The sequence below is a fragment of the Dipodomys merriami genome, unplaced genomic scaffold, assembly GCF_024711535.1.
Source record: "Dipodomys merriami isolate MVZ:Mamm:240054 unplaced genomic scaffold, mDipMer1.0.p SCAF_7, whole genome shotgun sequence".
In the NCBI taxonomy this organism is placed as follows: domain Eukaryota; kingdom Metazoa; phylum Chordata; class Mammalia; order Rodentia; family Heteromyidae; genus Dipodomys; species Dipodomys merriami.
In genome coordinates this window covers 28,311,960-28,384,048 of record NW_027206290.1, presented here as the reverse complement: position 1 = coordinate 28,384,048, position 72,089 = coordinate 28,311,960, and positions in this window count along the sequence as shown.

Genomic DNA, 72,089 nt, shown 5'->3' with positions numbered 1-72,089 from the left:
TACAAGTTTTGCACCGTGAATAAACTCACCTCAGCCTAACTTAGTTAAGTCACAATGCAACTACTTTTCTAAATATCTAAAGAATGTAACAACAACACATTGCATTGTCTCTCATCAAATGTTTCTATTAAATAAATCTGAGCTTTCATAAATTTTATTTTTAGTAGTATAATTATCCTTAAGTACTTGTTCAAAGGAATTTCAATTCAACATGCCAATTTATGGCCACAATATATCTTGATTGATGTTACCCCTTTACAATTTTTCAATAACATCTAATACAACATCAAAAAATAGATGTGTGAGATGGATTTTAAAATTTACAAGATTTTATTTTCCACAAAACTTAGAATAACTTTTTACACTTTCTTTATACATAATAAATGTTAATTGAATAAATGACATGATCTAGCTATGCACTGACTGGAACATTTAATTTTGTTCTCAGGTTTTTTTTGTATTGTCCAGTCATGTATTATTTTAAATTTCAATATTTAAATTAATTTAGTTTTGTTTCACCGTCTGTATGGCACTGGCTTTAGCTTAGAATTAGTTATTTTCGCTGGGCGCTGGTGGCTCACGCCTGTAATCCTAGCTACTCAGTAGGCTGAGGTCTGAGGATTGCGGATCAAAGCCAGCCTGGGCAGGAAAATCCATGAAACTTTTATCTCCAATAAACTACCAGAAAACTGGAAGTGGCACTGTAGCTCAAGTGGTAGAGCGCTAGCCTTGAGCTGAAGAGCGGAGGGACAGCACTCAGGCCCAGAGTTCAAGCCCCACAACCGACAAAAAAAAAAAAAAAGAATTAGTTATTTTCAAATTCTCTTGTGTAAAAGCATATAGATATAGCCAACTAGGGCAAAATAAATGGGAAGGAAACTAAAAGTATTGGATTTAAAATCACATGGCACATTTAAAACAATAGTACTAAAGACAGACCTCTTATGTCCATATCTTGGGGTTCATTTCACATAACATCATCATATATGATCATATGTACATGCTTTTGAGCTTTTGAGCTCATCTGATAAGATTATCTTATATGTATACTACTTACTGCAAATAAGGGAAACCATGGGACTTAAATTTCTTTGGGACTGGGTGTCTTCACTTAATATGATTTTTTTTCCAAATCTTTCCATTTCCTAAAAAATGGGGTGGTATTGTTCTTTCTGATCGAAGCATAGAATTCCATTTTCTTGATCCACATTTTCTTTATCCACTCATTTACTGAGGGGCATCGGGTAATGTACTCGCTGCATTACTCATGTAACCGTAACTCCTCTGTACAGCATCTTTACAATAAAATAAAATTTAAAAAAAGAAAAGCCAAATGATGATATTAAATATCTTTTAAAAAGTAATGGATTTAAGAATGTATTAGACCTATATTAGAAGGTTGATTTTAAAAAGTGGGATTTTGTTTTAAATCCAGTGGAATCCAGATAGACTAAAAGTCCCTTAACTTCTATCTTTTCATATGTAAATCTAAAGGAAATGCTATTATTAATTGATGAAACTAAGAAAAATAGTTTCTCATGGAACTTGTGTATTTTGGAATAGATTTGTTTACATTCTGAGAAACACTAACAAATTGCCTTCCTAAAAGACCTTACTAGTTACATCTTCTCTACTACACATACTGACTTTCTAAGGGAAAGTATTTATAGCTTAATGTTAGCTTATTTCAAATGTCTTTGGTACCTATATACATATATATATGTAATATTTCATGTTTTAGGTAGTTGATATTATTTTTGAATCAATCAGTGTCTATATTTGTCCTTTTCTAGTTTATTTTAAGTTGATATTATTTTACAATTTTGTCAGTTAATTTTTTCCTATCATCTTAATGGATTCAGGATTTCATTTTTTTAAAACATTGCTTCCATCATCAACACTAAAATAAAATATATAAATACGCTAAAGTTTTAGTTACATAATCACATACTATTAAATAGCATTAATGATCCATGACAGCAATCCTGATTTTAAAACTTGAAAGAAATTAGAAATTAGGAAGAAATTTGATAATTAAGAATTATCTGAGGAATTAATGAGACTATTGGAACAAGAGATAGTGTTTTCTATTAAAAATATTCCTCACCCAGTTTGTATTTATATTATATTAATGAAAACTTTGATTTGAGAGTATCAATATTGTATTTTCCCTAATCATTTTATTTATGTGTTAAGACTCAAGTCTATGAATGTCTTTCCTTTGTGATTTAGTAAAATAATTCATTGGAAATATATAATACAACATTTGAAATGAACTCCAATTTTTAATCCCAGAATAATCATTCTAAACTTCCATTTTCCAACTACAGATGGAAGATTGCTAGTGATATTTGTCTGAGAGGGAAAAGTATTTCACTGGGATTTTTTTAATTTTTATTTTTATTTTTTGTGAACATACTGTACAGAGGGGTTACAATTACATGGGCAAGATAATGAGTACATTTCTTATCAAGCATTGCAGCCTCCTCCTTTGTTTACCCTTCATATCCCTTCCCAGCCTCCCCCCACCCCCCTCAATCCCACCCCAGTTGTAAAGTTCGTTTTTGAAATGACAACTTGTACTTCTCATTGTTGCAATGGGTTCATCTGTATCCTTAAACGACTTGTTTTTCCCCATCTCTCCACAAATTATACCGACATCAAATATAGTGAAAACGGGGGTTATATTGTGGGGGAGGGACATAAAAAGCAACAAAGAAATAATTTTATAAATGAGTTAGAAACAAATGCATGAAAGAAAAAAACATTTAAATACATATCTAAGGATTAATTTTCCTAACATCACATTATCTGACCTTTTCTGCTTGACTCATACATTTACTAGATATTGAAAATAAGGGAAACCATGGGACCTATGTTTCTTTGGGCTTGGTTTACTTCACTTAATATAATTTTTTCCAAGCCTTTCCATTTCCTAACAAATGGGGCAATGTCATTCTTTCTGATGGAGGCATAGAATTCCATTGTGTATATATACCACATTTTCTTGATCCATTCATCTACTGTGGGGCATCTGGGTTGGTTCCATATCTTAGCTATGGTAAATAACGCTGCAATAAACATAGTTGTGCTGGTAGCTTTAGTGTGGTCTTGTTTGTAAACATTTGGGTAAATGCCCAAAAGTGGGATTGCTGGGTCATAGGGGAGCTCTATGTGAAGTCTTTTGAGGAACCTCCTTACTGCTTTCCAAAATGGTTGAACAAGTTTACACTCCCACCAACAATGAAGTAAGGTTCCCTTCTGTCCACATCCCCTCCAGCATCTGTTGTTGTTAGAGTTCTTGATTACAGCCATTCTAACTGGGGTGAGGTGGTATCTCAATGTTGTTTTGATTTGCATTTCTTTTATGGCTAGGGAGGTTGAGCATTTCTTCATGTGTCTATTGGCCTTCCTTCTTTCTTCTTCAGAGAAGTTTCTCTTCAAGTCTTTAGCCCACTTATTTATTGGGCATTCACTGGGATTTTTTAAGGAAAAATTTACGTAAGCACTTTCAAGGAATGAGAAGATAATTTTCAGTTGTGACTACTGTCAGTATTACCATTTTGAGTTTCATATTACTCTGAATGTGATTGAAATGTTTTTAAAGATAATTATTTGACATGCCCTACAGTATTAAAACTGCCACTCAATATTGATAAAATTTCACTTGAAAGAAAATTATATATTATTTTTAATCAAATTTCTATAGGATCATTATGACTTTTACAAAGACCAGTGACTATGAATTAAGTGAAATTAAAATATTTTTAAGTTAATCTGTTCATTTGATTTTTGCATATGTTCAGTAAATCAGAAATTCTATGTTGTCTGTGTTTACATTGTACGTTCTGGAGTGAATGCTGTTCTCATAAAATTTTTGCTTACATATGCTCTTTTTCAGGAGAGTAATAAAGGGTTTGGATGGTTCAATATGGTAATAAAAGGGAAATTTATTGCAGGTTAGCTAAGAGAAATCGGCATATGCTTTGAGTTCATCTAATATATGTTTTATACAGTTAAATATGAAGCAAAGATAGAAATGGAATTCCTTTCAAGCCATAGGATATTATCATTCAACAATCTGAACACTATATCTGCTTAAACTTGTCAAAGGCTCAACTCTATCCCTCAGAAAATTGTAAAGTCTTTCCAGATTGTAGGAAAAAAGGCTATTTATTTTGAAATGTAATCTTTGGTGTTGTTAGACCTACAGCATGATCAGAATAGGATTTCAGACTCTGCATTGAATTTTATTTCTTGTATCTCTCAACATTCAAGTTCCCTAAGATTAGTATAAAACATTTCAAAGAAAAGAATAATATTATTTATACAGTGACCTGTGATGAATAATAAATATCTTAATTGCTTTGTTGATCATGAGTGTTATATTATTTAATTACCCCCAATGATTTTATTTGTTCAAACAAGAATCAGTAAGCTTCAATTAAGAGCAAAGTGAATAATTTTCTCACCTTTTTCATCTGTGTTGACAATTATACTATAATGGGTTAACTAAAGAACCATCCTTCCTTTTCTTCTTTCGTGTTCAAAGATTTACTTCGAACCATTTCCTATTCAGTGTCTTCTTTTGATTTTCTGTTCTGCTTTCATTTTTAACCAAACTTACAAATGGAAAAAAAATAAAAGACCTCAATTGTATTGTTTGTTATTATTTCTCCTCAGGAGTGTTTTGACTAAATATAAACACCCTTTTCCTACTTGAAATTTCTAAGCTCATTGTAACTCATTTCCTTGGCATAATTTTGACCTCTTATTTTTTCCCTTGATGGATAATGTCATTTTCTTTCTTCAGTGATGTGACCTCCTTGTTTCCCCACCAAACATAATTTCTGAATTTCTGCTATAAAAGAATCTAAAGCACACTGACCTCATTTATTATATACTTTGAGAGGACTTTTTGCTTAGCTTATCTAAGTCAGTTTCACTCATTTTGAATAAAGACCTTTCTGTAAAGAATTCACTTCTATGTTTTGTAACAATAGTTTATTTTTTAAAAATTTATTATAAAGGTGATGGACAAGGGGGTTATAGTTGCATGAGTAAGGTAATGAGTACATTTCTTTTTAAACACTGTTACCACCTCCCTCATTTTCTCCTGCTTACCACTCCCCACTCCCCTCCCTACCCAAGTAGTAAAGGTCATCTCCAAATAGTGTCTAGTGAGTATCATTGTTGCATTAGTTCATGCTATGTCCTGTTGTTTCTGTGATTCCCATTTTCTTCCATGGATCAGATAAGCTCACATACAAGACAAAGGGTACAAAAAGCTAAAACAGAAAGAAAAAAAGAGAAATAACTGCATACAGGACATACTAAGAACCTCTTGTTTCCAATTCTTGGAGTACATTTTGATATGCTATGCATTTAGCAATTGTGATCCCCTGATAAGTATATCATAGACATATTCTAGTTGTTATATAAGAGGGAAATTATGCAGCCTGCATGTCTTTGGGCCTAGATTACTTTGCTTAGATAATTTTTCCAGGCCTTTCCATTTCCTTACAAATGGGGCAATAGCATTCTTTCTGATGGAAGCATAGAACTTCCTTGTATGTATATATACATCTTGCTGATTCATTCCTCTCCTGAGGGCATCTGTGTTGGTTCCATACCTTAGCTATGGTAAAAAACGCTGCATGAACATGTAATGCTGGCGGGGATGTGGCCAATCTAATGCTACTACATTGTTTTTGGGAGTGTAAAGGTGTTCATCTACTCTGGAAAGCAGTATAGAGGTTCCTCAAAAAGCTAAACATAATCAAGATGAGGGAGTAACAATGCTCAAGAGGAAATGTACTCATTACCTTATTCATGTAATTATAATCCCTCTGTACAGTATCTTTACAATTCCCCTATGACCCAGCAATCCCACTCCTGGGCATTTACCCAAAGGACCATAAACAAGGCTATACTGAATTTACCATCATTTCTATTTATTAGCCAAATACTTCTTTAGACAGCTGGGAAAGAAAAGCTTCTAATATTATATTTAACCATTTTTCTAAGCACATACACAAAATCTAATGGAATAGCTATATATATCTTCTTCACTAATTTGTGTTTATTTTTCTCCTTTGCAAATTACATTTTTATACACTACTTAGATTTCCTTCTCAATCTCCAGAAATATACTTTTATAGATTATAATTCCTACCCAAATAATTTTCCAAATAACTTCTATTTGCAAAATAATTTTTCATTAAACCCATTTCAATTGAATTAAATATGACTATTTTGGGATAAGACATAGTAGTTAATTTTTAATATTTATTAAATGTTTAGAAAATTTTATATTTTACTAGATGTGTGCTTTGTTTTGGTCAAATATGGCATTTTTTGAATATTAGTTGATATCTATTGTCATGAAATATGGGAACTTGTAACATACTGTCACTTTGACTTTACCTGTGAGATTCTCTTAAGTTGTCTTCGTTTTAGCACCTCTCACATGAACATTTTTATTTAAGTGTATCAAGAGAACTATATCTGCTTTTCCAATCTTATTCAATTTTCTTCCCTAAGGGTCAACTTCAAATCAATTTTGGAAGAGAATCCATTTTATGAGTACATATTATTAGTATGTGGCTGTAATACATAGTTCTACATTAGGAGAAATAATCCCTCCCCTTTTTATTTTCATGAGTGAATTGACATCTGGTGTTTTCCAAATTGAACTACTTGTTGGCTTTCTTCTTTTTATTTATTTTTAATATAACTCTTAAAATGGAAGACGAATTACAAACCATGATGTTTTTCTAATATCATTGCTTTCTTTGTATCAATTATCTTCAATGAGGTCACTACAAATTCCTAAGTCTGTAATGTGCTTTCATGTTGGTCTCATTTCTTTCTTTCTTATTTTTTTTGGGGGGGGGTCCAGTCATGGGCCTGGGCGCTGTCCTTCAGCTCTTCAGTTCAAAGCTAGCACTCTACCACTTGAGCCACAGCACCACTTCCGGCTTTTTTCTTTTTGCTTATGTAGTGTGGAGGAATTGAACCCAGGGACTCATGCATGCAAGGCAAGTGCTCTACCACTGAGCCACCTTCCCAGCCTTTATTTCTTATATTTACTAATATGCTATCCAGGATACATTTAAGAAGATGCAGTTGCTTTGTTTTGATATTTTATGGTCACGATATTTTTTTCCTTTGAAGCCTCCATTCCTTTGTCATAAATTTTGAATTATATGTTTTTGTCTGCTCCAGACAGAAGACTGAGATGTTCTTACGTTCTCTCTAGAGTTTTCTATTAGTATCATCTTTAATAATATAGTAGCTTCTCTTTCCCCTCACTGATAAAGGATAAACCACAAAATGATTAATAGTAAAAACTTACCCTTTAAAGAAACCTTCCAGAGTTATAGACTAATGTCATAAGAAGGAAGACCCTATCTTAATATTTTGAAAATAGATATAGATGAAATAAACTTCATAACAATGATAACTTAATTTTCATTTTGATTCCCATTCCTACTAATCTCCATAAACTACTCACATTTTTTTCTTTACACACATCCTTATAAATTTACATGCTTACATGAAGCCCTTATATTAACCCTTTCTTTAAATTTTAGGCCTTTTTAAAATCAGTTTCTAAAATAAGTGTTAAACATGAAACGAAAGTAGAATTTTAATAATAAATTGTTCAAATGGCCATATATATCAAATAAATCTGAATTATTGAACTAGCTAGAATAATTATTGGGAGAATAATAAGGGCATGCAGAAGGGTGGGAAAGAAAACTGACTCCTGTCTGTACACCCTGGACTATTTAATCTTAAAACCATTCAGACACTTGCTTTCAAAACTCTTCCCACTTTCATATTCATTGCTACAAAACAATATACAATTAAACAATACAAGAGGATGGGGATTGTCCTGGCACTGCCTTTGCCTCAGTAGAAGTGTAGGTTAGGTCTCTTTATTCAATTTCACTTTTCCCATCTGCCCCATTTTCTCATATGACAGATTCTCTGCATGGGATTCTGGAAACTCAGCTGATATATGTTGCTCTAACCATCATCATATTAAGAAGGAAAGAAAAATAAAAATCTCATTTCTTTAATTTCTAACCATTAAAATGTTCAAGATTTGATACATATTTTTAAGAAAGAAGGCAGTACTCTTTTTCCTACAATAGTATAACTATTTTTGAACCACTGGAGATTTCCATTATCCCAACAATGAAATGACAGCAAACTGAATACTCATTTTGGTTGTTCTTATCTGAAGAAAATACACGTTTTCTCAAATAAGTACAGTGATTTATGCCCTCCAAGGGCATTACATTTTATCTAGGTTCTTTGTTGGACTACTGGTTTATTTTTTCAGCAGCTGCCACAAACACCATCATATGATTTACTTAGTCGTTGGTCCAAACTCTGTATTTGGACATTTGGAATATATGCAAAGGCATACCTGGTTTGCACAAAAACTTGTGACTCTGTAGTGGGAATTTTATAGTGAATGATTAATACATTTGCTGCCTATTGCATATTGGTGGTTGACATCCCCTCTTATTTCCATTCACTTCATTCCTCCAGGGCAGCTGTAATGAAGTCTGGGGGAAGGGAGGGAAAGGAGGGGATTACCCTCAAATAAATGTTGATACTTCCAGTTCTGTGAGAAACACATTCACCCATCCAAGCTCAAAGGATGGACAAGAAGTACCACAAAAGTAAAACTTTCATGGTGGTCTTCAAGAGGGGGCATGTAATGGCAGATGCATTATCCGAGATTACAACAAGTTTGGATCTCACACGTAGAGATTCCTCCCCACAGTTCTTCATTGGGCCAAGAAATATGGGATTCACATTTTCTCCCAGAAGTCTCTGCTTGTGTTATATTACTTTTTATTGGGTAATTTGGAAACATTCACTTCTGGAGTTTGCTTGGGTTTTAGGTTTGGGGTGTTTCCACCCTCCTTTGACTTTTGTGGTGGGAAGGCTTGGGGGTTTTCCTGTTGTATATAGTTGTCATCCATTTCCTCATTTAATTGAGGCCCCTTCATCCTCTTGCTAACCAGCCTCTTACCTCTTCTAATTGGTACTTCTTACAGGCCACAAGCCACTAGGCAAGCAAGGCATTGGTAATTTTCCACTAAGGGCCAAAAGCCTACCCCTGAAAATAGATCATCACTGATTTTACTTTTTTTATTGTGAAAATACAGAAGGGTTACAATTACATTAGCAAGGTAATGAGTGCATTTCTTATCAAGCATTGTTGCCTCCTCCTTAGTTTCCCCTTCCCATCCCTTCCCATCCCTTCCCATCCCTTTCCATCTCCCCCCCCCTCCTCCCCCTCCCCATCCTTCCACCCTCACGCCAAAGTTGTAAAGTTCGTTTTTCGACATAATGTCTTGTACATCTCATTGCTGCAATGGGTCTACCTGTATCCCTATTTAAACAATTTGTTTTCCCCCTTCCCCTGCACACATTATACTAATATCAAATACAGTGAAAAGAGGGTTTATACCGTGGAGGAGGGACGTACGAAACAACAAAGAAATATCTTATAAATATGTTAGAAACAATAGCCAGAAAGAAAAAAAAATTTGGTCCTATCTTGGGGTTCATTTTGCCTAACATCAAGTTATCTGACTGTTTCTGCTTGTCCCAGACATATACTCATTATTGCAAATAAGGGAAACCATGGGACCTATGCTTCTTTGGGTCTGACTTTACTTCTAACAGTTAAGTTATATAATGAGTTAGTATCACTGCATACTTTGAAATTGCACATGAAATGAATACTATAGCCATTTGTTGCTCTTAGAGACAATATCTTCATCTGTTAAACGGTATTTGCAGAAAAACAAGTGACACTATATTCTTTATATAACTTCCCGATATCCATTTTAGGTGTTCACAGTCCAGTTTTCTTTGTCTTCTCTTTTTCTGTGTCTGTGTTACAGTACTCTGATCTAGGCCAGTAATGTTAACTCTAAAAGTGGGAGAAATTATGGACTATTTTTTGTGTATTTCAACAGATCTAGGTTAGACTGTTTTTCTTCAGTCCACCCAATTATTTTGTAAGCTTTCAATTCCATGCACTGTGTGCCCAGAAATTTCTTCTATCTAGAGTAATTTATGGTTCCAGGAGTGAATCCTGATAAATTCACATTTCCTGTAATTCTCATCACATCTCACAGAATGAAAAAAAATCCCATTTATTTCATGAGAATTTTGGATAGCTTTCAAATCTATCATTTCAATTTCAAATATGCTCACGTTTGACTTAGATAATTCTCTGGAAAATAAAAATCTAGTATATAGTGACAGAACGAAGCAAAACTGTTATTGCCTAGGGCACAGAGTAGAAGGATGGTTGACAGAAAAGGAACACAAGGGACTTCTTTATTGGGAAAGAAATGTGGTCACAAGTACACAGGTATGTAACCTTGTTAGATTTCAGATAAATTTGTGCTTCATTAGATGTATTTTATTCTATATAAATTTTACCTCTGTAAAGCTTAATCTTTATTTTCAAAATATATACCATTTTCAAAGCCATTTTTATACAGTTTGTTTAAAATTATCTGATCATATAAAAAATTATCTGATCATAAAACATAATGGCAGCATATAAAAATGACCAATTTTGCACAAGATTATTATAAACAGAATTTTCCAGAATAAATACCTACTGATTGGAGGGAGCTTGGTCTTTATAGAACTTTCCAAAATTATTTTCTTCTTCCCAAATATGGAACCAAAACACTAATACATAAAAGTAGACTAATTTTCATAGGTATTTCTCATGTTCATATTGAATCTCAAAAGAAATAAAAAAAATCAGGTTACTCTATTGAACTTTTCAACATAATTCTGTTTCTCTTTTTAGGGTATTGATTGTATAATGTTACTTTGTAAATTAATTTTATTGTATTTATCTTTCATATTATGGAAAGTTTTTGAGATGTATTGTTATGCTGTGGTAAGAATTAGAAAGAGTGTTTTAGCTGCTAGTCAAACAATCCTTTATAGTTTTCATGCCTACTATATCATAGGTAAATTCGAGACATTGAAAGTATTGAAATAATTTAACATAATAATGAAAGATTTTCCTAGCTGTAGAGATTTTACCTTCAGCTATGATACACTAATAATAACAATACGCAATCTGAACTTCAGATAAAGGATATAAAGAAAGGCCAACTAATTAAAACTAGCTTAGTGATGGAAATTCACCTCATCATCTTGGCTACTTAGAAGGCAAAGCTTGAGTATAATGGTTTGAAGCCAGCCCAGACAAAAGATTGTAAGACTCTATTATCAAATAACCAGCACATCCACTCAAAAATGCTAGAGAGCCAGACATGAACAAGACCTAAGCTAGAAAACAAATCCCACAGTTCAAGTGCCCCCAATACCAGCAACAATAAAGCAAAGCAAATCAAAATAAGGTAAAACAAAACAAAACAATCAACAAATTAAAAATAGCAGGCTTAAATTTTATGAATTCGCACTAAGTTTTAATCATATCGCATTGAATATCTCAGATTTGGGGTTGTAAGGTAGATTAAGACTACAATAAGAAACTCCACTTTGTAGTTAAAAAATAAATAGCAATATCAAAATTAGTGTCTATCTGATAGTCCTTGATTTGGGTGTGTGGGAGTCTCCAGAGATGAAATTAAGAAGACAAAATGCTTTGGGGGTAAGAAAGCCTGTGAAAGACAAAGAGTGAGAAGAGGCAGGCAAAGAAGCCTCATCAGATCATGTTACCTTTGGCAAATACTGTCAAATGAAGAATCCATTTTCAGTAGACATGGCTAAGTCCTGCACTGGTTCTTGATTAGCCATTGGCTGGCAGCTGCATCAAAATGATGCAGTCTTGACTACCATTACTTTGTTGTCCGCTGGCTAGGAGACAATGAGAAGAATGTCACCACGAGAAGGAGAGAATAATGTAACCTTAGCTTGAATGCAGAGATGAGTTCAGACAAAGCCAACCACTGGAGATTGTCACAAAGTTGTATTTGGCACATCTGGACACCACAATATCCCTTAAAGAGACATTGGAAGTAACAAAAGACTTGCCTGCAGAATTTGACTATTAGTAGAGAAGCTCACAAAAACCCTCTCTTTCACTGGACTTTGTGATAACCTAAATGTTAGTCACTTCTGCTTAAAGTCACTCTTAAGTTGTGTTTAAAATTATACTTAACCATGCATGTCTCTACCTCTATACTCACAAAGGCTAATCTGTACTTTCAACAGACAATCCAATAAGTAGGATTGATGCTGCATTTGCTTTCCCAGCTCCTACTTTTCTCTCAGTAGTTTTCTTCCTCCAGTGTCACTTAGTCAACTGCCTTCACATAGCACTTATTCCAGCCCTGGCAACAGAATGGCTCCCATAGAGCAGTCATAGAGAAACTCCCTTAATAGCTTCAGAAAACCAAATCCTATTTCTTGGCTTACTAAATCTTAAAGCCAGGGACTCCTAGTTATGCAATATTCTTACACTATAATATAAACATGAGAATTCTTTATGTTTTCTACCATAAAACTTTTTTCTGCTGTTTTGATTAATTTAATTCTGGCATTTAATAACTTGGAACCTAAGTGGTAGCAGAACTATTTCTTTCTAGCACCTCTGTCTCCTGTAGGTAGCCCTGACCTGATATTCTTGAATATTTTATTTTTTTGTTTCTGTAGTATTTTTCTTGTCTTTTCAGAAGTTCAAGTTGAATTTTCAAATCTTTGATTTTTCCCTCTATTATGTGCTCAGCTAACGCCAGTCTTTTGACTGAAAGATAAAAATCTGTCTTTAAGTTGGCCACACTGATCCTAAACTCTGAATTCATCTTTCCTAACCTCAAGTAATACGTTCTTTTTTCCTGAATAAATATTTGGAAGATACTATTCATTTGACCACTGTACTCTTTATTTTTTTTGTCAGTCATGGGGTATAAACTCTGAGACTGGGTGCTGTCCCTCAGCTCTTCAGCTCAAGGCTAGCACTCTTATCACTTGAACCACAGCACCACTTCCTGGTTTATTCTGCCTATGTGGTGTAGAGGAAGTGAACCCAGGGCCTCATCAATGTAAGGCAAGCACTCTACCACTGAGCCAGCTTCCCAGCCCCACCACTGTACTCTTACTGCTATTAAAAAAATCTCGACTTTTTAAAAAGTAGATTTCTCTTTTAACACTCTCAATCTTTTTTTTAGAAATTATGTCTGTAAAAATTTGATTCAGACATTGATAACATAAAAATAGCCAGAAATATAAATTTTATACAAAAATTTCTCACTATTTATGAGAAATATTTTGTTTTTTATTATAAAAATAGTGTACAGAGGGGTTATAGTTACATTAGTAAGGTAAAGAGTACATTTCCTATCCAGCATTGCTACCTCTTCCTTTGTTTTTCCCCTACTATCTCTTCCTTCCCTACCTCCCCAACTTCCCCATCACCCCCAAGTTGTAAAGTTTGTTTTCTACATAGTGTCTTGTACATCTTATTGTTACAATGGGTCATCCTGTATTCTAGTTTCAGCATTTTGTTATTTCCCTTACCCTCCCCAAATTAGAAAAATGTATATACAAGATGCAGAGCACCAACATCAAATACAGTGAAAACAGGGGTTATATTGAACCAACCAAGATGCCTCTCAGTAGATGAGTGGATCAAGAAAATGTGATATATATATATATATATATATATATATATATATATATACATACATACAATGGATACTATGCCTCCATCAGAAAGAATGACATTGCCCCATTTATTAGGAAATGGAAAGACTTGGAAAAAATTATATTAAGTGAAGTAAGCCAGGCCCTAAGAAACATAGGCCCCATGCCTTCCCTTATTTGTAATAACTAGCATAAGTTGAGAATTTTTATTCATAAACTTGAATCAAAAAGTATAAACAGAATATAGGAAGAAATTCTTATTTATGAATTTTAATTAATGTTTTTTATTCTCCTTGTTTAATATCTACAGACTTTTTGTACCGGACCTGATAATTTACCATTTCCATGAACAAGGCTTCATTGCTTTTTTTTTGGGGGGGGGGTCATGGGGCCTGAGCTCTGGGCCTGGGCGCTGTCCCTCTGCTCTTCAGTTCAAGGCTAGCACTCCACCATTTGAGCCACAGCACCACTTCTGGCTTTTCCTGCTTATGTGGTGCTGAGGAATTGAACCCAGGGCCTCATCCATGCAAGGCAAGCATTCTACCACTGAGCCACCTTCCCAGCCCTTCATTGTTTTTTTCAAAATAAGTTTTATTATTGTGAAAATACTATAAAGAAGTGTTACAGTTACATGAGCAAGGTAATGAGTATATTTCCTTTTTTATTGTGAAAATACTGTACAGAGGGGTTACAATTACATGGGCAAGGTAATGAGTACATTTCTTATCAAGCATTGTTGCCTCCTCCTTTGTTTCCCCTTACTATCCCTTCCTATCTTCCCCCACCCCTTCCCCCGCCAACCTTTCCCCCGCATCAATGTTGTAAAAGGCAATGTATTTGATTCATATTATCTGAACTTCTATTGTTATGTCTCTATCATGGACATCTCTTCAAAGTCAAAGATTACACTTGGACATAAGTTCATATACAGATTTCATTTTACTTGCATAGTTTTACAGCCATTCTATAATCAATATTTTATTACCTTATATGGATCTCTATTTTTTCATAAGTGAGGTTGGGTCAGAACTTTTGGGCCTATAATTGAGGTCCAGTAGATTCAGGAGAATGTATTTTACACGTTCATGTGTTAGAGGAGCAATACTTTTTAAAAAGTCTTTTGGGAAATATCCTTCCTTAACAATATTTGAGGGAGTTTGTATAACATAGGCATTATTTGTTCCTTTGAATTTTGAACTAACCTACAAATTTGGTTTTACTTTTCCCGAGAATCTCAACCTTAAAATATTGAGTTTCATCAATCAAACATGAGCAATGGTTTTTTGAAAATGAGATTTTTTTCCCCCAACGGACATTTTAATAATAATTTGATTATCTAAGTATTAGGAACCATATTACTGCTATGAAATATTCATTGTTATGGGTGAATGTGGCAGAAAACTTCTTAAATTAATCTTAAGGTATGGGAAGTGATGGGAAGAGGAAACAAAGGAGGAGGCTACAATGCTTGATAAGAAATGTATTCATTGTCTTGCCCATGTAATTGTAACCCCTCTGTACAGTATTTTCACAATAAAAAATTAAAATAAAAAAAGAAACTAAAAAAAACTTAACATTTTGTGAAGTTCGGAGGAATTTTAGACTCCATAACACCAAGGAAATGGCTTATTTTTTACCTTTGCATTGAATATTAAATATCCGTGAGAGTGCTAGTTGTTGAGTTGGAATATTCTTTGCTAAACTAGAGTTTGTTGTACAGGCGAGTTTCCCAAGTAGAAAATAAATAAGCAGACTTGAGTAAAATTCCTCTAGCTGCCATCTTCTTTTGACTTAATGCAGAGCCTGGGCACTGTTTCTTAGCTTTTTAGCTTGGGGCTAGGGCTCTACCACTTGTTCCACAGCTCCACTTCTGATTTTGGGTGATGAACTGGGTATGAGAGTCTCATGGACTTTCCTGCCTGGGTTGCTTTTTGATGGGGAACCTTCTGTGATTCCCCTCAACCTCCTGAATAACTAAGTTTGTAGACATCAGCCACCAGCACCTGGCACAAAATATATGTATTTTAGATGTAGCTACTTAAGCACAATGATTTAAGAAGTAAAAAGTGAATCTGGTGGGGGGGGGTTCTAAGAAATCAAATCTTTTCTAAAATATTTCATTTGAATAGTTGGAATATCTTGCAAGAACATTTTCTACTTCATATACTAAAACTGTATTGTCGATGGGTGGGTTTTTATCATTTAAGTTAATATTTATTGAGCACCTAAAATTGGTTTCAAGGAATATTACTGATGTTTTATGATTCAATTTTCTCATTTTTAAGATGTTACATTAATTAACTCCTCAATCTGCTTGGGGATAGTCTCACTTTTTTTAAGGATAGTATTTTTTCCAGGTCATTTGATACAGAAGAATGGCTTTCTCTTGCTTTCAAGCAAAATAATAAATGCTAAAACTAATTAAATGCCAACTGTGTAATAAGGACTATGCTGAGAAGATTTTTTTCTATTAATCCTCTGAGCACCTCATGAGGTATTATAGTATCCATTTTCAGATAAGGAAGCAGTGTAATGAAACTATGTTACTTTCCTATGATTATATGGCCAATAAACTGTAGGTCTGATATTTGAATCCAGGTTTTCTCAGGCTCAAAATACATACACTAGAAAAAATAATTTCCTATTAAAATCTTAGTTTAAAAAGCTGAGTTCAAGAAATCAGAGTAAGAGATGACACAGATTAAGAGCATGGAAAAAAAAAGAGTTCATTTGTTTACTCACGGTACAAATATGTGGTAGAAGCCAATGGAAATTAATTCAAAGGAGTCATTTGATTTAGAGTCTTATGGGCTATGGGATGATTCATGTAGCAGAGCACCTAACAAGCACAAGTCCCCAAGCTCAAACCCCAGTCCCCTCAGCGGGGGGAGAGGAATGGAATTGGAAGCTTACATGCAATCCTACCAATGAGCAATAGGGTTTACAGAAAAATAACAAGATAGAAGATGAGATATTTTGGATGCTAGGACAGTATCATATGAAAGAGTTGAAGCTGGTTGTAAAGAAAAATGTCTCCATTTACTCATAGTTCCAAAAGGTCTAGAATATATCACTTATAGCTTGAATGGATTGGAGTCAGCATCTCGTGATGATACTCCTAATCAGTGTAGTATAGCAGAAAGAAAGCAAGGGCTCCTGTAGAGCTAGTGGATGGGAAAGTTAAGTTTCTGACTCACTTTCAGAGTTACTAATGTAGAGCCTTAACTCCCTCTTCCTGGATCTAATCAGATACCCATAAATGTAAAGATCGTTTAGAAAGACATGTCAATAAGAATGTGAAAATTTAAAAAAGGGAAAAAATGTTTACTGGTATTAAGAATGCATGAAAAACACTTTACACTAACAGCAAACGTTTTTTTTTCTTTCTTTTTTATTGTGAAAATACTGTACAGAGGGATTACAGTTACATGAGCAAGGTAATGAGTACATTTCCTAACAAGCATTGTTGCCTCCTACTTTGTTTTTCCCCTACCATCCCTTCCCTCCCACCTTTTCGGCTATACCCCCACCTCACCCCTCCACCCCTCCACTCCTTCCTAAATTGTAAAGTTCGTTTTTCTGTCTTGTACATCTCATTGTTGCAATGGGTCCACCTGTATCCCTATTTAAGCAATTTGTTTTTTCCTTTCCCCTCCTCAAATTATACCAACATCAAACACAGTGAAAACAGGGGTTATACTGTGGGGGAGGGACATACAAAGCAACAAAGAAATATCTTTTAAATATGTTAGAAACAATAACAAGGAATAAAACAAAAAAAAACACTTGTGTCCTTATCTAGGTGTTCATTTTGCTTAACATCATCTTCTCTGACCTTTTCTGCTTGTCCCAGCATATACTTATTTGTTATTGCAAATAAAGGAAACCATGGGACCTTTGTTTCTTTGGACCTGGCTTACTTCACTTAATATAATTTTTTCCAAGTCTTTCCATTTCCTAACAAATGGGGCAATGTTATTCTTTCTGATGGAGGCATAGAATTCCATTGTGTATATTTACCACATTTTCTTGATCCCCTCAGTAGATTAATGGATCAAGAAAATTTTTATTCTTTCTGACATTGTGATGTTATGTAGCCCAAAATTTGGTTCAACCCGTATGTGTGTGTGTGTGTGTGTGTGTGTGTGTGTGTGTGTGTGTGTGTGTGTGTGTGTGTGTGTGTGTGTGTGTGTGCCCCTGCCTCCTGGTGTTGCTAGGCTTTCTTGCCCACAACTAGTGCTCTAACACCTCAGGCATTCCTCTAAATCAGCTTTTTACTAGTTAATTGGAAATGAGATCTTACAGGCATTTCTTCTTAGGCTGGCTTCCTACCATTATCCTCTGATCTTAGTCTCTGGAGGAAAGCTAGCACCAAAATGGAGAACGAACTATATAAATAAATAAATCAGATAAGAAATCCTGATGTGAAGATGGAGATATCAGAATTTTTATCCAGGGCCACCTGTGGTAGTTCTTGCCTGCTATCCCAGTTACTTAGGAAGAGAAGGCTGTAAGAAGTAGTTTGAAGCCAGCTGGTGCAATTAGTGAGGCCCTGTCACACTGAATAGCTGTACAATGTAGCATGCACCTGTGATTTCAGCTATGGTAAGAGGTGTAGGCTCAGCAGCCCTAGGCACCCAAAATGGTACCTTATTTGGAAAATAAGGTAAGAAAGAGCCAAGTAAGCTCAACTGTTATATTGCCTGCCTTGTAAGCATGAGTCCCTGAGTTCATATGTTAAAACCTACATGACCTACATGTATATGTGAATATATATATATATAAATTCAGATATATGTATATATATATACTATATTTATATATAAAGTGAAGATAAGTAATACAAATTCTTTGTGAATTTTAAAGAAAATAGTGGTGTGGCAAAAAAAATGGCACTCATGATTGGGATTCTAGGAACCATGATTTTCTAGAATCTATTCAATTTTAATTTTATTCTCATTCTAAAAGATGTACATGGGCTGGGAAAGTGGCTCAGTGGTAGAGTACTTGCCTACCATGAATGAAGCCCTGGGTTCAATTCCTCAATACTTCATAAACAGAAAAAGCCAGAAGTGGAGCTGTGGCTCAAGTGGTACAATGCTAGACTTGAGCATAAGAAGCTCAAGGACATTGCCCAGCCCTGCATTCAAGACAATACTGTAGTTTTAAATATTTTAATAAGTTTAAGGAGCAGTTTCAAAGAAACAGGCAATATGATCATGCATTTCAGAACGCCAAAAAAACTCCACCCTGAAATTTATCGATGTGGATAGGGACTGAATTATGACTTATAAGTGAAACATGGAATATACATCATTTTCTCAATTTTTCCAGGTTTGTGAATATTTTCCTTTCCTTATTTTGCCAGTACTGGGTTTTGAACTCTGTAGCTTACTCTTACATAGCATTTTCCACTCAAGACTGGTGCTCTACAACTTGAGCCACACCACCAATTCTATTATTTTACTAGTTAATTGGAGTCTCTCAATTGTCTCCCCAGCTGGTTTTGAACTAGGATCCTCAGATCTCAGTCTCCTAAATTGCTAGGATTACAATCATTAATTATCAGCATCCAACTAAATATTTTAAACACAAATATGTTCAGTGTTAGGAAACCTAGAAAGGTAAATGAATTATAATATCCTTGTATATTTATTTACATACTACAAACATCTATACTCTTCAGCATTAGAAGTTTGAAAAATTGTAGTATATTTTCTTACTCACTGTAGTATATGAGCTATAGTTTTAAGAATTAAGCACAATGTTTGAAATGAATAGTTGTTTTTTTCTCTTTTTGATGACCTGATAATATTTTATTGGAGATCAATAACATTCAATAGTCTATAAACTTGATTTTCCCTCTTTAAGGCAACATTTTGAAGTAAAAATACAGATACCAGTGACAGATCTCTGCTCCCTCTGGCTTCAGTGAGGACCCAGCCTATTTTCTCCATGCTCTAGGTTATCACTATTATGTTCTGGGAACCAAATGAAATAGACTTCTAAGAATATTATTGATAGTATGCTTAATAGTTTGGAACAGCAAATTTAATTAACTTCCAATATTAAATATGACTCTTCAGTGAAAAATATACTGCTTACATAATTTTCTGATTTTTAAATGTTAAGAAATTTAATAGCTCTCCTAAATTGTGAAACTATATGAACTCAGTCATACATTGATTATACATAAAAGCAGAGAACACTAAAGTCTTCTACTAGTGTTCCATTGTATTCCTAGTGAATACTCAAAGTGAGTATTTTACTTAATACAAATTATAGCTTCATTCTTCAATTCTTTTTTAATTTAATTTTATTGTAAAGGTGATGGACAGAAGGATTATAGTTACATAGGTCAGGTAGTGAGTATATTTCTTGTCAAACATTGTTTCCCCTCCCTCATTTTTTGCCTATCCTCACCTCCAGTGACCCCCACTAAGTGGTAAAACATTTTTAACATATTGTCTTATGAATATCGCTGTTGCATTGGTTCACCCTTTGTCCTTTGTCTCACCATTTTGTTGTTCCCCTTTCCTTCCCTAATTCAAATAAACATATACTCTTAATGTTGAAATTTCATGCTCAGTTCATTTTGCAAAATTAATGCTTAAATTCCATGTTAAGAGACTTTAATACCACAATTCCTTATTCCTTTCTTTATTAACATATATATATATAAACATCTATATATATATATATAACAAATTAATTTATGTATGCATGTATGTTTCAGGACTGGGACTTAAACTCAGTTTATCGGTTAATTAGATAAGAGTTTCACTGCCCAGGCTGGCTTTGAACCATAGTCCTTAGATCTCAGCTTCCCAAATAGCTCTAATTATAATTGCCAGTCACCAGCACCAGCTTCTGTTTCTTGTCATGGAGATATTATCTTCAAAATCCATCTATGAAGATCTTACAATAAACATCCTAACATCTCAGAATAGTAAAATATCCTACAGATTCTGACTAATTTTCATAAGACAATATAATTCATCTTAGGATGTGCCGCTTTCATGACTCTCATAGCTTGGATTAATAGTGTAAACTAATTATCTGTAGTTATATTAAGTAATCTTTCATTCAATTTTCTTGTCTTTAATCTGATTATACTAATAATATCTATGATTGCTACGAAGAGTAAATCAAATTAATATTTGTAAAATTATTAGCAAAGGGGCTGGGAAGGTGGCTCAGTGGTAGAGCACTCGCCTTGCATGTCTGAGGCCCTGGGTTTGATTCCTCAGCACCACATAAGCAAAAAGAAAAAAGTCAGAAGTGGCCCTATGGCTCAAGTGGTAGAGCTCTAGCCTTGAGCTGAAGAGCTGAGGGACACCGCCCCATGACCGGATCCCCCAAAATATTATTAGCAAAGTACCTATGATTAAATGTGTTCTTTCTGAATGCTAGTTATTCTCATCCAAACAGTGAGATTTTGATATATATTAGAGTTTGTCGATAGTACTAACTCTAGGATGATATGGTTGTAGAAGAAATGTAAAAAGTGGAAAGCATTCTTTAGGAGTTTGGTTACTGTATTGCTATTTTTTTTTACATTTAAAAATAGGTTTTTGTTATATTAAAATTATGCCACAAACAAATGGCATTAAGTGAATTAAAGCATTAATAAAGAAATCTAGGGCACTGGAGACAAGATTATTCTTAAAGAGATGATCTTAATAAGAATATTGTTAATGAGACAAAATAGAGAAGAAGAGAAGAGAAGAGATAGAAGAGAAGAGAAGGGAAGAGAGGAGAGGAGAAGAGAGGAGAGGAGAGAAGAGAAGAGGAAAAGAGAAGAGAAGAGGAGAGGAGAGGAGAGGAGAGGAGAGGAGAGGAGAGGAGAGGAGAGGAGAGGAGAGGAGAGGAGAAGAGAAGAGAAGAGAAGAGAAGAGAAGAGAAGAGAAGAGAAGAGAAGAGAAGAGAAGAGAAGAGAAGAGAAGGGAAAGGAAGGAAAGGGAAAGGAAAGAAAGGGAAGGGAAGAAGGGAATGAAAGGGAAGGGAAGGGAAGAGAAGAGAAGAGAAGAGAAGAGAAGAGAAGAGAAGAGAAGAGAAGAGAAGAGAAGAGAAGAGAAGAGAAGAGAAGAGAAGAGATGAGACATGAAAAGAAGTGGAGAAGAGAGGAAGGGAAGGGACACAAGAGAAACAAGGGAAGAAGAGAAGGACAAAGATGAGCAGAAGGAAAAAGAGAGGAAGAAGAACATGGTGGTCAGACAGATTGTTTATGGGACAGAAAGAACAATGACAGCTGAAGCAAAAGGAGGAGTGAGTAGAAAAGCAAAGAGGAAGAAGAAGGGTAAGAAAAATAGGAGGAGGTAGAGGATGAAGAAAGGGAAAATCAAGAAAAGGAGAAAGAAATTTGTTGGAAATTTGGAGAGTAGCTTATGTGGCAAATTAGTAGCCTTTTTATATCAAGCAAAGTGCACATAATTAAATTCTTAGTAAATTCGAAAATACAAGAGAAAATGCAGCTGGATCCCTAGTGAAGATCACTATTTTTCAAAACATATAATGCAAAACTTATTAAATATTCTTTCCTTACCTAAGGTTGGCAGGTTTAAGAAGTTCTTTTTACTCTGGTTTCTTTTTGGCCTGTGTTTTAGGGGAAAAATTCACATTGGAGACTATATTTAAGGGTAGACTTTATTGCAATTGTCTTCACTGAAGTTGTGAGACATTTTCATTCTTTCTGTTCTCTCTTTTTTCATCATTTTTCCATAATAATTGAAGGTTTTGAACTCTTTCTCTGTGTGTCATCGGATAAATTCAATTAATGCTTCTATTTCAATTATCCTAGTTTCTTTTGTTCAATTTCATGTTCTTTTCTATTTGATATAGAAGTTATCCATTATTTCTGTGATGATTACATTCATCTTTTAATTTAGTATTTCTTTGATTCTAATCATCTCCCTTATAAAAATTGAGCAGCTGTGTGATATAACTTTCTCCTATTTTACTCAGATTTTATTTTTCCACACTTTTAACCACACAGACTAGATTTTAAAACTTTAAACTGCTAAATTATTATCCTCACTATGTGCATTCATTTGATTTGTTCTTCCTAAGTTTACTAATATTTTCACTGAAATATTTTACAATATTTATTACATCAAAGAAATTCCATAGATGGTAAAATTTCAACAATGCTTTGACTAATTTAACAAGACTATATTTCATATGGGTCTCATGTTCAGAGATAGGTCCTGGCTATATTTACTTTCTTCCTCTCATTCCCTAAGTTATTGCTTGTCTCCTATAATCAAATAAGTAGGAAACTATATTGCAGTTGGATTAAGAGTTCAAGTATTATAGGCTTATATACTTGACTCTGAGATAGGAAAAACATCTTTTTCTTTATTTTTCTAGAAACAAACATGAGATTAAGAAGAGGAAATTGTTCCATTGGTAATTACAGATGGGGTTTCAGCCAGTGATGGGAATAATCTTGCTTACTGGACAATGGGACATGATACTATTGAATCTATTTTGTAAAAAAGATAACTATTGATTCATTCCTTCCAAGTCTGTAATGCTATATAGATGCCTCCTTTTATGATTTATAGTATATACATATGTGTGTGCGCACGCGCGTTTGTGCATGTGTGTGTGTGTGTGTAGTTCTCTGCAGTAAAGTGACTTGTTAGTTACAATGTCTCACAATCTAGTATAGATATATAGGTATTTTTGAAAGTATTAATATCTAATGTATTTGTGGCATCTGTGGGTATTGTGAATTTTATAAAACTAATATTATTTAAAATGACAATGGAAAGACATAGCTCAATTCAGATTTGTTTTAAATTACCTGATCTAAATTTATCAGAATTAATTACTATAGAATTTATGAGACTATACTATAGACTATATTACTATATGAGAAATGTAAGAGAAGGCTTTACTGTGTTCTACCAAGAGAAGAAATCTGAATTGTCGCTGAAATGAGTTTTGGATTTATATTGACTAATTAGAAAATGATAGTTTGGGATTTATATTGACTAATTAGAAAATGATATTCACTGTGAGTATTTGACAATGGAAGACTTAAATATCTTCTATGGAAGTGACTAAAGATTTCAGCAGGAGTTGATATTATATTTTGCAATTGAAGGATTCTGGAAAGATCAGTCTTCATTTGTGAGAACTTTGAATATCAGTCTGGAAGTGCAATTTATCCTGTAGGTAATAAGAAACAGCTAAACATTTGAGCAAGAACATGACATGATAGAAGGTTCATTTCAGGAATATTGAGCTATGAGATTATGAAAAATGAATTGCAAGATGAAAAAAGATTGCTCTGAAGGATGAAGAACCTATCACAGAAGAGAATTCAGCTTGAAGAGAAGTAACAAAAGGCCAAAGGATGAATTAACATTTTAACATGTAGAGATAAGATATGAAAGTAGAACACAGAAAATTAGTAACATGAAAATATTAAAAATATACTCTAATGAGTAAGTCAGAAAAAATAATAAATTTTCCTTGGGAAAAATGAATTATAAGCCTTCTAATGCTGTCAATAAATACAATCTTATTATTTCATCAATGATTATATAATCTCTCTTCAAAATAGTATTCTATAAATTGATAAAATCTATAAATTAATAATATATCTATAAGTTAATGCCTTTTGAAGCAAGGTGCTATTCTCTCACACCTGTAATCTTAGCTACTCAGGAGGCTGCAATCTGAAGATAGCAGTTCAAAGCTAGCTCAGATGGGAAATGTCACAAGACTATCCTTAGTTAACAAGTGCAAGTGTGGCTAAGTTATAGAGTACCAGCCTTGAGCAAAGAAGCTAAGGGGCCGTGTGAGTGCCAGTATCAGAGAATGAATATACATGCACATTTGTTTGTATATTTATATATCTGTATATAATATATTCACATATATATCCATATCTCCTTGTTTACAGAAAACCATACTATAATATAGAATATAGAATAGATTATACATGATTAATAAAAACTTATGTAAAAGTTCATATATATGTATAACTCCTATGCATATAAATATATAATATAGAATATATATAGAATAGAAATTTTAACTTAATATATTACAAAATAATTATAGCATAATATATTATAATATAATTTTATATAATATATAATATATAAATATAGAATATAGAATAAGCTATATATAAATATAGAATTAAAAATGCTAATTCTATAATCTACACTAACATTATATGCAGAATGTTTATTCTAAATTTATATATTATATATTGTGATATGCATATGATTAACAAAAACTAACATAAAACTATTCTATTATTCAAATCCTATGTCTGAAAAAGTTGTAAAAGTTCCATCTAATTTTTTTTATCTTCCAAGATATCCCTATTTCATCTATATTTTGATTTCCATACAGTCATCATTTGAATAATATGTGATCATGGTCTTCCTACACTTCAATAAGAAAATTTATGTTTTGAAAATATATCATTTCAATTAAATGAAAACAATTCTTTTTAGGAAGACCTTGAATTTTAAGGTAAAATAATATGGAAATTTTTAATTCAAATAAACAGAAAAAAAGATTTTCTATAATGTTTGTATGTCCTATGAGCTCTCCCTGGGATTTTCAGAAAATAAGTTAACTAGCTTTGTTTATCATATGGTCAACAAAATAAATTACAATAAATATGAGCTGCTTCTTACTCTCATGACATTTTATTTTCATGTATTATACTGTTTTTTTTCACATGACAGGTACATTTTCTACTCTAAAAATTATCATGCACTTGACATCCATAATATTTTATCTAAGATTCTCCAATTGTATCATAATAGGCCTCTGATAACGTTAGAATTCCAGAATGTATGAATAAAGTTACCCAGATGTATAGTAAAGGCAATAGGAATCAAATTTAGATATAATTTAGGAATATTCCCCTTCTGCTCATACCTCTTTCGTTTACTGAGTCCTGTGATTATTAAGATATGGTCCATTTTTGTTATTTTTTGTTTGATTACTGTTTCAGATGTCTATTTGTATGCAAGCTTTCTTGACTCACCCTACTATGCTAAAATCTATCATATTCAGCATACGTGCTATACCCATAAATGAATTTTCAGAATAGCTCCAAGGTCATTATTACAAATGTTATTATTGTTGTTGAGGATAGTGAATATGTGAAGTACAGTCATTGTTTTCCTTCCTTTTCAAAATTTGCTTTGAGATGGTGAGATAATAATGTTGAATGAAGTTACATAGATATATAATGTGTTCTTCAAGTAGGGTCTTTGAGGAATTGTTGTGTTGGTGGTGGTTTCTTTTTCCTTCTGTTGCTTTTCATTTTAGGAAAAGTTAAAGCCAAAAATTTTGGATAAGGATCGAAAGGGTCAGTGTTTATATTCTGGGAGAAATTAGTTCCAAGTATATTGACAGGATCTATAATAAGATTTACATAGGCAAATTTTCTGAGAGCCAGGGACTTCACTACAGATGAGGAAATCTCTCAAAAAAATCTGTGAAAAAAAATTCTTAACTGAATTATGTGTCTTTTCATGGAAGAACTCCAAGATTATAAACATGGGCCTGGGCATTCAAAAACCTTTCTCCATGCAGTACAGATTGTAGGTAAGCAGGTGATCACTGCTGTTCTCCAAGAAATGTAATCATCTTAATAAAGACTGTTAGCTAACTTTCCTTCATTATTAATAAAATATCAGATACTTTAGAACAGCATCTTCCAGATGGTCTACACACTCAGTTGTAGCACATGGAGCTACACCTGTTATGTTAGTCACTCCTGATGTCATTTCCTAAAGAAAGTTTCCTTGAAATTCAGACAATATGGCTTTGTTTTTACATTGCTAACTGTTCATCTGCTTTTATTTTAATACTAGTTATTGCAAATAAGGGAAACCATGGGACCTATGTTTCTTTTGGCCTGGCTTACTTCATGTAATATAATTTTTTCCAAGTCTTTCTATTTCTAACAAAAGGGGCAATGTCATTCTTTCTGATGGAGGAATAGAATTTACATATATATAGATATAGATCTATCTATCTATCTATCTATCTATCTATCTATCTATCTATCTATCTATCTATCTATCTATCATTTTCTTGATCCATTCATCTACTGAGGGGTATCTGGGTTGGTTCCAAATCTCAGTTATGGTAAATATGCTGCAATAAACATAGTTGTGCTGGTAGCTTTAGTATGGTCTTATTTGTGATCATTCAGGTAAATGCCCAAAAGTGGGATTGCTGGGTCATAGGGGAGCTCTATGTGGAGTCTTTGAGGAACCCCACACTACTTTCCAAAGTGGTTGAACAGTTTACACTCCCACCAATAATGCAGTAGGGTTCCCTTCTGTCCACATCCCCTCCATTATCTGTTGTTATTAGAGACCTTAATTATAGCCATTCTAACTGGGGTGAGACCTCAGGACCAATGGAATAGAATTGAAAACCCAAAAATGAAACCACAGACCTATAGCCACCTAATCTTCGATGAGGGAGCTAAAAAATAGAATGGAAGAAAGAAATGGAAGAAAGTAAATGGTGCTGGAAAAATTGGTATATCACTTGTAGAAAACTAAAGCTAGATCCTTATATATCACCTCCAACAGAATCAACTCCAAATGGATCAAAGACCTTGGGGTCAAAGCAGACACTCTGAAAACATTACAGGACAGAATAGGAGAAACCCTAGGTCTCCTTGACACAGGCTGATATTTTCATACTTGAGACCCAGAAACACAACAAATCAAAGAAAGGTTGGACAAATGGGATTGCATAAATTTGCAGAGCTTCTGCATGTCAAAGGACATAGCTAGCAAGCTCAATAGAAAGCCCACGGATTGGGAGAAGATCTTCACTAGCCATACAAAGGAAAAGGGTTTCACATCTAAAATATACCTAGAAATCAAAAAATTAAATCCCCCAACAAAAAATCTGCAAAGAAACAACTGCCCAATAAATAAGTGGGCTAAAGACTTAAAGAGAAACTTCTCTGAAGAGGAAATAAGAATGGCCAATAGACACATGAAGAAATGATAAACCTCTCTATCCATAAAAGAAATGCATATCAAAATGACATTAAGATACCACCTCACCCAGTTAGAATGGCTAAAGTTCCTTTTCAACATAGTGTCTTGTACATCTCATTGTTATAATGAATCAGGCTGTATCCTGAATTCATCATTTTGTTATTACCCCTCCCCTCTCCAAATTAGGAAAATGTATATACAAGGTGCAGGGCACTGGAATCAAATATAGTGGCAACAGAGGTTATACTATGGGGGAAGAATATACAAAAGAAACAAAAAAAATCACATAATACATTAAAATCAACAGCACCAAAAATAAAACCCCTTGGGCCCCTATCTTGGGGTTCATTTCGCTTAGCATCATCTTATATGGTCATATTTACATAGCTTTTGACCTTTTCTGCTTGTCTGGTAAGATTATCCTAAATGTATATTACTTTATTGCAACTAAAGAAAGCCATAGGACCTATGTTTCTTTGGATCTGGCTTATTTAACTTAATATAATTTTTTCCAAGTCTTAACACAATCTTCCTCTGGTCCTTCTTGACTATTTTTTGGAGACACACGTACTTTGGTCAACTCTTGTGGCAGTAACTTTTCATTTTCGTGAGAGCTGCTAGAAAGACTATTTATACCTATTGTGTGGTTGGTTAAATATTCTTTTTTTTAAATTTTCTTCATGAATTATTCATTTATATGTTTGTTCATTGACATTTAACAAAGAGTGTAGAAATACAATATATTTTTTTGTATTCTCCCCTATTCACACTTTCCCATCTTCTTACTCTGTGGAATTCTTTTTTTTTAATTTTAATTTTTATTTTTTGTGAACATATTGTACAGAGAGGTTACAATTACATGGGCAAGATAATGAGTACATTTCTTATCAAGCATTGCAGCCTCCCATACTACCCTGAACGCGCCCGATCTCGTCTGTGGAATTTTTGTTTCCATTCTGTCCCTCTTGTCATCTTGTCGGCCCCTTTCATCTTGACTCTACCCCACCTCTTTTGAGTACCTGCTTCCTGATGTTTTATTTTACTGAATTTTGTTTTTTCTTCCTTAGGTATTACCCTATTTGATGTCTCTCTTGAATCTACCATATTGTAGGGAATATATTTGTATATACTATTGTTTTTGAGATTTTGATGCCTAACATCACATAAAGACATCGACATTGTCCATATCTACTTTGTGGTTTTATTTCCTTTGCAATGAGCATTTCTGAAATTCCAAAAACTTATATTTTGCGTAGCTTCTAGCAAAGATATATTTTTATATGAGTCTCAGGCTATCAAATCTCAAAATGCCTCATACATTCAAATATACACAGAGATATCTACACAACATTTCTAATTTTGTGTGCTCCTTTAGTAAGTATATTTCTGACATTAAAGAACTTCTTCTTTGTCTGTCTATTGATGAGTAAACTCTTTACTTACACATTCATGCATACTGATGGAAAGGCTTTTGTCTCTATAAATGTCAAGCATTATTTAGAAATCTGTTACTGACATTCTGCTCATGGCTTGATATAAATGCTGCCCTTTTGCTTTTTGAGAGTTAACATTTCCAAAGGATGTTGATAAGACTGTTCATCCCCAAAATTCTAAGACAGAAAGAGTTAATATTAACTTAATTTGGGGATAACAACATATAAGCCTATTTCACTAATGTTCATGTATCCAAAATTCAATATTTTTACTAGGAAATCTTAAAATACAGTTTAAGTTCCAAAGCTTAAATATTCATTTAAAATGTCTTTATCAGGCTGGCCACTGCTAGTAGCTCACCTCTATAATCCTAGCTACTCAGGAGCCTGAGATCTGAGGATCACTGGTCAAAGCCAATATGGGCAGCAAAGTTCAGAAGATTCTTTTTTTTTCATTTTGCTTAGCACCATTTGTTTAAATATTATTTTATTGTAAAGATGCTGTACAGAGGGGTAACAGTTACATGAGTAAGGCAATGAGTACATTTCTTCTCAAGCATTGTTCTCCCACTATCCCATCCTTCCCTGACCTCTCAGGCCCCCCTCACCCCAAAGTTGTAAAGTTCATTTACAACTAACCAATTAATCAATTAACCAACAAAAACCTAGAACTGGAGTTCTGGCTCAAGTCACAGAGAGCATCAGATTTGAATAAAAAACTCAGGCCTTGAGCTCAAACCAGTGCTATCAGAAATATATGTGTGTGTGTGTGTGTGTGTGTGTGTGTGTGTGTGTGTGTGTGTGTGTGTGTGTGTGTGTGTGTGTGTATACATATATATATAAACTTTATTTTCAAGCTTATATAAGATTGCTTTCTAAAAAGGCAATGATGTTTAAAGCCCTAAAACTTGCACCAGTGAGGGCAAGTTCGATTTTTTATTGTGAAAATACTGTACAGAGGTGTTACAATTACATGAGCAAGGTAATGAGTACATTTCTTATCAAGCATTGTTCCTCCTCATTTGTTTCCTCTTCCCATCTGCCCCCTCCAAAGTTGTAAAGTTCATTTTTCGACATAACAACTTGTACATCTCATTGTTGCAATAAGTGCACCTGTATCCTTATTTAAATGGTTTGTTTTTGCCTTTCCCTTCCACAAATTATACTAACATCAAATACAATGAAAGCAGGGGTTATACCATGGGGGAGGGATATACAAAGCCACAAAGAAATATCTTTTAAATATGTTAGAAACAATACCAAGAAAGAAAAACCATTTGAATCCTTATCTTGGGGTTCATTTTGCCTAACATCAACTTATCTGATGTTTCTGCTTGTCTCAGACATATACTAGTTATTGCAAATAAGGGAAAACATGGGACCTATGTTTCTTTGGGCCTGGCTTACTTCACTTCATATAATTGTTCCCACGTTTTTCCATTTCCTAACAAATGGGGCAATGTTATTCCTTCTGATGGAGGCATAGAATTCCATTGTGTATATACACCACATTTTTTTGATCCATTCATCTACTGAGGGGCATCTGGGTTGTTTCCATATCTTAGCTATGGTAAATAATGCTGCAATAAACATAGTTGTGCTGGTAGCTTTAGTATGGTCTTGCTTGTGATCATTTGGATAAATGCCCAAAAGTGGGATTGCTGGATCATAGGGGAGCTCTATGTAGAGTCTTAGATTTAAGATTTATTCAGTCTATGATAAATCTTATAGTTTTTTTTCTGATTACATTGGAGTTGCTTTTTAGTTGTAAGATTTGAACTTGGAGCTCTACAACTTTAAGCCATGTATCATCTCTCCCCTTTATATTTCTTTCAGTCTAGTTATTTTTTTTTTTTTTTTTTGTCGGTCGTGGGGCTTGAACTCTGGGCCTGGGCGTTGTCCCTCAGCTCTTCAGCTCAAGGCGAGCGCTCTACCACTTGAGCTACAGCGCCACTTCCGGTTTTCTGGTGGTTTATTGGAGATAGGAGTCTCACGGTCTTTCTTTCTTGCCCGGGCTGGCTTTGAACCGCGATCCTCACATCTCAGCCTCCTGAGTAGCTAGGATTACAGGCGTGAGCCACCAGCGCCCGGCTTAGTCTAGTTATTTTTGTCTTATAGAGTTTTGTGATTTTCCTAAGGCTAGCCTGGTCATTATTCTCTTGATTTTGTTTGCTTCCTACAAAATCAAGATGAAATAATATATGATGTATATTATTATGATATATACGATATATAATTATGATATATTATTTATATTGCAATATATTATTATATTATATATTATATATGTTATAATATATTATATAATGGAATATATAATTATATATATTATATATATATATGACTACATCCTAACACTCTGCTTAAAATTAATTCTTATTAAAATTTTGGTCCAGGTTTAATTTTTCCTTTAAATATCTAAAGGTTTATCCTGCAGAGGAGTCTCTAAACAAGATTCTCCTTCTTGAAGAGAAACACTGCTATTGAGAGTTATCCTGGAAAAATAATTTTATATCTATCAATGACCTCATCAATTCAAATAAGTATAAACTTTCCAGCATGATTTAGCTTATTCTGCATGATTTTTTCTCTCCGTTTTCCAAATGTATGGTGCCCACCATACCAACCCTCTTTTCATATCAATGCACTCATTTTCCTCCATTCTTGAAACATGAAAAACCAGCTCCCCAATGAAGCTGTTGTTCTTTGTGGCCTCCTCCTGTGCTCTTCCCAAAGAATTCTAATCAGCCACATGTATTTTGAACTTAAATCAACTAAAGTGAACTAAAATTTCATCTATCAGGTTAATATCCATATTGTTAATGTCAGTTGTCATGTGGGAATAAAAGCTCCCATACTGGATAGCACACATTGTAAATATTTTCATCACTATTAAAAGCATCACTGTTTAAAGGGTATCTAGAATGTTCTATCAAAGATGTCATGCTGAAATATTGGTAATATCTTCACAGAGCTATGTAGTTTCTGTGACTACCACTGATATTTCTTTCAAGTCTCTATCATTCAGTTTTATTATTTTCCCTGTTAGACATTTACTACTAATCTGAGTAACAATTTGTATTCATGTTTAAATCCACACACATATGTATATGTGTATTGTACATTATTTGTTTTGGTAAGTATGTACGTGTATTTGAACATAAGAATAATATTCTAAGTATATACTAGAAAACTACATGTACACATCATGTGTATTGTTTGTCAATGAATAAAAGAATGAAAAATAATTAAAATCAACTCAAAATCAGTTAGATATTCCAAAATCAAAGACATTGCTATGTTATTTTCAGACAAAAAATGATTATTTTTAAATAATATATTAAACTATATATCTGGTACCATACTAAACTAAAACAACTTAAGAAATCTTTGAGTTAACCTGTGCACTGGGGATCAGTAGTTCATGCTTATAATCCTAGCTAGTCAGGAGGCTAAAACCTTGATGATTGTGGTTTCAAGACACTATAGACAGAAAAAATATCATTAGAATGCACTCCAAAATGATCACCTAAAAGCTGATCTGGAAGAATCAGCCAAATCCGTAAGCTGAACAAGTGAGTCACAACAATTTCCAACCCCAGTCTGCATATCAATTTACCAATCAACCCATCAATTAAAAAATGCAACTGAAAATGAAATCTCATAGAAACATTCCTATGTGTATATTATCCACAAATCACTGTTGTTATATTTACTTGGAGTTTAATTCATACATTTAATTAAGGTATCATTGTTAACAGAAGAGATTTGCTGTAGTATCAATGATGTGAATAGGCATGATTACAACAGTCTTTCTCTGTTTTTTATTTTATTAAGTATGTACTTTTATATAGTACTATTAATTACCTTTCTTAATTGTTAAATAAGAAATATTTCAGTTGTTTTTTTAAATTTTCACATCTATAAACCTTAGCACTTGCTTAAGCATTCCTACTACCCTTAGCTCATCTACAAAATCATGAAATTAAAACAAAGATTCTTTGAAGATAACCCTTATTCAGGCTTTGTTATATAATAAAGATACTGTACTAAGAATGTTTATATTTACCTATTTGCATTTCTTCCTACATGCATCACAGAATTATATTTTTTGTCATTTAAGGCCAAATTCAAATAGTACCTGAGAGTAAATTAACAAATAAAATTTTTTTCATTGTTATTCTTCATTGTTTACTCTTTTTCTAAAACTAGAGATTGAGCAAATCTTCATCTATTTTATAGTAGGCATATGCTCCATCACTTGGATCAACACATATTTTGGAATGAATATTTTCTTATATCATCACATTGTAAACATTATTTGTAATTTCATTTTCATGATACAATCATTAGTAAACATATGTTATCCTATTGTAAGTTATTAAATGGTAATGAATATTCCAAACTATCTGATTATATTCTGGGATTTGTACATATATCCATAGTTGTTAGTGCTGTATCAAATACCAATACTGGGGGGTATAGCTCAGTGGTAGAGCATTTGACTGCAAATACCAATAGTAAAGTTTTATAATACATAGAAATTATTCATACAATTGTAAGTCACAAAATGACCAAAAAACATATATATATATATATATATATATATATATATATATATGATGTACATGATATACATGATGTAACAAATAAACATTTGAGTTCTGCTGTATGAGAAGTACTCGTACTTGAAATAATATTCTTTCATTGAAAATGCCTTCAATGTTATATTTCTTGTGAAAAATTAGCAATGAAGTGATTATTTGGTTTTCTTAATTAAAGAAACTATTAGTGCAATCAAGTACATCTAACTATCTGTCATAGAAAAGTAGTGCATAACTGCTTTCTACAAGCTCCTTGATTCATGTCAGGTGCCATTAAGTAAATACTTAGAACACACACAATATTTGGGTATGTATTAATGACACAGACACCTCACCTTGCTGATCTATTGCATGAGAACTCTGCTACACAACTACAAACTACAGTTTGCATGTAAACTGTGGTTTAGAACTCAAATATTTCATTACACAATTTATTAAATTGCTATTTTCATTACTACTTAAAATATATATTGCAAATATATATGTATATATACATACATATATATATGTATATATATATATATATATATATATATAGAGAGAGAGAGAGAGAGAGAGAGAGAGAGAGAGAGAGAGAGAGAGAGCGAGAGAGTGCCAGTGTTGTTGCATGAACTTGGGGTCTTGGTGCTGTCTCTTAGCCTTTTTACTTAAGGCTGGAGAACTATCACTTGAGGCATCACTCTACTTTTGACTTTCTTGCCTGAACTGGCTTTAAATGGCATTCCTCATAATTCAGCCTCCTGAGTCTCTAGGATTGGAAGCATGAGGCACCAATGCCCTGAAATGATCATTGTTTGGTAGTCAAGAAGTTTAAGTTATTACTGTAATAGACATAAAATTTGTTGTAAAATTTATAATAAAAATTAAGCCACCAACCAGGCACTGGTGGCTCATGCCTTTAATTCTAGATACTCAAGAACCTGAGATCTGAGCATCTCTGTTCAAACCCAGCCTGGGCAGGAAAGTCCATGAGACTCTTATCTCCAATTAACCATCAGAAAACCAGAAGTGATAACTGTGGCTCAAGTGGTAAAAGCACTAGCCTTCAGCAGAAGATTTCATGGGCAGTGTCCAGATCCTGATTTCAAACTCAGTGACGGACCAAAAAAATTAAGGCACAATTTATTTTAAAAGAATATCTTTTATATTTATATTTATATATTTGATATTAATATATCTGCTATTTAATATTCCTATCTACTTTGATGACCTTAAACAGTAAAATATCATAAGAGAAAAAATTCAGAAACTATTCATATTTTTATAATAAAATTTGTTCTTGTTGCATTTGTAGAAAAACAAAGTTGATGTCCACCTGGTATTCAATGTAGACAAAAGTACTATTTTTGTGACTTACTTTTTAATATTATTTTTTGTGTACGAGTGATGAGTGGTGGTCCTGAGGCTTGAACTCAGAGTGTAAGACTTTTGCTCAATACTAGAGCTCTACCACTTGAACTACAGCATAACTTCCAGCATTTTGTGTTAATTAAGTGAAAATATGAGTCTCACAGACATTCTTCCTTGGGGTCTCTCCAAACTGTATCCTCTGATCTCAGCATCCAGAGTATCTAGGGATTATAGGCATGAGCCACTAGCACTCAGAATAATGTTTGTGATTTCTTTTGCTCTGATGATGCACTTTTCTCCTAGCAGAACTACTGTTTTCTACTTCCAAAGTCAATCACCTGCTCTCCACACCAATGCATTTTCTATTTTCGATTCCCACAGCACATGCTTTTTTAGGGTTTTAACACAGATAATCCACTGCTGACAGCTCTCCCCATCACTGCCTGATGGAGATAGATAAGGGAGAAACTGGAGCAAGACCAAACCCAAGCTCATTCGTCTTCCTCCTCGCAAGAGGGAGTCAACTCCTCATTCAAGTTTTGATCAATGTGATTTTAATTACTGGATTGTTACACTTTTCCTGCTACAGAGTTAAAAATATGCTATCATTTCTTATTTTGATTTAAAAACAATAAGGGAGTCCAGCACTGGTGGCTCATGCCTGTAATCCTAGCTACTCACGATTCTGAGATCTGAGGATGTGGTTCAAAACCAGCTGCAGTAGGAAAGTCCATGAGACTCTTTCCTCCAATTAACCACTAGAAAACTGGAAGTGCTGCTGTGGCTCAAAGTGGTACAGGGCTAGCCTTGAGCTGAAGCGCTCAGGGACACTGCCCAGGTCCAGAGTTCAAGCCCCATAGCAGTTATGAAACAAAAAATAAAGTTATGAAATAATTAAAAGTACTATGAATTATAGATGATTTATAGTATGTTTTAAAATATTATGAAATGGTTAAAGAAATTTCAATTACAGTGCATAAATCTTCTATTTTCATTGTATCCAACATAGAGTACACTGCAGTTATCGATTAGTTGGAAAAAACAATGAAAGAAGAAATTTTAAAATAAAATAAAATATTCTAATCTAATTTCTTGAAAATGAAAATATTCACTAGCATCAATATCTCCTTAATAATTTTAGATATTAGATCTTAGTGACCTGTGTGGTTCAAGGGGTAGAATGCCAGCCATGAGCAAAGAGGGTCTTCAAGAGTTCAAGGGACTGAGTTTAACACATAATACCATAACAAAAACATGCAAATAACCAATATCCATTCCTGTTCAAACTATTTTCAAGGAAGGAAAATGCCCTAGTGTTTGCTAAAAGGAAAAGATCCAACAAATGGTAATGTTCATTCATGAAACATATAATGTTATCATTATACCTAATGGGTACAAAGGATGTGCTAAATACAAGCAAGAATATCCAGGTATATGTGTAGTAGTATATGTTTATAAATTATGTTTTATATGTTTTTATATTATATGATTTATATGTTTATAATGTGTACTTTGAATGTTTATAATTGTTTATAATTCATAAAGAACATATTCATTATGTTCAATATATTCAAATATATTCATTATGTACAATATGTAATTAAATTATTTTTTTCATTTTTTATTGTGGAAATACTGTACAGAGTGGTTACAATTACATGGGCAAGATAATAAGTACATTTCTTATCAAGCATTGTAGCCTCCTCCTTTGTTTCCCCTTCCCATCCCTTCCCATTCTAACTGGGGTGAGGTGGAATCTCAATGTTGTTTTGATTTGCATTTCTTTTATGGCTAGAGAGGTTGAGCATTTCTTCATGTGTCTATTGGCCATCCTTCTTTCCTTTTCAGAGAAGTTTCTCTTTAAGACTTTAGCCCACTTATTTATTGGGCAGTTGTTTCTTTGAGGATTTGTTGTTAGGGGATTTAATTTTTTGATTTCTAGGTATATTTTAGATATGAGACCCTTGTCCATTGTATGGCTAGTGAAGATCTTCTCCCAATCCATGGACTTTCTATTGATCTTGCTAGCTATATCCTTTGCCATGCAGAAGCTCTGCAATTTCATGCAATCCCATTTGTCCAACCTTTCTTTGATTTGTTGTGTTTCTGGGACTCTATTAAGAAAATTTCGGCTTGTGGCAAGGAGACCTAGGGTTTCTCCTATTCCATCCTGGTCTTTGATCCATTTGGAGTTGATTGGTGCAGGGTGATATATAAGGATCTAGCTTTAGTTTTCTAAGAGTGATAAACCAATTTTGCCAGCACCAGTTACTGCAGATTATTTGGTTTTCTTAATTAAAGATTATTAATTGATTTTTGAAATTGATTGGCCCAAATTTTGTTGCAACTGTGCTCATCAAAGAATTGGGTCTATAGTTCTCTTTCTTTGATGAGTCCATGCATGGTTTGGGGATGAGGGTTATGATGGCTTCATAGAAAGTGTTTGGTAGTGAACATTCTCTTTCAATTTCATTGAAGAGTTGGAGGAGTATTGGTGTGAATTCTGTTTGAAGGCCTTGTATAATTCAGGTGTATATCCATCCTGTCCTGGGCTTTTCTTAGATGGGAGGTCTCTTATTGCTGTTTCTATTTCAATGCTTGATATGGGCCTGTTAAGTTGGTTTAACATATTTTGGTTTAGTTTCGGCATGTTGATACTTGCTAGGAAATTGTCATTTCTTCTAGATTCTCAAACTTATAGCATAAAGGTTTGAGAAGTATTCCCTTATAATGCATAAAGTATTCCCTTATAATGTTCTGGATCTTGGTTGTTTCTGTGGTGATGTTTCCATTCTCATCTCTGAGTTTGTTTATTTGGGTGTGTTCTCTTCTTTTTCTGACAAGATTTGCTAAAGGTCTGTCAATTTTGTTAATTTTTTCATAGGAAAACTCTTTGTTTTGTTGATTCTTTCTATGGATTTTTGGATTCTAATTAGTTTAATTCTGATTTAATTTTAATTATTCATTTCCATCTACTGGATTGGGGTTTAGCTTGCTGATCTTTTTCAAAGAAGTTCAGATGTCACATTAAATTTTTGGTTTCATATTTCTCCAATTTGTTGAGGTAGGAACTCATTGCTATAAACTTGCCTCTGAGTACTGCCTTTACTGTTTCCCAGAGGAGCCAGTAATTTGCATGTTCATTTTGTTGAATATCGTGAACATTTGAATTTCCTTCTAATTTCTTCCATGACCCACTGTTGATTCAACAATGTGTTGTTCAGCCTCCGTGTGTTACAGAACTTTCTTTGGTGGCTTTTGGGGTTGAGTTCTAATTTTATTCCCTGTGGTCTGAGAGAATGCAAGGTATTACTTCAATGTTTCTGAATTTGGACATTTGCTTTGTGACCTAAAATGTAGTGTATTTTGGAAAATGTTCTGTGTGCTGCTGAGAAAAGCATGTATTCTGATGCTGCTGGGTGAAATATTCGGTAGATGTCTGTTAAATCTAGTTGATCTATGCAGTTGTTTAGATCTGCAGTTTCTCTGTTGAGTTTTTGCCGAGTTGACCTATCTAGTGGGGATAGTGGTGTGTTAAAGTCCACAACAATTAATGTCTTTGGATCTATGTAAGATTTGAGGGAAAGTAGTATTTTTTGAATGAATTTCGGTGCTCCATTGTTTGGCAAATAGATATTTAGAAGTGTAATATCCTCCTGAAGGAAAGATCCCTTAATTAGTAGGTAGTGAACTTCTTTATCTCTTCTCACTAATTTTAATTTGAAGTCTATTTTACCTGATATTAGGATTGCAACTCGTACCTGTTTATGGGGGCCATTTGCAGGTAGATTTTATTTCAGCCTTTCTCTTTCAGAATATGTTTGTTTTTATGGGCAAGAAATGACTCTTGAAAGCAGCAGATAGAAGGATGTTGCTTAATTGGAGAGTTAAGTCCAGCTCCAACCTGCTTTGAATTTTTTCCAAAGTAAATGCTTCAGGCTGGGTGGAACACTCAGGTAAGAGTACGGAGGGGGCACCAAGAGGCATGACTCCCCTCACGACGGACCACCGCCCACTCCTAAGATCCAGTTTTTAACTCCAGCAACTTTAATATACACTATTGAAACTGGAATTACCACAGCTGCTGGCACCAGACTTGCCCTCCAATGGATCCTCGTGAAAGGTTTTAAAGTGGACTCATTCCAATTACAAGGACTTGAAAAGGCCCTGTATTGTTACTTTTCATCACTACCTCCCCGGGTCGGGAATGTTAGTATATTATATGTATATAATATAATATAATATAATATAATATATATCTTTACTTTCTATCTTGTGTCTTTTGAGAAATTATGCTCTTCTTATATAAGATTTCTAATATTTGTGGGAGTTCAATGAATTTATATTGAAAAATCTTTCTCTGATTTTTGTATCATTTTCATCGGTGTCAAGAAATTTCAACATTGCAATTTAAAGAAATGAAATTGAAAGGTAAAGCTCAATGAATAGCTGATCAAAGATCATATCTTTATTGCAGTTTGCAGTTCTAATTTTTTGCGAATTAAATCCATGAAAAATTAGAATTCCCTTAGCAAAACATATAAACCTTATTTTTGTTGCCTACAATTTTGATGTAGCTCCATACCAACAGTGGGTACAATTGACAGAATTCCCACGCATAAATACTCTAATGCATGTGTATTTGGTATGATGTTTAGGAACAAGAAATAATCTGAAGATTTTCCTTTTTATTGTTCCCAGTAAGTTTCTAAGTACAATTCATGATATGAAGAATGAAAATTATTCAAGCATATTTTTAAAAGAAGATCAAAACAAAGCAAAAATATTTGATATATCTCTGTTGCTAAAGATAAATTGCAAACCATGCTATCCACTTGCAGGTTGGAGAAAACTGGAATACAAACATATGTGTCTGTGGTGAATTTAGATAGAAAAAGACACTTCACTGTGGATACACAGAATAGACAAGTATGGGGAAGGGGTTAGAATATAATGTTTCTGGAAATGTCCTTTCAATTTGAATGGAAATAAAGAAAAATAATATTTCCAGCCCATCAATCTACTTAAAGCAATATAGTCTACCCCATTCTGAAATTCTCACTAAGATTATGTGTTTTGATCTTTTAAAAAATGTTCTTTGGCCTGTGGAGGTGGTGAACATTATTAAAGTTCCTTTCTATCCTGGTGCCATGGCTCATGCCTGTAATCCTAGCTACTTAGGAAGCTGAGGTCTGAGGATCGTGGTTCAAAACCAGCCTAGGCAGGAAAGTCCATGAGACTCATGTCCAATAAAACCCTAGAAAACTGGAAGTGGTGCTGTGGCTCAAGCGGTAGAGCACTCACCTTGAGCTGAAGAGTGCAGGGACAGCACCCAAGCCCAGAGTTCAAGCCCCACAACTGACCAATAAATAAGTAAGAAAGTAAATAAATAAATAAAGTTCCTTTCTTTGTATATATGCAAATGCCATGATGAAATCTCTTACAATATATAATTTAATACTTCTATTTTTACTGTATTTATTTTATTGACATTAGTTATACAAAGGGTTTTCAATTTAACGTATCAATTTATGAGTACAATACATATTGACTGATGTCATCCTGTTCATGATTTTTACAATTAAGAAAAATGTGTTAGTGCATTTTTTTCTCACAACTCAATTTAACTTTTATGTTCACAAGGGAACTTTATTTCATTTCTTTTCTGTTTTGTCCTCCATCCGCTACCAGGATTTAAAACCAGCTTGTTACCTCACAGCTGTTGCTCTCCCACTTGAGCCATGCCTCTAACTCTGCATGTTGCTTACTATGTTGAAGATGATGTCTTTTGAACTTTTCTGCTTAGGTTAGATTTGAACCTCAGTCCTCAGTTCAGAGACTGCCAGGTAGCTAGGATTACAAGTGTGAACCCACTGGTGCCTGGTGATTTCTTCACTTCTTCAACACTCTCCTGTCTCTTTCTTTCACTCTGGATTGACACCCACATTGAAGGAGAAATCTTCAGGACACATTGTGATGTTTTGTGCAAGGCCTCAGTCAGTGTGTGCACTTGGTCCATTCCTTCCTAGGAGACTGCTGTCAATGACTTATTTTGTCCCCAGATTTGTAGACAACCTCCAGTCCTGGGCTGAAAAACCTACACAGACCTCCTATCATAGTTTATATTTATCAGTCCTCACTTTAGAATAGGATCTCCTGGAGGTTCAGATGTGGTGGCATCCTTTCTTGTATAATAAGGAAGAGTTATACCTTTCCATCCTTTGGCGGTCCTATTTCTTTGCCCCAAGTCAAAATGGCTTCTCATTTAAATTCTCCAAGGAAATTGATACTGTCCTGCATCACCTGCACAGTATTGAGGACATAAGAAAATCAGGAAACTTAGTGAATGCTGCAGCCTGCTTCATGGGAAGCTCACTGTTGCTGCAAGATAGATAGATAGATAGATAGATAGATAGATAGATAGATAGATACATACATACATACATACATACATACATACATACATACATACATACATACATACATACATACATACATACATACATACATACATAGATATCTGAGATAATTGAAATTTCAGGAAGGAAGTTTTATTTTATTTCTAGGTTGGCTTATTTATTTTGGGGCCAGAGATTTGGTACATGGTGGGTGCGATCAGAATTGGAATATATTGACCAAAGGGAAAAAGAGAAACGGGAAGAGGCCATGATCCCATCTTCCCCTTCAACTGCAACTCCCCAGTGACACTACTCCCTCTCATTAGGTCCTCATTCCCATCTACCGTTTGGTTCCTTCTTCCCCTCCATAACTGAGACTGTGACTGCCTCTCTCTCTGAATCCACCTAAAAAGAAAGACATTTTGCTCTTTGCTTTCCTAAAATATAAAATTGTCTTCTGAGAATGTCTTCCCAATTCCTAGGAGGGATTTTCTTGACACAAAAAAAAGCTCCTTTTATGTACAATTTCTCTCTGCAATTCCTTTTGTCTGCCTAGGTATAGAAAAGAATTACAACCAAGTGGTATATTTCAATTGATATTTAGTGAAAGCAATTTATCACTATTTTATAGTGTTCTAGGTGAAATGACAGCAATAATCCTTTGCATACTTTTGAGAATTGTGTATTTGCTAGAATATGATTTTCTCGCCATTGGTATTCTGATTAGGTGCTCTAATTCCCTCCTATTACACAAAATTGTGAGATGATCAGGGGACATCTTGTTCTTTAGAGTGTGAGTGATTACTTACTCCAGCTTACTACATTTGAGATTCCAATGATCTACAAGGACCTTGGAGATAGTGCAGGCTTGCTAATGCTTAACCATCCATTCATAGATTTATATGGCAGGTGTTTGTTTTCACAGTAGCTGAGTTTTATTTAGTCCTGACTCATTGAGCCTGAAATGCTTAGAGACACTTCAGGGAACTTAGCTCCCTGCTGTTCAAATGGCAAGGTTCTGTAAATGAATTCCTTAGGTAGATGCCAGCACATGCTGCTGGAGTTTGCATGAGTACATTTAAAACCTGGCCATTTTTTTAATCACAAGATTTAAAATTACAAGTATTAGTAGATACCTGGAAGACCTAATAAATTATGGGGCCTTATGATAAATACAAATAAGATTGTTAACTCATCCAAGTGTTTATACTGCGATTTTTGGTTCATATCCAAATACTTGCATAGCAAAAAAATGCCAATTTCTTTAGAATTCACAGAAATAATTAAATTTTACAAAAAGATTAGCATAATGATAACAAGCCAGACTTCTGTAACAAAATAATCAATATTCATGTTTTATACCCAGAGTTTAATAAAATAAAGGTTCGGGCTTGGAAGGTGGCTCAGTGGTAGAGCGCTTGCCTTGCATGCATGAGGCCTTGGGTTCGATTCCTCAGCACCACATAAGCCAAAAGAAAAAACGCCGGAAGTGGCACTGTGGCTCAAGTGGTAGAGCACTAGCCTTGAGCTGAAGAGCTGAGGGACAGTGCCCAGGCCCAGAGTTCAGGCCCCACGACCGGAACCCCCGTCCCCCCCCCCGCCCAAAAAATGAAGGTGAGCCAGGTACCAGTGGCTCCTGCCTGTAATCCTAGCTACTCAGGAGGCTGAGATGTGAGGATGATGGTTCAAAGCCAGCCCAGAGAAGGAAAGTCCATGAGACTCTTATCTCCAATAAACCACTAAAAAATCAGAAGTGGTGCTGTGGCTCAAGCAATAGAGTACTTGCCTTGAGCTGAAGAGCACAGGGATAGTGCACAAGCCCAGAGTTCAAGCCCCATGACTGACAAAAAAAAAAGTGATAAACTTTACATAATTATAATTAAAAGTCAACATAAACATTCAAGAAATATTATAGTTTATGCATTGAAAAATCCAATTGAAACACTCCTTCAATAAAAATTAATAAGTTTAAGGCACATGTTTTGTTAATCTACATCATTTATTTTAATTGAAAGAAAAAGTAGGAAGAGGTTTAATAAATCGGAGGCTTTAGGAATTCGAGATTTTAAAAATTACAGGAATCACCAGGCACTCGTGGTTCATGCCTGTAATCCTGCTACTAAGGAGGCTGAGATCTGAGGATCATGGTTCAAAGCCAGCCCAGGCAGGAATCTCTGTGAGACTCTTATCTCCAATTAATGACAAGAAAACCAGAAGTGATGCTGTGGCTCAGGTGGGAGAGTGCTAGCCTTGAGCTGAAGAGCTGAGAGACAGCACCCAGGCCCAGAGTTCAAGCCTCATAATGAAAAACAAGATCACGTGAGTCACTGTGATTTTATTTTTTTATTTTCTCAATAGATAGTATTATAAAGTATTACTTATACATAGCAATATATATGGTTGAATTTTACAATTTGAATTTGATATTTTTGAATGTATATTTTAGAATATATATCTATATATAATATACAAATATCTCTATCTGTCTTAATAGATAGGTATATATACATAGATTAATAGGTACATATATAAACATATCTACATCTTGATAGAGATATATGTATGAACATGTATGTATGCAAAGTATACCACAGAGTATATTTGTTTTCTGTCTTTACTACGTGTCCCTTCTCATGTTTCATCTTTATACTATGTATGTAATCATTCTCTCCCTCTGATCCTCAACCTAGAAAACATTCATTATTCTAATTTTTCATTTCTTAGAATTCTTCTAAGTGGAATCATACAGTATGCATTTTTTTGTCTGAATCCCATCATTCAACATAATTACAAATGTCATAGTCAAAATGTTTTTGCATTTATCTATTGGGTTTATCTTAAAAATGTAGGGTTTTTTTTTGGTTTCCATTTGTATTCTTTCTCTAATGACTAATGATGTTAGCTACTTTGATGTTACCTGTGACCTTAATATCTTCTTGGATGAATCACATGCTCAAACTCTTTAGCAATTTTTAAGTTAGAGCATTTGTTTCCTTATTGATGAGAAGTGATTTATTGATTGATTGATTTTCAATTTTTTAGTTTTTGGTGCCAGTACTGAACTAGAACTCAGGACCTAATTGCAGTCTATTAGTTTTTTCATTTAAGGTTCTTTACCATTAGAGCTACAGCTTCACTTTGAGCTTTTTTTAAATAAATAATTAGAGATAAAGTCTCATGAACTGTTCTGTGCAGAATGGTTTTAAACCATAATCCTCAGATATCAACACCACTTTTACCTAGGATTGCAAGTGTGAGCCACCAGTTCTTGGCTATCAGTGATTTTTAATGCTTCTTTGTATATTATGTATTACTTTTACTACCCACAAAATTGGTATTTGTATTCCAGGGATATTTATTATTCTTATAATAATATTTATTAAACAATCAAAGATATCCATTTTGATGAAATTCAACATTTTATGTTATTGGCCTAATAAGATCTAAAGTGTTACATATATTGCCTGTATTTTCTCTTCTTGTGGATATATGGTATTGCATTGTATGAATTGGCATCCCACATCTTTTTTTTTCTGTAGAGAAACATTTCATTACTTCAGAATTAAACCATAGCAGACTTTAGGCTACTTAGCACTATATTATCACTACATAGTGACATTACCAAGTTCTTAATGACTGTAAGGTACTGAAGAAGGGAGTGGAAACTTCTTCAGCTTTCCAAAATAGAACTCATATTTGAAGTCAACATAGAATATAGCATAGATTTCTTAACACCATTCAAGAAACATCCATTGTCTTAATTTCTACAGATGTCCATGTTTCAAAAATATTTGTGTGGGTCCAAGGGTAAGTATGCATGAACCAAGATTCCTTAACATGTCCTTTGAAAAATACAAGTAGAAAACACACAAGTTACTACAAGTTACTAAATGAGCTGAAGCAAGCATTTGCTTTACAAAGAGAACAAAATCTATCTGTACTCTGGAAAGGAAGGTTGTATATAGGATGACAGCTCCATGAACACAAGCTCAAGGTGAGTGCAGTCAATATGGGTGGACAATACATATTCAGTTGCATAAGCTCAATCATCGCTTTGGTTAGAAGTTCAATATGAGGAGCCATAAATAAGAAAGATGAAGGAGATACCTGCTAGCATAAGTGAGCTGAAGGTGTCTATGACACATGTCCAACTGAGATAAGGATGAGAAAATTAAGAATTAACTAGAATTCCAGCCCAGAGGCATTCACGTCAAACAGTAGTTCAAGGAAAAAGAATGTCAGCTCAGATTGAAAGTTGAAATTAAGCACTAGAAAATAGCCAAAGAGTTAGCAGGATTCTAAGCGGTCTCATTAGTGTTCATCCTGAAATACTGTAACTTATTCTTGAATATGATATTTGTTTTCCATTTTGAGTTCAATGCTTTCCTATAGTAAGTAAAGCAGTATGAATGGATTTCATATTTATTTTACATAGACATCGAATTTGAAGAAGACATGAGATTTTTGACAAAAAGTTAAATTTGACAACATTTTTCTCTAATGTACCTGTGTTTAAATCTCAGATATTATCTTTTAAAAATGAAGAAATGATGCTTTAAATATGCTACTGTATTGTTACTGTATTATTCACTGTATATTTTCATGAGTAAGAATTTATACTATATTTTCTTTTACTCATATTGAATCAAAAATGCCATAAAGGAAAAAATAAGATTATATATCAGATAGTGTATATAACTGTCTTAGATATAACAATAACCTGGTGATTTATTGTCATTTACATCTCTACATGTTTCAATATATGCCTTCATTAATAGAATGAGAGGTATTTAGATGAGACTCATCAGTGTGAATTTCACCATATGGTGATTAGTCCTTAGATTTTTCTAGAATATTACTTCTACATAGATATATCTAGGTTTAGGAATGACTATACCAAACTTGCAATGGAATCTGCAAATAATCACTGTAAATTTGTTCAGATAGCTAGCTATATTTACTGATTTGGGTATTACAAGTTCACCCCACCCTAACTGCAATGGATTGGTCATCTTAAACTATAGATAGCAATAGATTTTAACTCTATTATCCATCATATGTACCTTAAATATATATTTTGTTTTAAATACATATATACTTTTCTCTATGCATGAATACTTATAAAACATAAAGTAGCCACAGTGAGTTATTAATAACCATTATGTATTAAGAAAATAGAATAATTATGATATGCTGTAATAAAAGATATATTGTTACTTTTGTCACATTTTCACAAAATATGTGTGTGTGTGTGTCTGTGTGTGTCTGTGTGTCTGTGTGACTTGAAATGAGACCTAGCACCTTGTATGTGCCAGCCAAATTCATCACCACATAAGGTAATCCCTCAAACTTCAAAGTAACTGTTTGGTCTTCTTCTGGTGATGGTGTGATACAGGCAATAAGCTATCACACACTCTCAAATGAGGAGAGAAGGTGAAGAGAATGACATAGGACAGATTAGGCAGTCCTAGGCTACTTTAAGGGTTATCACTCACAACACTGGGACCTCACGACAGATGATCTGATGCCTCATGAGTGGGTTGCATAATCACAGTAGACAACCTGGGCCCAGAAGACACATTGACCAAACCATGATTTACTTTCCCAGGCAGAGAGAATAGGATGGTGAGAGATTTCATTATGCTTCTCAGAATGGCATGATATTTACTATCTATGAAGTGTTCATTTGTTCAATATTCTATTGGATATGTGTAGACAGTAGTTGATTGTAGGTAAATAAAGCTTGGAACATGAAATTGTAGATAAAAGGAGACTTTGTTAGGTAAATGTGTTTTTTTTCATGAGATATGATAATTTAACTATTTCATTTGTTTTATTCATGAGAATTAATAACTTAACTTTTCAACCCTCTTTACAATTTCTCATTTATTACCTCAATAGTTTCTTTGTATTGTTACATAAACATGAAAAAGATGCACATTTCCTTAAAATTATTGTAATTAATTTGTATGTGATGTTTAATATATTGTTTCTATAAACACTTTTGTTGAGGATCTACAAACGTGAAACTTCATTGAAATTATTAAATAATGTCACTATTGTCATTTTCTGATTCTACTGGTTTTGATCAAGATTAAATATTCTTTTCATGCCCCTCTTTGTATATAAATGATGTTTTCGGTTTTATTTAAATTAATTACTTAATTTTAGATAGCCTCTCTTTTTGTAGCACATGCTGGCCACAAGCTCATAATCATCCTGCCTCAGCCTCCTAATACTTTGACTTATAAAGGATTTTCCTATTGTCTACTGAGCAATAGCTTGAAATCTGTGCTTTGAATCCCATCACTTTTAATAATCCAGGCTAGTCAAGAAAGGCTCACACTTCTGATGACAGTAAAAATCATTGGCTCTGTTACTTCTTTGTAACTTTTTTCATATGTATAGGGATATAATATCAAAGTAGGTGGTATATTCTTTCTAGGGAAAGGCTAATCTCAGCCTTCAGGTAAGAAGGTTGTTTTAAGCACAGGCATATTTACTTTTCATCCCTTTGCTAAACCTTACAACAGGAAAGACATAGACTGACAGGCTTATTCTCCAGAACTTTACATTGAGTTTGCCCTGCTATGTAGTAATGTTATCATCTCATAACTTTCTAGATTGAGACTAATCAAGAAAACAGTTAAGTATTTTTTCCTATTCATCTACTTTCCCCATAGAATGTCTATGGAAATTATCTACAAGTTTAAATTGAATGCAATGCCACCTGAGAAAATAAGTTGTTAAATATAGACAGAGTTTGCCTGGCACTGGTGGCTCACACCTCTAATCCTAGCTACTCCGGAGGCTGAGATCTGAGGATTGCAGTTCCAAGCCAACCCAGGCAGGAAACTACATGAGACTCATATCTCCAATAGACTACCCCAAAAAGCCGGCTCTGTGGTTCAATTATTAGAGTGCTCTTGAGGGAAAGGAAGCTCAGGGACAGTGCCCAGGCCCAGAGTTCAAGCCCCAGGACCAGTAAAACAAAACAAGAGTGGGTAACAATGTCCAACAAGAAATGTACTCACTACCTTAAGGTATATAACTGTATATAACCTCTGTATGTAAACTTGACAAAGAATTAAATTAAAAAAATAAAATGTTCTTGGGTAACTAAAAAAAATGGAATCTTGCCACCACAATCTTATAGTGATAAAACAAAAAAAAGTATCTGTAAAATTGCCTAGACATCAATTTGTGGATGCTTATTCAAAAACTTGTTTCCATCTTTATATTCATAGCCCTTCTTCATGCTTACTTCCAGTAACCCCATTCTCTCTCTGTACATAAAGTTTAGCAGCACTTATTTGAACGTCTTAGCTTTTATCTAATAAAATTTCATTAACTTCATTTAAATGCATCTGGTTTCTGCCATTCTTACTGTCTCTACTGCCATTAGGTCTCACTCATTTCTTACATACAGAATTACCACATTTTTACTTTCCTATAGGCTAACCCATTTTCATGCTATTACCAAGACACTAAAACTGGACTTGTAAAGATGGAAATTTGTCAGCATATCTTTCTCTTTTAAAGAGTCATTCACTCCTCTTCAGTTGAAATAGTGCTCAGCCCATAAATATGATAAACAAGTCATTATAAAATGTGTTTTTCCAGAGTAGTTGAACTGGAAACTGTATAGAGGTTCCTTAAAAGATTAAACATAGCCAGGCGCCAGTGGTTCACGCCTGTAATCCTCGCTACTGAGGAGGCTGAGATCTGAGGATCACGGTTCAAAGCCAGCCTGGCAGAAAAGTCCGTGAGACTCTTATCTCGAATTTACCACCAGAAAACCGGAAGTGGTGCTCTGATTCAAGCGGTAGAGAGCTCGCCTTGAGCTAAAGAGCTGAGGGACAGCGTCCAGGCCCAGAGTTAAAGTCCCATGACCGAAAAAAAAAAAAAAAAAAAAAGATTAAACATAGAGTTTCCCTATGACTCAGCAATCCCACTCCTGGTCTTTTACCCAATAGACTACAAACAAGGCCACACTAGAACCACCCGCACAACCATGTTCATTGCAGCATTGCTTACCATGGCCAAGATATGGAATCAACCCAGATGCCCCTTAGTAGATGAATGGATCAAGAAAATGTGGCAAATATACACAATGGAATTCTATGCACCCATCAGAAAGAATGATATTGCCCCATTTGTAAGAAATGGAAAGACTTGGAAAGTAAGCCAGTCAATATGCTTGAAAGAAAATATTATCATGAATAAAATAATCATGATTTTCTGAATATTAGCTGGAGAATTTCTCTACATTTGTCTTAAGTCTCTGCTTGACTTAATATGACTTAGGAACTTATGAGGTATAAAGAATTCTGTGGTAGAAAATCCTTTATATCATTTTTTGTTTTAATAATGATCAGTATTCATACAGAAATATATGACATTTAACATTGTTGTGAAGATCTACACACTAAAGTTACTGGGAATAAATTATTTTTCTTTGGTTCTTTCATGTTTCACATACAGAGTGCTAGATAGGACTAATCTTGCTCAGAATTGTCACAAACAAATTAAAGTGGCTATTTAAGAAGTGCTTGTTAAACTAGCTCAGCTTCTAAGTTTAAGGTATCAAGAAATCCCTTAGAACATTTCCTGCAGTCATCTCAATATCTAAACTTAAAAGTAATCACAAATTTAATGCAAAGTTTAATTTTCTCCTTTCCTCCATTAAAAAGATGGAACAGTAGATATTGGGTTGACTGGAGGGAGGTTGGAAATGACACTGGAAGCTTGAATAATATGCAGATGGCTTCAATCAGTTCCACACACACCAATTGGGATGGAAGTGAGAAAGGGGAGGCAGAAATAGAGTCCCACTGCAGTGTGACCTCCTGAGCACAGTAGGAAATTGGGCTAAGGCATGCCTACAGCCAGGTGATGAACCCCTACAGTGAGAGCTCTTCATGGCATTTATTTCCCATCATCTCTTTTGGTCTTAAATTTTTCCCAGTTCATTTTCTATTTACAGCATTCACAGGTGCTAAAATTATTGCAATTGGCAGTGTTTCCCATTATTAGGGAATAAATCTTAGCCATACCATGGAGAATATTAGCCAATCATACATATTAGCATACGAATGCAATCAGAGTGTCTTTAAAGGAATTCTGGAAAGGCAAAGTGCATTTGATGTGACCTTGACTTGAAACAACCATATTTGTGAAAATATTTGTGGGACTGCTCATGTGTCATTTCTACTACCTACAAAAATTCAGAGAGAAATGGTATTTTTTACTTTGCTATGAATGATTCCAAGTTGGAAAAGTTTTGTGTAGACCAAAATTCATTTATGTATTTGTTTATATTCAAAGGTGCAGTACTGAGATTGAGGTAAAAGTTTAACCTGAAATTTGAGTGAAGCATTCTTAATCTATATAGATGATCGTTTAAATTACTTATTACTGGAGTTACTTTACACTTATATATGTGTAAATGTATATATATGAAAATTATGTGGCAATAGGTAAATATGTATTGTATATTATCTATTTTTCTTTCTATTCAGTTATCATCTACATACTTGCATATGAACACACACACACACACACACACACACACACACACACACACACACACAAATAGCATGGTGGAATGTAAGCCCCAAACAGAGATTTTATTAATATTTTCACATGTAAAGTTTCAAGTTTCTATTTATTTTGAATGTTAGCACTTTTCAAAATTTTAAAGGTGTCCTAAAACTCATTATAAACTTTCTTTTGTCAGGCACAGTGGCTCATGCCTGTAATACTAGTTATACTGGAGGCTGAGATTTGGTGATCTTGGTTAGAAGTGAGCTTGGGCAGGAAAATCTGTGAGAATCTTCATTGACCCACAAAAAGATAGAAGTGTCATTGTGGTTCATGTGTTTAAGTGCTAGTCTTGAGCACAAAAGCTCAGTGACAACTCCCACACCTAGAGTTCAAGCCCCAGGATTGGCAAAACAAAATGGTACCATAAGCAAATATTATTATTATAATACATTTTAGAAATAAATACCAACCCATAGCTATTGGAACTCTAGCTCCTGTCTTGTACCACATAATCAAAATGTACATGTACACCCATGACTGGTTTCTTTTGTTATATAATCAATAATAAAGCTAAGTTTTAGGATAATATAGTGGTTAAATATTGAAGTATGCATCCAGATTTACATGTTTTGACAGATTTATGTTTTGTCATTTTATGCCCATACATAATTCAGATTCAAACAAATAAGAAAAAAGTAGTATTTAATATTAGATTTTTTGCATGTGAAAATCACATAAATTATTATGTAGAAGGCAGAAGAGTGCCTGAAGATTGGTAACTTCTCACTTTGTGGAAACAGAAGCTAGATATCTATGAAATTTCAATTTCTAAATGTATAGACAACCCTATTCTTCCCAAAGTAAATGCTCTTTTTGTTTTCTAAATGAAGTTTATTAAGCTTGGTGGCTAGTGGCTCACACCTGCAATCCTGACCACTCAGGGAGCTAAGATCTGTTCAAAATTAGCTGGAGCAGAAACAGCCATGAGAGTATTATACTCCAAGTAGCCACCACTGCAAAGAAAGAAAAAAAGAAAGAGAGAAAGGGAGAAAGGGAGAAAGGGAGAGAGAAAGAAAGAAAGAGAGAGAGAGATAGAAAGAGAGAGAGAAAGTGAGAAAGAGAGAGAGAAAGAGAAAGAAAGAGATAAAAGAAGAAAGAAAGAAAGAAAGAAAGAAGAAAGGAAGGGAGGGAGTGAGGGAGGGAGAGAGAAAGAAAGAAAGAAAGAAAGAAAGAAAGAAAGAAAGAAAGAAAGAAAGAAAGAAAGAAAGAAAGAAAGGAAGGAAGAAAGGAAGAAAGAAAGGAAGGAAAGAAGGAAGGAAGGAGGGAAGGAAGGAAGGAGGGAAGGAAGGAGGGAGGGAGGGAGGAAAGGAAGAAGGAAAGAAAGGAAGAAAGAAAGAAAAGAAGAAGGAAAGAAAGGAAGGAAGGAAGGAAAGAAGAAAGAAAGAAAGAAAGAAAGGAAGGAGGGAGAGAAAAAAGAAGAAAGGAAGAGATAGAAGAAAAAAGGAAGGAAGAAAGGAAAGAATGAAACAAAGGGAAAAAGTGAGAGAAAGAACAGAACAGAAGAGAACAAAAAAGAAAAAGAAAAGAAGCCACAAGTGTCTGAAAGACAGGCCCTGATTTCAAACCTCAGTACTGGCATGAGACGGGGGAGGGGAGAGGGGGGGAAGAGGGGAAAGAGAGAGGAAAAAGAGGGGAAAGAGAGGAGAGATAAAGAGGAGAATAGAAAGGAGAGAGGAGATAGAGGGGAAGGGGGAGAAGAGAGAGCGGAGAGAGGGAGGAAAGAAGGAAGGAAGGAGAAAAAAGAGAAAGAAAGAGAAAGAAAGAAAGAAAGAAAGAAAGAAAGAAAGAAAGAAAGAAAGAAAGAAAGAAAGAAAGAAAGAAAGAGAAAGCATTATCAGTTGAAAAAGAAAAAACTATCAGTGGTTACTAAGTAAATATTGATATTTTCTCCTGTATTGTTGGAAATACAAAGACTATTAGGTTATTGTTAATTGATGCTTTCTGAGATACAAATCATAGACACTATTATTTAGACTCTAAATATTGATTTTCCAACAATTTAGACCTTATACTGAAATTTCAGTCATATTTATATGGACCCATTTTTGACAGAGTAGGTAGGAAGGGATGAGAACATAAAAACAGGTGGTATTTTTCGTGATTATATACTTAGAAGAACTTTCAAACAAATGAGGACATTTGTATTGAACTCCGTTGTAGAGGTGGAATCTATGTCTTTAATATTGTTTCTTGAAAATCCAGCTTGATGATAGCAAATAGAAAAAAATTTGCACATGATCTCTAGCTTGTCAAGGTGAAATGTAATGTTCAAGCTATTCAAATTATATATCTCTTTAAAAGAAATGCTTTTGACTACTGTTAGATTTTTAGGTAAAATATATGTTCCCAGATATTCAAAATGGTTTACAGTTAGAGGTATAGCTCCCCATTATCAAATTGAAGTTCTGTGATATAGATGTATCAATCAACTGAAACAAAATGTGAACATCTAAGAAACTAAGATATTGTTTAGTGTCTTTTTATTGCTGGATATTTAATTAAAGCATATTAAAATAAGTATGACTATCAATTTGCACATGTTCTCTGATAGCATGAACATTATGTGCCCAAAGTTACACTGAAATAAATCATTACAAGGAAAGAATTTCTTTTAAAAAAATTGAGTACATTTTCTTCATTCAAAGATAATGAATGATTCCCATTAAAGCTTATAAGTCATTTAAAATGTATGACATATTGTTTGACAGGCATGGTTGCAACCCCAAATTTATTTAACAGCATTAATAAATAATAATAGAAATTGAAATCTTATACAGTACTATTCACTTTTTTTTGAAAGCCAGTGAAACTTTGATTTGCTCACCAGATCTCTCTGACTCTCTGTCTCTGTCTCTGTCTGTCTGTTTCTCTCTCTCTCTCTTTTTCTCTGAGTACACAAGGGATTAGAAACTGAATTAGATCAGCTTTCAAAATTTGAAGTTGTAATTTCCATTACATGTTTGAAAGGACTAAAATACAGGTGCATCACAAAATTATCAAAACGTGAAGATGTAAGCCCATATAAACGGGAAAGAAGGCACCTGACTCATGCAGTCAAGAATTTGATCCAGCCGGGCGCGGGTGGCTTACACAAAGCCAGCCTAACTAGGAAAGTCCTTGAAACTCTTATCTCCAATAAAAACCACCAGAAAATGGAAAGTGGCGAGGTAGCTCAAGTGGTAGAGCGCTAGCCTTGAGCTGAAGAGCTGAGGGACGGTGCTCAGGCCCAGAGTTCAAGCCCAAAGACCAACAAAAAAAAAAAAAAAAAAAAAAAAGATTTTGATCCAGAGAGAAAACATCTTGCAGAATGGGATCAGAGAACACTTCCAGAGTTCCAAGTTAGGTTGCCCTTCCTTCTAGACAGAAAAGTTACCCTGCAGACAAAACACAAAGTATCTCACCTTGCAGTTGTAGATGCTAACAAGACCATCAATTTGTGAAGCTTTTACTAGTTTAATGTCCACAAAATAGTAAACCCTCTCGTGTTTCTTCAATATATGACTGATGTGGGTTTCAGCACCCTTGGCATTGGAGAAATAACTACCTTCAGCCAGACTCCAGTAGTTCACTCTTGTTATCCTAGCTACTCAGGGGGCTGAGATCTGAGGGACGTGGTTCAAAGCCAGCCCAGGCAGGAAAGTTCATCAGACTCTTACATCCAATTAACCACCAGAAAACTGGAAGTGGCCCAGTGGCTCAAGTGATAGAGTCTAGCCTTGAGCTGAATTGCTCAGAGTCCAAGCCCAGGCCCAGAAAAACTACCTTCAAATGTCCAAAGTCATAAATAATCATTTACAATTGTGAGAATAATTTCCATTTGCTCTGCCACGACATTTGTTGAAGCCCAGCTTCTGATGGGAACAAATAAAAGAGTATGTCACCAGCAGCACTTTACCATTTCCATTTTTATTTCCTTTTCCTTTCATTCTCCAGGCATTAGATTTGGTACATCATTTTAAAGGGCTGTTCTTGTGAACAAACTATAACAAATGAACCTAAGGTATATCTCTTGTCTCATTCAGTGATTTAAAAAAACCCTGGAATATAAGAAAGAAGAGGCTGAATACGTATATGACGGAAGCACTATCCTATATAAACAAAGTGGGGCTTCCTGGTATAAGAGTTAATGTTCACTGATGATCCATGAGTGATATAATAATCAGAATTTATAGTTTATTCTAAAATAGATATTTAATTAAAAGAAGAAACTATACCAAATCAATTAATCTTTGTCCAATTGCTTCAAATTCTCCATCTCCAATTTGATCTTTTCTTTTCTTTTCTTTTCTTTTTTTGTCGGTCCTGGAGCTTGAACTCTGGGCCTGGGTGCTGTCCCTCAGCTCTTCAGCTCAAGGCTAGTGCTCTACCACTTGATCCAAAGCGCCACTTGTGGTTTTCTGGTGGTTGATTGGAGATTAAGCTTTCCATGGGTTTTCATTTCTGGGATGGCTTTGAAGAATAATACTCGTATCTCAATCTGCTGAGGAACATTTTTTTTTTTTTGGTTGGTCATGGGGCTTGAACTCTGGGCCTGGACGCTGTTCCTCCTGAGGAACTTTGATTATAGTTATGAGTCACCTGACCCCAGCGCACAAGTCATTATTGATCATTACCACTAACTAAAGCCTGTAGTTTACCTTAAGATAATTGTATATTCTCCGGGGTTTAGCAAATGCATACTGCTATATATCGCCCATTGTATCTAGTGCATCGGGTATTTTATCTAGTGCACAGAATATTTTCATGCCCTAAAACTTCTCTTTGTTCTACTTGCACAATCCTTTTGATGCCAAGACCTTCTAAGAACTCATATTTCATTGTCTTGATGGTTTGGCTTTTGCCATATCTTGATATACTTGGAAGCTTATATTATAAAGTATTCTCAGACAGGCTTAGCTCATTAAGTAATAAGCATTTAAATTCCATCCATATATGTCTCATGTTTTGGCAGCACATTTCTATATATCGTGGATGATATTCCAGTAGGATAATATTCCTTCTAGATAAAACTGGCACTTATCTCTTCTTGTTTCTTTTGTGTTTTGTCGTTTTGATTGTTCCTCAGGATCGCAGGTTCACTACATCTCTCTTCAATAAAAAAAAGTATTCCATTGATAAAATCACACATTGGTATCACCACATATTCTCAAAGTTGTTAAATATATGTATAGTATTAAAAATCATATATAGTTTCACAGCCTCAAGCTTTATATCCCTAATATTTTTACACAGAGACACTCAATGGGCATGATAAAATTAGCCTACCACTCAAACCAGAATTGGTTTTCTTTTTTTTTTTTTTAATATTATTTTATTTTATTTGAGAACATACTGTACAGAGGGGCTACAATTACATGGGCAGGATAATGCATACATTTCTTACCAAGCATTGCAGCCTCCTCCTTTGTTTACCCTTCACCTCCCTTCCCAGCCTCCCCCCTCCCCCCACCCAATTATACCCCCCTCCCCCCCACCGACATTGTAAAGCTGGTTTTGACATGACATTTTGTACTTCTCATTGTTGCAACAGGTCCACCTGAATCCTTAAACGACTTGTTTGCCCCCATCTCCTCCACATGTTATACTGACATCAAATATAGTGAAAGCGGGGGTTACACTGTGGGGGAGGGACATACAAAGCAACAAAGAAATAATCTTATAAATGCGTTAGAAACATATGCATGAAAGAAACGAAAACATTAAAATACATATTTAAGGGTTCATTTTCCTAACATCACATTATCTGACCTTTTCTGCTTGACTCATACCTATACTAGATATTGCAAATAAGGGAAACCATGGGACCTATGCTTCTTTGGGCCTGGCTTACTTCACTTAATATAATTTTTTCCAAGCCTTTCCATTTCCTAACAAATGGGGAAATGTCATTCTTTCTGATGGAGGCATAGAATTCCATTGTGTATATATACCACATTTTCTTGATCCATTCATCTACTGAGGGGCATCTGGGTTGGTTCCATATCTTAGCTATGGTAAATAATGCTGCAATAAACATAGTTGTGCTGGTAGCTTTAGTGTGGTCTTGTTTGTATACATTTGGGTAAATGCCCAAAAGTGGGATTGCTGGATCATAGGGGAGATCTATGTGAAGTCTTTTGAGGAACCTCCATACTGCTTTCCAAAGTGGTTGAACAAGTTTACATTCCCACCAACAATGAAGTAAGGTTCCTTTCTGTCCACATCCCCTCCAGCATCTGTTGTTGTTAGAGTTCTTGATTTTTGCTGTTCTAACTGGAGTGAGGTGATATCTCAATGTTGTTTTGATTTGCATTTCTTTTATGGCTAGGGATGTTGAACATTTCTTCATGTGTCTATTGGCCATCCTTCTTTCTTCTTCAGAGAAGTTTCTCTTTAAGTCTTTCGCCCACTTATTTATTGGGCAGTTGTTATTTTGAGGATTTGTTGTTGGGTGGTTTAATTTTTTGAGTTCCAAGTATATTTTAGATATGAGACCCTTGTCCGTTGTATGGCTAGTAAAGATCTTCTCCCAATCGGTGGGCTTTCTATTGATCTAGCTAGCTATGTCATTTGCCCTGCAGAAGCTCTGCAACCTTATGCAATCCCATTTGTCCAACCTTTCTTTGATTTGTTGTGCTTCTGGGTCTCTATTCAGAAAATTTCGGCCTGAGCCAAGGAGACCTAAGGTTTCTCCTATTCCATCCTGTAATGTTTTCAGAGTGTCTGCTTTGAGTTCAAGGTCTTTGATCCATTTGGAGTTGATTTTGGTGCAGGGTGATATATAAGGATCTAGCTTTAGTTTTCTACATGTAGTTAACCAATTTTGCCAGCACCATTTACTGAAGAGGCTGTCTTTCTTCCATTCTATTGTTTTAGCTCCCTTATCGAAGATTAGATGGCTATAGGTCTGTAGGTTCATTTCTGGGTTTTCAATTCTATTCCATTGGTCCTGGGGTCTGTTCTTATGCCAATACCAAGCTGTTTTGATTACTATGGCTTTATAGTAGAGTTTGAAATTTGGTATTGATATTCCTCCAGCAGTGTTCTTTCCGTTGAGGAGCGTTTTTGCTATTCGGGGTCTTTTATTGTTCCATATGAATTTTTGGATTGCCTCCTCTATTTCCTTGAAGAATGAGGGTGGAATTTTGATAGGTATCGCGTTGAATTTGTAGATAGCCTTGGGAAGTATTGCCATTTTCACGATGTTAATCTTGCCAATCCAGGAGCATGGGAGGTTTTGCCATTTTTTAAGTTCTGTGTTGATTTCCTTTTTCAAGATTTTAAAGTTTTCATCATAGAGGTCCTTCACTTCTTTGGTTAAGTTAATTCCTAGGTATTTTATTTTTTGTGGGGCTATTACAAATGGAGTTGCTTTCCTAATTTCAGCCACACTTTTCTCATTGTTGGCATACAGAAAAGCCATTGATTTTGGGGGGTTAATTTTATTACCTGCTACTTTGCCAAAGTTTTGAATCAGCTTGAGTAATTTGGGAGTGGAGTCCATGGGATTCTTTAAATATAAGATCATGTCATCTGCAAAGAGGGAGAGTTTTATTTCTTCTTTCCCTATTTGGATCCCCTTTATGTCTGCATCTTGTCTTATTGCTGTAGCTAGGCATTCTAATACTAGATTGAAGAGAAGTGGAGAGAGTGGGCATCCTTGTCTCGTTCCTGAGTTAAGAGGAAATGGCTTTAGTTTTTCACCATTGAGTATAATGCTGGCTGTAGGTTTGTCATATACAGCCTTTATTGTATTGAGGAATGTTCCATGGATTCCTAATTTTTCCAGAACCTTCATCATAATGGGGTGTTGGATCTTGTCAAATGCTTTTTCTGCATCTATTGAGATAACCATGTGGTTCTTATTCTTGCTCCTGTTGATGTGATGAATAATATTAATTGATTTGCGTATATTGAACCAGCTTTGCATCCCTGAAATGAATCCTGTTTGATCATGGTGTATGATTTTTTGGATGAATTGTTGAAGTCGATTGGCCAAAATTTTGTTGAGAAGTTTTGCATCAATGTTCATCAAAGAAATGGGTCTATAGTTCTCTTTCTTTGATGAGTCCTTGCCTGGTTTTGGGATGAGGGTTATGATGGCTTCATAGAATGTGTTCGGTAGTGAGCTTTCTCTTTCAATTTCATTGAAGAGTTGGAGGAGTATTGGTGTGAGTTCTGCTTTGAAGGCCTTGTAAAATTCCGCTGTAAAACCATCTGGTCCTGGACTTTTCTTAGCTGGGAGGTCTCTTATTGCTGTTTCTATTTCAATGCTTGATATGGGCCTGTTAAGTTCTCAAAGTTATTAGCATAAAGTTTTGAGAAGTATTCCCTTATAATGTTCTGAATCTTGGTTGTTTCTGTGGTGATGTTTCCATTCTCATCTCTGAGTTTATTAATTTGGGTGTGTTCTCTCCTTTTTCTGATTAGATTTGCTAAGGGTCTGTCAATTTTGTTAAGTTTTTCGAAGAACCAACTCTTTGTTTTGTTGATTCTTTCTATAGTTTTTTTGGATTCTAATTCATTTAATTCTGATTTAATTTTGATTATTTCTTTCCGTCTACTGGATTGGGGTTTATCTTGCTGCTCTTTTTCAAGGAGGTTTAGATGTGTCATTAAATTGTTAGTTTCCGATCTCTCCAATTTGTTGATGTAGGAGCTCAGAGCTATAAACTTGCCTCTGAGTACTGCCTTTGCTGTGTCCCAGAGGAGCTGGTAATTTGTGTGTTCATTTTTGTTGAATAGCATGAACATTTGAATTTCCTTTCTTATCTCTTCCATGACCCACTCATGATTCAGCAGTGTGTTGTTCAGCCTCCATGTGATACCGGACTTTCTTTGGTGGCTTTTGGTGTTGAGTTCTAATTTTATTCCCTTGTGGTCAGAGAGAATGCAAGGTATAACTTCAATGTTTCTGAATTTAGACAAGTTTGCTTTGTGGCCTAAAATGTGGTCTATTTTAGAAAACGTTCCATGTGCTGCTGAGAAGAACGTGTATTCTGATGCTGCTGGGTGAAATGTTCGGTAAATGTCTGTTAAGTCTAGTTGATCTATGCAGCTGTTTAGATCTGCGGTTTCTCTGTTGAGTTTTTGCCGAGTTGATCTATCTAGTGGGGAGAGTGGTGTGTTAAAATCCCCAACAATTAATGTCTTTGGATCTATATGGGATTTGAGGGAAAGTAGTGTTTCTTTGATAAATTTGGGTGCTCCATTGTTTGGCGAATAGATATTTAGAATTGTAATATCCTCCTGAAGGAGAGATCCTTTAATTAGTATGTAGCGACCTTCTTTATCTCTTCTCACGAATTTTAGTTTGAAGTCTATTTTATCTGATATTAGGATTGCAACTCCCGCCTTTTTATGAGGGCCGTTTGCTTGGTAGATTTTGTTCCAGTCTTTAACTTTGAAGATGTGTTTGTTTATACGGGCAAGATGTGACTCCTGCAGGCAGCAGATAGAAGGGTCTTGTTTTTTAATCCAACTAGACAGTCTATGTCGCTTAATTGGAGAGTTCAGTCCATTAACGTTAAGAGATAGTACTGAGAGGTATTTGGGAGTTCCTGCCATGTTATCCACCTTCTTGGGGGCTGCGAAAACTGGGTCCTTCCTAAGGTTCTTGGATTCTCAGTTTGGGTGCAGTTTCTTGGCCTTTGTTGCGGTCTTGTTGGTTTTCTATGTGTAGGACATCTTTAAGAATCTTTTGTAGGGCTGGTTTGGTGGAGATGTATTGTTTCAATTTTTCTTTGCTATGGAAGGTTTTTATTTGGCCTTCAGTTATGAAGGAGAGTTTAGCTGGGTACAGTATTCTTGGTTGATAATTATTTGTTTTTAGGGCATGGCATACGTCATTCCAGGCTCTTCTTGCTTTGATTGTCTCTGCTGAGAAATCTGAGGTAATTCTAATTGGTTTCCCTTTGTAGGTGATTACCCTTTTCTCCCTGACAGCTTTAAGGATCTTTTCCTTGGTCTGGGTTGATCCTGTGTGGATTATAATGTGACGGTGGGATGTCCTATTCTGGTCTGGTCTATTTGGGGTTCTAAAAGCTTCTTGTATCTGAATAGGCCTATCTTTTTGTATGTTTGGGAAGTTCTCTGCTAGGATCCTGTTAAACAAATTTCCTAGACCATTAACTTCTGTTTCTAGGTGCTCCTCTACACCCATTATCCTTAGATTGGGCCTTCTGACGGTGTCTTCCAGGTGTTGGATAGACCTATCATATTTCTTGGACTTGTCTTGGATGGTTGTATGTTCTTTCTCTATAATATCTAGGCTGTCTTCAATCCCTGAGATTCGATCTTCTGCATGGTCTAACCTGCTGTCAAGACTCTCTACTTTGTTTTTTATCTCTTTTCCTTCTAATTGGTCAGCTTTGATGGCTTCAATTTCTTTGTTGAAGCTCTGTTTTAGGTCTTGTATGAATTTCTTTACTTCCTTAATTTGGTGTTCAGTGTTTGTTCTCAAATCACTTAGTTGATTGGTTATGGTTTCTTTGGACTCCCATTCCTTCTGTTGGGTTCCATTCAGCATTCCCTTTGTGGTCTCCTTGACTTCCTTCAGCTCTTTGTTAATGGATTCCATGAATGCCTTTAGTGATCTTTGTGTATTCTCTACCTGGTTTCTCAATTCCTGAATTACTCTTTGATTAGCTTCCTCCCGTCTGTGGGATTCTTGCAGTTCTCTTTCTTCCCGTTCGTGGGACTCCTGCAGTTCTCTTTGAGTGTTCTCTGCCTGCTCACGCCATCCTCCCTTTCTCTTTGAGCATTCTCAAGTTGTTCATGCAAATCCTGTATCAGTTTTTGAGTAGCTTCCTCACGCTTATGATATTCCTGTATAAACTTCTGGGATGCCTCCTCTCTCTCCCTATCAAGCTCATACAGAGTCCTTTGTACATTGTCAAACTTCTCATTTATCATGTTTGCTATTAGTGTTTGTAGAGCTATTTGGGAACTCTCCTCTGGATTATTCTTTATCTGTTCTAATCCCTGATTATCAAGATTGGGAATTGAGATACCCGAATTTGCCATTTTTCTTGTGTTTTTCCGGCTTACTCGGCCCATTTGAGATGAAGATTGCACCAGTTTTATGCTAGAACACTATCTTAAGGCAACCATCAACCAAAGTTTGCGTTTGTACAGTCAATAGTCTACAGATACAATCTAGTTCAACAAATACATCTATTCAACATCAAACAACTATATGTTAAAGTACTTCGAACCGCAGAAAAGAATTTGGAAAACCAGAAATTATTAGGATTAGGGAGAGATGTGGGTAAAAAATAGGAATAGATTGGTGTGGGGAGGCACAGGGAAAGTTAACTATGTCCTAATCACAATGCAGGAAATGGGTTGGGTAGGATGCAAGTAGAGAGAGAGAGAGACCAGAAAAAAAATAGAAACGTAAAAATTAATGTTATTATAGAAGTTAAAAGCCCGTCTATTTAGAGAGGAATGTGAATATGTTCCGAGAAGGGAAGGGACATAGAGGAGATGTGGAAAACTTTAAGGATGAGAAAGGGAGAAGAAAAGATCAGAAGTTCAGTAGAGCTAGACAAAAAACAAAAAGATAATTAAGAAAGAAAGAAAAAGAGAAAGAAGACAAGAAAAGAAAGGAAAATGCTCATTCACATATTCCTAAAATAAAAATTATAAGATGAGAAAAAAAAAGTTACTGGAAAACAATTATTTTTTCAGAAGAGGCAAAAATTAAAGATTAATAAAAGTTTTAGAAGGGAAAAATATATATATAAGGTAGCAAAAAACAAAAAACAAGCAAAAAAAGAAAAGAAGAAGAAAAAAAAAAAGTCTTTTGATTTTTTTTTTTTTGGGGGGGGAGGAGTGGGAAGAATCCTGTATCTCCCTTTTGTCTCTAACCAGTCTCTTGTTGGAGTCTCTGGTCAGCTTGAGGTCCTGTGGCTTGATTGGTTTCTTAAGTCGGTTGGTTGGAAGAGGCAGAAAAATGCTCTGCTTTACCCAAGATTTTGAGATCCCCCTCCCAGGTTAGTTTTCTGGGAGGGTGATCTGCTTTGAGAGTCACAAAAGAGGGGGATGTGGTGATGGGGCTAGGTTCTCGGTAGAGTTGAGGCCTTTCAACAAACAGTAGCTTTTCCCTGGGGCTATTTTGTGATAAAGCTCACAGCACCCAGCCTGGAGCCATTCTCAGGGTTTCTGTTTTTCAATTGATTGTGGTGGCTGCTAGAGGGAGGGGCAGCCTCTGGCTCTGGTTACCCAGTGAGGCAAGGCACTCCTATGGCTGGTGCCTGAGCTGGGTGACTTTTCCCTGGATGGTGCTGAGTCTGGCAGGTCACTTCGCCGTTAAGTTCTTGTGACCTGCTAAATGACTCGTTTTATTCCAAGGCCTGAGCAGGAGCTAGCAGCTCCTCCGAGCTTTGTCGGTATCCAAGATGGAGATCACCAGTGCTGGGGGGGGAGGGGTAGCCTTCCCTCCTCTGCTTCCTGAGAAGGAGTGAGGATGTCGGGCTTGTACTCACGCCGAGTCTTGGATCCTGGGTCGTCTCTGGTCTGCAAACAGCAGGATGAAGATTTCCGCTCCTTGTCGGTTCTTGTTGGTGTTGAGTAGAATCCGCTCGTCCGCTGCGTCTGGCTCCTTCGTCCCGGACTCTCTGTGTCTCAGGTATGACCCCGCGGCAGTGGTCGCTGCCGCGACCCTGCCGCCGTAGTGGCAGCTGATATGTTTCCTTGGCTTCCCCTCTCTTGTCTAACTCTCTGTCCTGTGATGGCACACTTGGTGTGATTCTCTGGCTTAGGACTGTTCACTAGAACTCTAAAATTGCTTTCTATGCGAGAGCATGTTCAGATTCCAGCTTCTCCTCCGCCATCTTCCCGGAACTTCTCCAGAATTGGTTTTCTTTTAGTTGAACTGCCCAGTAGTCTGACTTTCTCAAATCAATTAGACCACAGTCTTCTGCCTGGGCAAAAGGGTAAAGTCACGTGTTCTTTTGTTTTCCCATCACAAAACCAGATTATTTAATTATACCTACAGCATATGTCTTTTTGAATCTCTTTACAGTCTCACAGATAAAACATAAACCTTCATGAAATTTTAAAGATTTGGTTTTATAGGCTTTATTTTTTGCTTTATCAACCATAGACATAAGCTAAATATTAGCTTATTAAAATGTAAATTGTTCTGTTGTGTTTCTTGGTCTCTATTTAGAAAATTTTGGCTTGGGTCAAGGAGACCTAGGGTTTCTCCTATTCCATCCAGAGTGCTTTAACTCCGAGGTCTTTGATCCATTTGGAGTTGATTCTGGTGCAGGGTGATATATAAGGATCTAGCTTTAGTTTTCTACAAGGAGTTAACCAATTTTGCCAGCACCATTTACTGAAGAGGCAGCTTTCTTCCATTCTATTTTTTAGGTCCCTTATCGAAGATTAGATGGCTATAGGTCTGTAGGTTCATTTTGGGGTTTCAAATTCTATTCCATTGGTCCTGAGGTCTCTTCTTGTGCCAGTACCAAGCTGTTTTGATTACTATGGCTTTGTAGTAGAGTTTGAAATTTGGTATTGATATTCCTCCAGCACTGTTCTTTCTGTTAAGCATCGTTTTTGCTATTCAGGGTCTTTTATTGTTCCCCATGAAATTTTGGATTGCCTCTTCTATTTCCTTGAAGAATGAGGTTAGAATATTGATAAGTACTGCATGGAATTTGTAGATAGTCTTGGGAAGTATTGCCATTTTCATGATGCTGATCATTCCAATCCAGGAGCATGGGAGGTTTTGATTTCCTGTTTCAGGTTTTTTAAGTTTTTATCATAGAGGTCCTTCACTTCTTTGGTTAAGTTAATTCCTAGGTATTTTATTTTTTGTGGGGCTATTACGAATGGAGTTGCTTTCCTAATTTCAGCTACACTTTTCTCATTGTTGGCATACAGAAAAGCCACTGCTTTTTGAGGGTTAATTTTATATACCCTGCTACTTTGCCAAAGTTTTGAATCAGCTTGAGTAACCTGGGAGTGGAGTCCATGGGATTCTTTAAATACAAGATCATGTCATCTGCAAAGAGGGAGAGTTACTTCATCTTTCCCTATTTGGATCCCTTTAATGTTTGCATCTTGTCTTATTGCTGTATCTAGGCATTCTAATATTAGATTGAAGAGAAGTGGAGCGAGTGGACATTCTTGTCTTGTTCCTGAGATAAGCAGAAATGGCTTTAGTTTTTCACCATTAAGTATAATGCTGGCTGTAGGCTTGTCATATACAACCTTTACTGTATTGAGGAATGTTCCCTGGATTCCTAATTTTTCCAGAACCTTCATAATAAAGGGGTGTTCGATCAGTGTGCTTCTTTGGAAATGGGTGAAAATTGAAATTATTATATTTTCACACAGAGGATCCTTTTTATTTTACCCCTAACTTTACAGAATGAATTCTTTTAGCAGACTCACAGATCAACCAATTTCCATAAATGTCTCTACCACACTCCATACCTTTCTCTGTCTCTGTCTCTCTGTCTTTCTCTATCTCTTTCTGTCTGTCTCTATGTTTCTGTGTCTATCTGTCTGTCTGTCTCTCTCTGTGTGTGCTAGTATTGGGAGTGGAACTAAGGCCCTTGTGGTCTTGCTTGGCTTTTCATTCAAAGCTGACACTCTACAACTTGGAGAGTTACAGCTCTACAACTTGTAAAGCTACAGCTCTACTTTTGTCATTTTGCTGGTTAATTGGAGGAAAGATCTTGTCAAATTTCCTACCCCAGCTGGTTTAAAACAAGATTCTTATAGTAACTAGGATTAAAATTGTGAGCCACTTTGTTCACCTTCCACACTATTCTTGAGGACATGGAAGAAGCTCATATGGATGAGAACACAGCTAACAGCCATCGTGAGAGACCATGACCATTAACTCCCATCCCTTCCCAGCCAAATGGGCTGCCTTTTTATTTTTCCAAGTGTCAATTTTCATTCCACCTGATATTTGGCTGAGATTTATCTCTCATCCAGAACTCTTTCTTCTCCATAGCTAATACCTCCTCATCCTTCAAATGTTACCTTAAATATTAATTTCCTGAGCCCCCAGATTACAAAGTATCTCAATATTTGTGGTTATCTGTGAGTTTTAAGCATTAGTATGAAAACTTCATGAAAGCAGGAAGAGTGTATACAAAACATATTACTCAAGTGCCTGGTAAAGTAGGAGGCATTCATCTATTGAACAAGTAATGCACTTTCATTAGCATTAAATACCATATAAATACAAAAAGAATGCCACATGTCCTTTTGCATATCACTATCAGATGCTTTTATCATAAGTTCACTTTCAAGCATTGATTCTATTTTTTGAGCTCTTTCACACCTCTAGATTCTTGAGGATCTACAGTATCACACTGCTCTTCTGAAGGGCATAGGCATTAATGATCCAAAAACAATGATGATGTTAAATGCCTACTAGAATTACCATTGCTGAGCTGATGATTAAATTATATATAGATATATATATATATATAGAGAGAGAGAGAGAGAGAGAGTGCATGTATGTTTACACACACACATGCATGCACATGCGTGTGCTGGGGATCAACCAAAGGTCTGAAACCAGGGTTTTGCAACTGGTAATCAAGCATTCAGCCACTAAGTTGCAGCCTTAAGCATCCTTCTTTATGTAGACAACATTTATCATATTTATCCACTAGGGCTATCTTGAGAATTTCATGCACAATAGGTCTACTGGTTTCATTCCCTTAGCCTGAATCCCATGAAGAGACAGTTATTGCTCCTAAGACTAAGAGCAATGTGCAGAATAGATTCTAGGATGCACAATGTTTAATATGTACAACTACCTTTGTTTAACGTTTTATGTAAAGTAAAAGGTCCCTATAAATAGATGAGGGAAATACATAAAATAAAGATATCTAGTAAAGCAACTATGAATTCCATAATCCATTTTTTGAATTGAGTATGGCTGATAAAAATGTGATTATAATTCACTTACTTCACTAACATCAGACCAAAAGATGTTTGCTAGTAAATTAACATACTTGATTGAAAAAAAATTAAAAATCTATGGTATATGAATGCTAGAAACTGATGATGAAGTCTATGATCTAAGCTTTACAATTACTTTTACTTTAGAAAACTCAAGAATTTACCAGACTCCTTTCATAGAAATTCTGATACTGCAATCTATAGTTTCATATTTTGTAGAATTAATTTACCTAGCATAACTGACAGTGATTTATAGACCACCAATTTTATACATTCTAAATACACTTCACCAAGATTTATATAGTAATAAAATTTTCAGTCATCCTTTCACTGGAGTAATATTTCTAAAAAGTGCAAGTCATTGACTTCAATGGAAATTTCTAAAATCCTTAGGAAAATAGGCATTAATTTCAAATATCATATATTCTTATCTATACTCCATCTATCATTGCTATTTGTTACTAACACATTTGTAAAGAATTAATGCCAAAATAATCTATTGCCAAATGAAATTTATTCATATTTGAATGACTTATGAGGCAACCCACTGTCAATAACCCACTTTTATGAATAAATACCATATAGAAGGGATTACAGTCTGAGAATAGTTCAAGAAGATAGAACAAAATCTTTTCTGAAAAATAACTACAGAACAAAGGGCTGTGGAATTAGCATAAGTGGTAGGATGACTAACAAGCAATTGGCCCTTGGTTCAAATTCTTGTACCAAAAAAGAGAAATCCATTTTGTTTTGATTCATATAACAAATATATTTGTTAAAAACATATCTTGTGTTGGATTTTTTACATAACCTTAGTGAGATCATTGTAATCTATATTTATCATCCTAAGTGAAATATTTATGGGTCTGGGTAGGTGGGTAGGTGATTTCTAAATGAGTAAAATTAATCACAACATTTGCAATATAAAGAGATTTCAGGCTACCTCTGTGCTCAATGAATTTTTTTTCTGGAAGAATAACTTGTCTTGAATTTAAAACACTTTCATTTATGCAGACAGCAAACATACTGCTGAAACAATGAGATTATTTATTTTTGTGTTTTATTAAAATTAATTTTTATTTTCCCTCTCTTGATACTCCAGTCATATTGCTAGTTGGATTGGTACATTTTCAGTAGGAAAATAAACTGTTTAAATGTAGCAGTAAGAAGGGTTTATGAAAGTTCTAATAATCATCTAAAATTTTCTTCTTTGACTTCCATTTCTTAGAAGGTCTCTTGATTCTATATTGCTCTACATTTGGAAACCACAAAAGGGACTTTATCTATATATCATTTTCTCATTTCCAATGTAATATGTGTGTGTGATTTTTATCCTAGGCTGTCAGAGATTTTTCACTTGAATACTTTCTCATTTATTTGTTTTTTGTGTGTTGGTGTTAGGGGTTGAATATTTCTTACTGATTTTGTAATTAAATCCACATGAAATATGAATCATCCAGGGCACTTGGCTGTGCCTGTGAGCTGTTCTATCAAGTTATAATTTTCCTTTGTCAGAATTGTCCATGAATTTAAAAACAAAAGAAGGCTTTGCTTTGCCCAAACAAATACTGGTTATTCACATTTGTATGTCTGCTGTGATTGTTATTGTTGATACTTGTGGTGGTTTTCAATGGATCAAAACATCTTCAGAGACACACTGATTTTCTAAATTTCTTCTTAGCATAAAGATCTGTCTCTGGCATGAAAATGTTGTCTATTTAATGACACTGGCCTTTAAATTTAAAGAACAAGGTTAATACTTAGACCTATCTTCGAACATTAAAACGCAAATCATATCTGGACTTAATTCGGTTTGTATAGTTCTAACAAACCTTTATGAAAAGCAGTTTAGAAAACGAAAGCTTTATTTGGGCTTAGTATCCTGGGTTACACTGCATTTTGGTGCTGTGTTTTGGACTTGTAGCAAACAGAGCCTTGGAAGGGTGGAGTGAAGCAGAGCTGTTCACATAAAGGTGTCCAAGAAGCGGAAAGAACAGAGTAGCAGAAAGAACAAAGCAGGGCCCAGGGCAAACATAGCCCTAGAGCATACATTCTCAGTAACCTACTTCCTGCTCCCCCTTTCTCAGTTAGACCAAACTTTGGAACTTTCCATCAACTCCCAATAATCCAAATCATTTTGAAACCATCAGTGGTCTAATAAATGAATTATGTCACATGTCCTCATGATGTAACAATCTCTCATTGAGTGGCACTGTCACCAAGGGTTGAAACTTTCAAACCATGAGAGGTATAGGATGAGAGTTCATATTGAAGCCAAGTAAAAGAATCTGTATGGCCTGAGGTGGTGGTAAAATAACGTAAAAGGATGTTTCAGCAAAGAGAACTTGGTGGTGAAATGGTGATTTCTTGTGTAACACAAGAGAAACTCCTAAGACTACCTAAATTTTCTAAGGTTTTAAAATATAAATGGATTTTGTCCATATAATTTTATAAAGGAGTACCATTTATTAAACAAGTCAGGTGATATTGCTCTTAAACGTGTGGGCTCTCACACTGAGAGCCCTTACTCACACTGAGATTTTGAAATTACATATTTTGCCATACTAGTCATTTTCTCATGGAAATGTAGAAGATTTAATAGCACTGTTTTTTTCTCTCTCTCTTTCTCTCTCTCTTTCTCTCTCTCTCTCACACACACACACACAAATACACACACACACATACACATACACAAAATAAGATTATAAATCTCTCATCAGTTTTTAAACAAAAAAATCATTCCAATCAACCAATAAATGAAACAAAGAAGAGAATCAAATTCAAGACAAATGCAAATAATCTAGGCCTTAACGTTGCATAATTATCAATAATTTAGTTAGATGTTTAGTTTATATTCTGTGTTTGTTTAATAATTTGTAAACTACATGTAATAAAAAAAACCTACCATACTGAGAACTCCTGCTATGAAAAAAGCCCTTAAAGTTGGTACAAAGTGAGTGCTAAATAGTGATTGCTAAAAATTTATATTATGAAACCCCATCTTATGCTGCATTGTGACATCTCAGTGACTAATGCATGTAATGTTACTGTGCCCAAACCTATTGCTTGGGTAGTTGGATGGAGTTGTAGCCCATTATTTATTAAGTTATTTGTTGATAATAAAGGATAGTAAATGACTATCTCACTGGCTTAAATATTTGCTACATTATACTTCTTGTGAATTAGTGTTCTATAAACCATTAATGGAAAAGTATACTACAAAGCACTGTGCAGTATTGCACAGTCTGGTACATATGGTGTGTATTGTCTCTTATTGTATACAGAGGCCATAGCAGATGATCAACCTATACTACACAGCATTGGTTAGGTATACTCTGTGTTTCTTACACAATGGCGAAATCACCTAACAATGCATTTCTCACAATGTTACTGCATCATTGAACTGTTCATGTCTATACACCGAAATTATACAAAATTCAGTTTAATATATAAGAATTGCAATGTATCAATAGTTCATACCTATAATCCTAGCTCCTTAGGAAGCTGAGATCTGAGGATTGCAATTCAAAGGCAACTCCAGCAAGGAAAGTCTGTGAGACTCTGACCTCCAATTACTATCAAAAAAGTTTCAAGTGAAGCGATAGCTCAGCTCAAGTAGTAGATCACAATCCATGAGCAAAAATGGCTCAGGGACAGTGCTCAGGCCCTCAGTCCAAGACCTAGTGTCAGCACACACAAACATATATATATATATATATATATATATATATATATATATATATATATATATACACACACACACATACACACACACACACACACACACACACACACGCACACACACACACACACACACACACACACACACACACACACATACCAGGTAGCCATATAATTTAACCTCAAAGAAACAAAATATCCAAAGCATTTCTAGGACCCCAGTGGTTGCTTCTACACACAACTGAATTGCAAATTCATTTTTTTCCCTGACAAATTTCCTGACACTTATTCAACTACTGGCTATTAGTTCATTCATACATTCAATAGCTAATTAATTAATATTACTATAATGGGCTTGAACTCAGAAACCTGAGCTCTTGCTTAATTATTTTGTTCAGGGCTAGTACTTCTTTTTTTATTTTTATTTTTATTTTTTTTATTGTGAACATACTGTACAGAGGGGTTACAATTACATGGGCAAGATAATGAGTACATTTCTTATCAAGCATTGCAGCATCCTCCTTTGTTTACCCTTCACATCCCTTCCCAGCCTCCCTCCCACTCCCCCATTCCTCCCCCCCCCACCCCGTCCCCACACCAAAGTTGTAAAGTTCGTTTTCGACATGACAACTTGTACTTCTCATTGTTGCAACGGGTCCACCTGTAAAGGGCTAGTACTTCTAACACTTTCTTTTTCTTTCTTTTTTTCCTTTTCTCTTTTTTTTTTTTTTGGTTGGTAGTGGGGCTTGAACTTTGGGCCTGGGCGCTGTCGCTCAGCTCTTCAGCTCAAGGCTAGTGCTTTACCACCTGAGCCACAGTGCCACTTCTGGTTTTCTGTGTTAATTGAAGATGAATCTCAAGGACTTTCTTGCCTGGCTGGGTTTGAACTGTGATTGTTAGTTCTCAGCATCCTGAGTAGTTAGGATTACAGGTGTGAGCACCTGACACCTGGCACACTTTTTAAAAAATATATTTTTGTCTAGCCATTTACCCTATGCTTTCAAACCACCCCTTCTCTTTGGCCCCTTTGTTGTTACATTATTATGTGGTTAATCATGTATAAGAGTCTCAGCCATTTGTCTGGCTATTTATGAGCCTGAATCCTGAGATCTCAGACTCTGTAGTATTGAAGAGTTTAGGTGTGAATCCCCAGTGTCAAGTTTATTTACTGTTATTATTATAAGTTACTATTTTTACTCTTTCCTTCTTTTTAATTACTTTCATACATACTCATTAAACCATACAATTTTATGTGTCTCTAAAACTAGCATGACCTAACATCACTGGATTTTTCTTAGGTCTGGAAAATGTATCTCAGATATCTCTGTGTATTTTTATTTTGATGAATATACTACATATTATTAGTCCTATTGTTATTAGTCTTCTGAAACTTGCTATTTTAATAAAAAGGCTGTG